Here is a 72,089-nt window from a genome sequence, read left to right on the forward strand (position 1 = left end):
CCCCTCCCTTTTTTTAAATGAATTAGATAAATTACTTTCATCAACAAACCAAGAAAAAAAAATACAGTTCTAGTGAAACTGCAAACAAACCCAAGCAAATCCACAGTAAAAGTCAAAAACAATGTTAGGCTGGAACAGGTAATCTTATACTCTTGGATTGTGTTTCTAAATGAGCCATAATCTAGAATGATGTGGATTAAGAAAATTAACAAAGAATTTTAACCAATCCCTAAAAATTGTTATAACTAAAAAATTACTAAGTCAACAAGAAAATAGACCAGTAAAACATAATAACATAATAATTTTACATGGAAAATCCTTTGTCCTTAAAGTTAAAATGGAAAAACTACTACACCAACTTCAAAAAAATTCACTGTTATAACAATATTTAATAAATAATCAAATAAAAAAAACCTTGAGTTGGGCTGATTCCGGACATTTTAATTGGGCCCAATATGGTATAATCAGTTTTAATATGGGCTTGGGTTGGGTCACAGTTGCAAACCATTTTTAAAAACCCAACACAGAAGAGTCCATTGGAGTCAGCCCTAGGTGAAGGGTAAATTAGTAAATCAGTGTATTTTCCGAACCAAATATAGGCACGAGGGTTTCTAAACATTAGCTCTCTCTCTCAGAAGCCCTAAAAACACTTTGCTCTCTCGGAGGCGCCTCTGCTCAGCTCTTTCAGTTTGCATCTACCTACGGTACGAGATAAAACCAAACCAAACAAAACAAAACAAAAACAAAAAAAATAAAATTCCTCATGTTTTTACGATTCCTTCTATTTCTGTTTCAATATTTCGATTCGATCTGTACTTTTTATTGTGTCTGTGTGTTTGTAACCTGTGAGTTTTGTTTCATTTTCTGGTTTATTTGCTCGTTTTTTGTTTCTGGGTTTTTGGTTTTAGCTAAATAGCTTTTGCGTTTGAGGACTGTTTGGTTGCTAGAAGAATTGTTGGAAACTTGAATAGGAAATGGGTTGCTGATCTGTGAGTTAGAAACAAATAAAAGAAGTAAACTATGCTTTTATTTATTGATTTGTTTATCTTTTTTGGGTTTTAGTATTTTATGTCAGCAACTAGATGTTGGTTTTGCATAGTTATGGTCAGAGTAGTTAAATTGTATGAGGCATGGCTTTGGGTTTGCTATATGATGTAAAGCTTGTGGCTTTTGTTGCAATTCATTTGCTGGTTTTCTGTTCTTGCTTGATGGTCTATGTTTGTGTGTGTGTTTCTTTAATATAGTAATAGCTAGATTTGAGGGTTGCTTTAGTGATTACTTGGATTCTGACTGTTTAGAATGAGGTTGCTATGCCCATCTGGGATGACCCTTGTCAAAATGTGATGGATTCTTTGGTTAAGAGTAATGTGGTTGTGATTTTTTAGAATGACATAATATCGGCATGATTTAATTTAATTTATTTTTCCCAAAATTTAAGATAGGAGATAGGACTAGGACAAAAAGCTTATTGAATGATTTGTACTTGCTGCTCTTGCTGACTAGTAAGAGTTCAAGGGGGGTAATTCAGAGATCTTTTCTTTTTTTTAGTTTTTTCCTCAGCTTCTTTAGGATATAGTTGTGCGCTAAAGCTTTGTTTTAGCAATTGACACGGTTATTTAAATATGTAGCTGCAGCAATGGTGAGAGTGAGTGTTTTGAATGATGCTCTTAAGAGCATGTACAATGCCGAGAAACGGGGGAAGCGCCAGGTCATGATCAGGCCATCATCAAAAGTTATCATCAAATTTCTTTTGGTTATGCAGAAGCATGGTATGCTAACATTTGGTCACTGCAAATTTTTTTTGTTTAGTCATAGACACTTTAATATATCTTTTTTTAATTTTCTTGCTGTTGTTCAATAGGTTACATTGGCGAGTTTGAGTATGTTGATGACCACAGGGCTGGCAAAATTGTTGTTGAACTGAATGGGAGGCTAAACAAATGTGGCGTTATTAGTCCTCGTTTTGATGTGGGAGTCAAAGAGATTGAAGGTTGGACTGCAAGGTTGCTCCCCTCAAGACAGGTTAGCACTTCACGTTCTTCTTGTAAATTATTTTTCCAGGAAATTTGCTATTTCATTCTTACTGCAAGCTTGCAAGCCTGATGGCTCTTGCTTGGTTTTTACTAGTAGTTAAATTCCAACTTCAATTTGATATTGTTATCTCATTTATTCTTTCATCAAATGGCACAGTAATACAAATGTCTGGTTTAGGGTGATTATAATCGTCAAATGAAAGGCTGATACTGGTCATTAAATTTATGAAATTTGCATCTGGCCAAAAAATCAAATGTGTTATCAGATTTCATAGGTTGTTAAAAATGGACCTCTATCCAAATGACATCTCTTTATTCTTACGTAAAAGATGCCTTTTTTTTTTTTCTCCTGACCTTACCATATTTCTTATATCTGCAGTTTGGTTATATTGTGTTGACTACTTCTGCTGGTATCATGGATCATGAAGAGGCCAGGAGAAAGAATGTTGGTGGTAAAGTGCTTGGATTTTTTTACTAGGCTGTGTCAAGAATGATCCGAAATTTTCTGCTTGAGAGGAGGTTTTTTTGGTGTATTTTACTCATTTGATATAATAGGATAGTTCTGTGTTTCATTTGATTAATGTTTTCTTTTTTGGTTAAAATGTGGGTGTCTGTTTTATGCCCGCATTAATGAAGACTCAAATGTTGCCTTTTGTGTGCTTACCTTTATTTAAAAACCGGTGCGATGTTGGTTTAAATAGACTACATATTTGATTATCGTTCCATTAGGTTGTGATGACCTTTATCTAACGGCCAGTGCCATTGAGAATGATTTTTAATATTGGATACGGCTTGCGTTTAGTGCATACATGATATGGTTTAGTGCATACACAAAATGATTAACATGCACAGATGCACTGAAAACAAGCTTTGCCCTTTAATATCAGATTCAAGCTGAAAAAAATAAAAATATAAATGATTCAAGTTGATCTCTCAGAAGTCAGAAGCTTTGCAGTAAACCCTGGCAAAATATCGACATGATTAGGACCAGTAACTAACTCAGCAATAAATTTCAACACTTCTTCATTTTTTTTTTGAAATCTTTAAAATTGTACACACCATGAGTTTCAGAATCAAATCATTTTATTTTTATAAAAATTTAGCGTGCATATGAAGAGTACCTGAAATATCTAATCCAAATTACTAAACAGACAAAAAGTTATGAACAAGTATAATATCATAAAAAAGTTACATTTGATGTTACTTTTTACGAGCATCCATATTAGTGGGTGCATAGTCTTTTAAAATATAAAAATTTCTTCATTTTACACATTTTGGTAAAAAAATAAAAACTCATATCAGTAGTTGTAAAATTGTGTATAAATATACCATTACTAACACGGTTACCGTAGCACTTGTATTTACTATTTTAATAATTTTTTTTTCTCTCATTATCTCTAAGTTTCGGTCATCTCACCTCACTCTCTCTTTCTTCATTTGATCAAATCATGCCTCCATTGCTGCCGATCATCTTTTAATTGTTGCCGATAAAAAAATCATCAAACCATGCCAATCACCAACCACGCCGATCAAATCATCAATCGAAGGCTTCTTCGATCATCAAACCATGCTGATCAAATCATCAGTGGGTTTCGGGTTGGGTGGGTGATGAATGAATTTGGGATTGAATGGGTTTGGGATTGATTGGGTTTCAGATTGAGTGAGTTGATTTTTCTTGATGATAGTGGTTGGGTGTGGAGTGATCGTTGGTAGTGATGGGTCTGTGAGAGAGGGCAGTGAAGGACGGAATAATAAAAAATTGTAAAAGAATGAATATTTTATTGATTCTTTTAAATATATAGAAAAAGTAGTTTTTTGTTTAGAATAGGCGAGAATTATCGGTGGATACTCTTATATTATGGAATTTTCACAATTTAAAAGAATCAAAACAACTTTTATCTCTGAGAATCACGAGATCTGTGTTTTAACCATTACATATTCCGCCCAGCAACTAAGTTTGCAGGAAAATTTTGTACAGCTTTTCAATCATAATCCTTGTATTAATATCGATGATGTTGCTATCAGTAATAATTCAAAAGATTCATAAGAAACGAAGTGAAAGATTTCATAATACTTTCAGACAAGTTGAAGATAAAACATCAAAATCCAATACTACAGGATAGGAGTACAAAAGTACAAAATCCACCTTCAAGACGGGTTGAGTAATAACAACATTTAAGACTATTTATAATCTCAAGTGTCAAAGTGAGTTTACATGTGACATTGCCAAAGATCGCAGCTGCCCTTGTGGTGCAAGTTTCCCGTGAGGAGCTAACTTTCTGGATAAGTCTCTTTATTGTCATCTTCATCATCATCCTCGCTGTTGTTGCTGCTACCACCAGCCTCTAAATACATATGATACCGATAGAAATTACAGTTGATACCAAAGTGAAGGGACATGATGGAAGACAAGTTTGTGAAACTCATTGAAAGTTGAATACTTTGTTCGTTCTAGTGGCCTTTTTGTAGGGATAGGAAGATGGGGGGTTAGAGGATCTTCTCGGTATATACTTCTAAGCACGACTACCCACAAAAGTGACATGTATCAAGTTTGGAATCATTCGTAGAACATTGGCATTTCTTGTTTTTATAATAAAGGGTTGTCCGGGCACCCAACTATTGACTTTCTTTTTTTTACCAAATTTTGTCTTTTTCTGCAGCTTTATGTTATATTTTTTCTGTGTGAAATTAATTTCGTAGTGGTAAAAAATATTAAAATAACTAAAAGAACTAGCTTTATGTTATTTTTATTTATTTTTTTAATTTTTTAAATAAATGAGACATACTTTTATACAATCTTAACAAAAACTTATTCGGTATTTGTTAATATTTGCCAATAATAAATAGTATATTGCCACTTTTGTGAACCTTCGCTGTTTCGAGTTTGGATATAGCTGTATGGGCCATTCCTAACATTTGATACTCACATTGACACTTTAAAATGCCTTTAATCAATGTTTTCCAACTCAACAATCACTTTTTCCTTTCTTTTTATTTCTTTTTAGTTTGGTAAGTGCCTAGAAGTGTTTGTCACTCTCAAAAGGAGAATGAGCCTAGACTTTCTTCATCATTCTTACTTGTTTATTAACTTCTAAAATAATTGATGATCATTTCGAAACTATGAGCTCCATTCACACTAAAAAATAAACAGAATAATTTCAAATAAGAATGGCAATTTGCATAGACGAGTATTGACCCCATCTCAAATGGGATAGATTTTACCTGTCTTGTAAACTAAATGGACTGGGAATTGAGGTTGTGCTATTCACTTTTAAAGGATCTCTCAAATGGAATATGTATCCTCAACCAAAATATATTAAAAAAAATTATATATATATATATGTGTGTGTGTATTCAAAATATTGTTCTCTCTATTTCTCTCTCTCTCTTATCAACCACCGTGCCACTATTGCAAACCTGCTGTTGATTTAGGTTTCTCTTTTGTCATTTGTCACATTCAAAAACTCTTTATCAAATTAGTTACCAACACATGGGTAACAACTTCATAGCATTTTATCAATGTAGTTTACAAAGTACTTTAGATGTTAAAAATATTTATTGCAAAAGCTTTACAACTAAATATCTACTTTCTACAGTGATACCAAACTAAGCCTTATGATTGTGAATCCACGACTTAGAATGGCAATGGGACAAGACAGAGTTAGATCATAGGTGCACCACCCCGCATTGTTTAATAAAACATTTCTACAAAATCTCAATGTACTAACATAATAACACAAACTTAAAAGTATTTTCCAATCAATAATACTATGTAATATGAACTAAATATTTAACATTAATAGAAACCAAAAATTTCATAGCAAAAGAGTTGAATTATACAATAAGATAAAGTCTCCTTATACCCAATAATTGATTAAATGGAGTAAATATACAAAGTTCCTAATTGTTACATTGACAATTTTGTAATTATAAAAAAAATCATTTTAATAAACATATTTAGGGCGGGGAAGTGCAACTAAAATTCATCTTAACCTACATCGATTGTTGAGATGAAGTTTTCGCCCTACCCTTGTTATTAGTTTTTTGGGGCAAGAAAAATCCATGCAAGAAAAATTGAATGAAATTACCATCCATGTTCCATTACCATAAGACCCACAAAAGGCTTATATTACAATTGTTGTGTTCACCTTCATTAGGACTGTCTAACTTGAATCAAACCTGACAAACTTGCTTAACCTGGATCCATTCAAACCAAAATTGATTTGATCCAAGCAATGGATCAATCGACGGTGGGTGTAAAAGAATGAGACTCAATGATATTGAGTTGACTAGTGGTTCTTCTGTTTGGAGAAACGATTTCAATTAACCCATGCCACTCTTATTTTTTTGAAAATTTTCTAGATCTAGTGAAATTTCCATCAAATCTAACACTGATCTGGTGAGATCTTTGTCATGCGCCATTGGCGAGAACAACAAGTTCAATTGAACCGACTTTCGCTAATTGAGGGCTTGCTGAATTGACATTTCATACTCCACTAGTTTACAACAAGTTTAGCTTTCTAAGACTCAATACAATCGAGTTATATGCTTTTTTTTAGGAGGATTTAATCAAACCTAAATAAGTTTATATGCTATTAGCTATTTTGTTGATTCTTCTCCAAACATGAATTACAAATTTTATTAACCTCAAAATTTAGTGAATGACGCTAGATCTTTATGTGAATTGCTTCTTTTGTGGTCAAAGTGCCTATGGTACTTGTTCATATTAGTTTACCAAAGCTCATGTAGAGGCACCTACAATAGGATCCGCCATCTTGGTAGAAATTCTTGGGAAATAAATCAAAATGGGAAAAACAACAAATTATAGTAAAGATTATATTAAGACTAATGTTACAGATACAAATCATTTTACAAACTGTTGATGTGGCTTTATTAATTTTCAAATAATCATTGATAAACATAAATGTGATGTAAGTGGTAGACCCATATTAGAACTAATAAGAATTTGCCACATTAATAGTTTGTAAAAATATTATAAAATAGTTTGTGATTATAACATTACTCTTTTATTAAATAGGTCATGAAAGATGAAAATGTAATTAATATTTTGACAATTTTTTTTTATTTTTTATAAAAATATTGTCAAAACTTTCCTGATTAACTATTAATCTAAAGGTATCCCTCAGCATTTTCTATATTAAATATTTCAAATATAGGAGCATGGGTTGGTCCTTTAAATTAATTAATTAAAAAAAAAATGGTTGGATAGGGTTCATTTAATTCAGGTCACTGCTAGATTTGCAATCAGGCGAGAAATCTTCGTGTACATCCGAGACCACAGGACGCAAGACCCTGAGTCCACTCCTCTTCTCAGAAGTTTGAACAATACAACAGAGACACACGTAACCATACAAACTGCACACGGAGAGAGAGACACATGTGAGACAGAACTCAGAGTCTCAGACCCAATCACCCAAACCCAAACACAAAAAAACTATATAAAAAGGATTCAGAACTCTAGAGGATCTGAATCCAATTGGATCACCTCTGAATATGTCACCGACCACTTGCTAACGCTTGCAATTAATATTTTTCCTTTTTTTTTCTCTAGTTCATTAAATCCTAACCACTCTTTAATGATTTAATGGTTTAGATTCTGCCATGTCAGCATTTCATTAATAATATTCTTAAAATAATAAAATAATGTTGTAAACAAAACAATTAAGATGATTGTTAATGAAATGTTGACATGGCAGAATCTAGACCATTAAATCATTAAAGAGTGGTTAGGATTTAATGAACTCTACTTGGTAGAGTACCCTAGAAACTCTAGAGGATCTGAATCCAAAAAGGATTCAGAACTCTAGAGGATCTGAATCCAATTGGATCACCTCTGAATATGTCACCGACCATTTGCTAACGCTTGCAATTAATATCTTTCCTTTTTTTTTCTCTAGTTGGCTTTTTTACTTTTTATTTTTTTTGCTCTGGGAGAAAGAGAGAGAGAGTTTGTGAGTTTTGGGGGCTTGGTGATAAATCGATGGCTGCACCACCAGCAAAGGCTCGTGCCGATTACGATTACCTCATCAAGCTTCTCCTCATTGGCGACAGTGGTTAGTTTTTGTTTTTATACGCTAGAAACTGTGAGATCTTCTTGTAATCCTTTTGTTTTGAAAGGTTTTTTGTTGTTGTGTTGGTTGTTATGAAATGATTATGGGTGCATTACTGCATTTGATTTGGTCTGTGAACAAATGGGTACGTGATCTCTATTGCTATTTGATTGGATTTAGGTTGTTGGTTTCAATGCGATTGCTGTGATTTTTATTGTCGAGAAATGGGTTTTGGTTTATATTTGGCCTTGTCCAGTTTTGTGCTATAATTTCCTACATGCTTCATGTGTAGAGTGGGCTATGGTGTTTTTTGTTTTTGTTTTAATGAATAAAATTAGTGAGAAGCAATGGGCCAATGAGCTTTAGCTCAATTAACATTTCCTTCCCTTGTAAGAGCATGGTGGAGGGTGGAGGGTGGAGGGTGAGATCTTGGGTTCAAGACCTACAGCTACAGGGTGCGCGGGTAACTTACCAATAATAATAGTTAAAAAAAAAAAAAAAAAAGTAGAGAGAAGCAATGGGTATAGAACTTGGCCAGCACAAATGGTAATCTGTGGGGCTTAACAATGATGGGTTTCCTCCGAAGACAATTTTTTTGGATTGTAAAGTGGAGAGAGAGAGAGAGAGAGAGAGACTGGACATGACATGATACGAGTGTAAGATATGATGATTTATGTGAGTGTGTGTGTGTATATATGATGAGTTATGTAATATGTACAAGTTATTAGCATCATGTATATGATATGATATCTTCTACTGATGAGTTCTAGCTCAATTGGCACTTTCTTCTCCTATAAGTGCTAGGTAGAGAGTGAGGTTGTGGTTTCAAGACTAATTGGTTGTGTGTAACTTGACAATTAAAGAAATTACTAGCTATCTTCTATTCCAGAATTGGAAATTATGTTCAGCTTCATGTTTTTTTTGATATCTATACTTTTCATTCCTAGTGGATAGTGGTTATGTTTAATGCTGGAGGTTTATTTGTTTGTTCGGTCTTCAACTTTCCAAGCACCTATATCATGCAAAATCCTTCTCTTGTTAAATTATCATATCTTGTTATGCAGGTTATTGGTTTTATTTTGTTACTTGGTTGGGTGTCATGGATTCCTAATCTTGATCTTTTGGTTATGGACTCATCAAATGTCATACAAATCTCTACATATATCATCAATTTTTTTTTTCATGCATATTTAACCTTCTTCATATTACTTGACATTCTACCATCCTAGGAAATGATTCCTTAGTTTGTTAGCTTAGCATCATATCTGCACAAAGTATCATAGCTATTGTTTAAATTTAGGGATGATTTCTGGTGGATATGCCTCCTTTTTAAGCTGATCATAGACACTTGAGAGTTACATGCCAATACAAAGCACTTCAAATTGCCAATTGACGCTTGGCCTAGTGGCATCTCCTAAGCTTCCCATGGATGTGGCCAAGGATCAAACTCCAAGAGTCCCCACAATTAATTACCCATGTTGTATGTAATGGAAGGGATTTGGGGATATCTAGCCTATGGGCAAGGTTGGGAATATATATGCATTTTACCAAAAAGAAAAACTTACAACCAAATAAAGCACTTCAAATTCCTGAAAAATGGCCAAAAGTAACATGCTAGGTTATATTTTTGAGGGTTTGTTCGTGTGTTTTTCCCCCTTTTTGTTATTTGACATTCTTATCAAATCTCTGCAGGTGTGGGCAAGAGTTGTTTGCTTTTGCGCTTTTCTGATGGTTCCTTCACAACCAGTTTTATTACCACCATTGGGTTTGTATCCCTCGGAACTATGGAGTTTTTATATCTTGAAGTGTTGTAACGAACTTTCTTCATGCAATAATGAGTGCCAAGATGAGTATCATGGGTAATTAATTGTGGGGCCTCTTTATGTGGGAAAAAAGTTAATGACGCTTGGATGATTATTGACGTTTTGTTTCATCCTATTTATGTGCTGGCATAATAGACCTCAATAAACTGATGAAAATAAAGTCAAATTTCAGATAGCTATTCAAGACATCTCTTTTGTTGAGGGTCTAGACTTACATGCACCTTGCTGTGATGGCTTGAGGACTTAGGACTTGCATATACATGCATGCATAAATACATACTTATAAACATGCATATATGCATGCATAAAAACATACATAGATGCATATCTATATATGTGTTTGTTTTTGTGTTTATATACTTATGTAGTTACATATGTATTTATTCTTGCCAATAAGCTATAGCTCAATAAGGACATTCTTTCCCCAATATTTACAAGGTTTAGGGTGGTTGTGGTTCAAAAACCACTATTTAAAATAAATTTTTTTGTATCAATATTTACAAGGTTTAGGGTGGTTGTGGTTCAAAAACCGATATTTAAAATAAAAATTTATCTATTCTTATTGGAGACAAGCATTGGTTATTTGTGGCAGAAATATTTTAGAAGCCTTGTTTATAACTGTTTTAATATTTAAATTTTTGTTGTTGATAGGATTGATTTTAAGATAAGAACTGTTGAGCTTGATGGCAAACGAATTAAATTGCAAATCTGGGATACAGCTGGTCAAGAGCGGTTTCGAACTATCACTACAGGTTTGTGTTTTGGGTTTTTGCTTATTGCCTCTTTGGTTTCAAGGTGGGTATATTGTTTGGTAGTTTGTATCGTTACTTGCAGATGAGTGTTTCCTTTGATAATATAGCCATTATCCATATTCAAGCCTTGACATTGTAAACCTACCCAGCCTTTAATTAGAGAATAAAGAAAAGGACTTCTTAACCCTGAAATGCAAATGTAGAAGCTCAGGTGGTCATGATGCCATCTGGTTGATATCAGACCTTTTGATGAAGTCCCAACTTGTAGTTGGTTCCTAGACATATGTGCTTGCTGGCATATAAAATGGGAGGTCTGATATATACTTGTGAGGATGGTTAATTTTTGATTATATCATTTTTATCTAAATTCCATGTTGCGTTATCTTTAGATTGTAAAGGAGTTTGCTTATATACTTTATGATCTTTTGCAGCTTACTACCGAGGAGCCATGGGTATTTTGCTGGTGTATGATGTTACTGACGAGTCATCTTTCAACAGTAATTTCTCTTCTTGTCTTGTTCTCAACATTTGGACTTCACATAGCAATTGCCAATGTTTGATATGTTTTATAGTATTCGTAGCTTGGCGGCTTTATCAGCCAATCTTGTTAGATATTTAATATTTTACTATGATATGTATGTATTGTTGTCACCTTTTGTTGTGGTCAAGTGCAATTTGTTTTTGTATATTTTCATTTATAGTTAGCGGTTGTTGTGGTTCCTCTTTTTTTTTTTTTTTTTCCCCAAAGCTTTTGAAATGAATTCTATATCTCTTTCAATTCTTTATGGAGCCATTTTCTCTTTTTGTTCAGACATTAAGAACTGGATTCGCAACATTGAACAACATGCATCTGACAATGTTAACAAGATACTGGTGGGGAACAAGGCTGACATGGATGAAAGCAAAAGGGTAGGTGTTTTGTGATTAATCATCTTGCTGCAAACGCTGTCTTTTCACCTGGTGGGCTGGATCCTAAGTTCATTGATTGAGCACACAACTGCGTTTCTGTTGCATGACTTGCATAACTGATGCAGTCTATTCAATCCTGCTTGCAACCACCTTAAAAGTATGAGAGAAGGATGACTTGTGGATTGATATGTGACCCTCCAGCCTAAAAAGCTTGTGTACTGACTGGGCTCGTATCTGATCCTTTCTTCATTCTCTCTATCTCTGTTTGTATTCATGTGCATGCCTATGTTTTATATTGTCAACTATAAAGGATAATTCTCTTTCTTTTCCTAGGCTGTGCCTACCTCTAAGGGTCAGGCTCTTGCTGATGAGTATGGCATCAAGTTCTTTGAAACTGTAAGTGGAAATATGCTATCAAGATGTAATCTACATTTCAATTACCCGTAGTTCTGTTCTGCTCATAAACAAAAGAATATGTTCTGCAGAGTGCAAAGACAAATATGAATGTGGAGGAGGTCTTCTTTTCAATAGCAAGGGATATTAAGCGAAGGCTTGCAGAGACTGATTCCAGGGATGAGGTACGCATGTGTGCGCCTTTTTTGGTTTTCCTATTCCTTTCTGACTTTCTATGTGATCCACTCTTTCTCTTTCTAAAAAGCGGTAGAATTGTGCCATCAAATATGGGAATCCTAGTTTCTTTTTTCTTAAAAAGCAATAAATTTTATTGTACTCCTTATCTTGTCTGGTGCTTTCAGCCAAAATCACACCTTGAGGTTAAAAAACCGGACCAGACTGACGGTGGTGGTCAAACTGCACAAAGGTCAAGTTGCTGTTCATGATTAGAAATTGTGGGAATGTTCTGATAGTGGCACTCATTAGGGTGTATAAGCAATTCTGATGACGATGTAATGGCAATATTGTACAACTCCCCCTTTGAATTTTACTTTCTCTTTAGAGTAAAATTCATCAAGAAATTTATAATCAAGTCAAGGAAAAGTTATATTTGCTGAACTTGTAATCCATTCCCCCCAGAACTTCTCTGAAGTACTTTTGTTTGTTGCATAAGTGACCTCTTCAAAGTTGGATTGTTCTTTAGATAGAGTATTTGGTTAGCTTTCTTTGCCAGGTTGAATTATTTTGCTTCCTCACATTAATTTTTGAAAAGCCAAACTGGATATAGCAAGTTCCATTTCGGATCCAGAAAAAAAGTTCGAACTTTCTCATTTAACATTAGTCATTTGTTATGCGTCATATTGCATGTGACACTATTAAGAAGCAAAAAAGAACTACAACTTTTCTATCTTTCACTTCAATAAAAAAAAAGAAAAAAGAAAGAAAGAAAAGAGAACTACAACTTAGATTATATTTATTTGGCTAGTCCAACAAGAAAGAAGCTTCTGAAATCTAAAATCTGGTCCGTACTTTGTGTTTTCTAGAGACCAAATTACGCAATGGTTTTTCTGTCCATAGACTTTTAATTATATATTTATTATAAGTTTTGTCTCTATCTTTTTTTTTGAGAAAAAAAAAATTATGCTATCGTTTTTATGTTTTATAATTTGTTAGTTCTAGAGTCTTGACTGTTCAATTCAGAATGTATTGGAGTTTTATATTATATTAATTAATTAATTATTTGTATAGGCGAATATATATATTATTTTCTGAGTTGTTCCAATAATTAGAAACATTATCATTATATATGAAAACATGACATGAGATTCAAGTTATTTTAATGGTGACAACTTATAGACTTTCATCCTAACACGATTGTCATCCACAAGCAGTCAATAAAAAAAAAAAAAAATGAAGACAATTCTTGATTAAGAAAACTTCATAAAATTTCATGAAGCTGATGTAATCAAGTTTTTCCATCATATTAAACAGAATTTTCTTCTTAGTTTATAGAATAAAAATTTGTCACAATAGTACTGATTATTAGCCTCTTTAAACATGCTATGCTACGTGTGTATTCAAAATATTTTCTTTTTCTTTTTCTAATAATATTTTATATTTATAATTGCAAGTAGTTTTAATTTAAATACAAAACATGTTTTCTAATAATTTTTTTCTTTTTCTTTTTATAACTTTTTATTATTAAATGCACTATTTTGTGAACACAACCTTTTTATGTATATGACTATATGAGGTTTATATTTCAATTTGGTAATATTGTCAAGACTCAAAAGCCTTATGATGCTCAAAATCCCAAGAAAACACATTCCATGCTCTGTGGGAATGTGTGGGCCTTCACCCTATTTGGGAGCCAGTTTTTTTGGTTGGAGTCGAAGATAAGATCACCATTCCCCATCTTATTAACTCGCTATTAGACCTGGTATGTGTGGTGGGACAATAACCTCTTAGCCCGGAGCCTTTTGCCATGGTAGCTAGGTTGGTGTGGTGTCGAAGGAATAAAATTCGGTGCAATGAACCAAGCCTGCACCGAGTGGAAAACTCCAGCATCAAATGAGCTGAACACCAATTTTTGACGGGGTGATGTTTGCAAACACAATTGAAGCAGGGATTGGTGTTGTAATCAGGAATGGAAATGGGGAAGTAATGGCTGCATTATCGGAGAAAATTTCTCAACCTTCATCGGTGGAGACATAGGAGATGTTGGCAGCAAGATGATGAGCAGCTCAATTCACTGGAGAGCTTGGTTTTACGTAGTCTATATTTGAAGGCAACTTTTAAGTTGTTATTAAGACCCTTTTTGTTGGAAACTTTTCTCTCTTGAGAATAGTACACCTTATTAAAGACCCCTGCGGATAGGTGGAGGAGATAAATTAGAACCCTAATCTTCTAAAATCTCTCATTAGGGAATACTTGTAAGATGAGTCTACTGCTTTCTTTCATAATAGAGCTGGGAATAACGGCTGGCATAGAAATTTCTCACACGCAAGTAGATGTTGCAGTTGGATGTCACGGTTTTGGGGCGCCATGATCCTTCTCTTTGAAACAATCGAAGAAGTCTATTGCAAGTTCATTACGAACTTATTCTTTATCTCATATTAGGAGGTAGGGCAATGTTGTAGCCCATGCCTTAGCATAAAGAGTTATATTTTCTTTTCATTCGCTAATTTGGATGGATCAACATATTTCGGAATATGTTTCACTGGACATTTTACATTTTGTTGATGATGATTTTCTAGTTTAAGAATTAATACCAATCGTTATTATTTCTCAAAAAAGAAAAAGAAAAGAGCCTTATATTTTATTGGTATTATAAGAAGATCTATAGTTTGAATTTCCCTTCACCACTTTTGTAATAATCTTAAAAAAAAAAAAAAAATTCACCCACTGTAATAATAGAATTATTATAAAAGATGGTGATAATATTATTTTCGGAATTTATTAAAGTGTATACTGTATACTAAAGATTTTCTTCCAATTATATATATAGAATATTATCAATATATATTGAATTATTATAAAAGAAGGTAATAATATTATTTTTGGAATTTATAAAAGTGTACCGTATACTAAAGATTTTATTCCAATCATATATATAGTATATAATATTATCAATATATATAGAAGATAACAACAATTATATTTTTATACAAAAAAAATTGAATATTAATCTTGAATAAAAAACACCATTATGTCAAAATAGAAAAAGAAATGTAACTTGTACTTAAAATATTTACAAAAAAAATTGAAATGATAATTAATTTAATTAACTATCAATTTAATAACAAAATAAATAATTTTATTTGAATAATTTTTATTCCATGTTTAAGTTAAAAATTTATAGTTCCATTCCATCACCCATTTCTAGAAACACTAATATTCAAACTTTAACTTAACTTAAATTAAATTATGATTATTTTTGCTTTGTCTTCCAATAAAAAACAATTTATATATTTATTGAATAAAGAGTAGCCCACCAATGAAGAAAAGAAAGGTTCCAAAAATTGAAAAAAAAGAAAGACATAACCAATAAAAAAGGAATGTAATATTACTAGGTTGGACCGTTGGAGAGAATATATGGGAAGAAAAGCATAAAAAGAGCCTTCACATTGGCCTCAGATTTGAGTCTTCAGCGTTCACAGTTTCTAACTTTTTCTCTCTATCTCTCGCATTTTCGGGTACGCATTTTCTTTCTTCCCAAACACTCTCTAACTCTGTCTTTAGCTTCTCAATTCCGTTGAAACTTTCTGAACTATCTGTTACTGATCTACTGAGAAACTCTTTTCTTTCGAATTTTGCTTTTTTTACGTGTATGTAATATATCGCAACGCTAAATTTTCATGTGCTAGAAAATTAAACCGAAAATTTGGAATTTATTGTATCTAAGAAGCTGGGTGGGACACGGCTGCCTGCGTGTCCGTGGAGTGTCCGACCAGCACCGGGACACGGACACGGACACGATATAGGTTTTGGTAATATATATATTTAAAAATTATATATTAATTGTTGTGATGTAGGAAGTTATTGTTAAGATTATTACTTATTAGTAGTTTGCATTGTTTTGTTTAACTTTTTTTGAGTTGAATCATTTGTGGGTTATGTTGTTACTGAAACATGGACTCTAAAAGCATCATTTTGTGGCTGTCATTGCACTTCTTTGCTACCTATTATTGCCTTTTAAATTCATTTTAGATGTTACTTGGTGTATCCTACTATTTCCGCCGTGTTGTGTACTAAATTTTCAAGGATTGTTGGGTTGATGTGTCCTGTGTTGTATCGTGTTCGTATCTCTGCTACTTAGTGATACATGTTTTTATATTAATTGGTTATTTTTGAATTAATATATAATTTATGTTATCTCAATGCCATACTTTTTGGTGGTTTTGATTACTGGCTATTATCATGTTAAATGAAAAGTTGATTATATATGTATATGACATATTTTGAATGCAAGAGTTGAAATTCAATGGGTGCTTATGATTATGGTCATTTTATTGGAATGTTTTTGAGAGATGTAATTTTGATCTTCATTTATTGCGTATATATGAAGTTGATAATATGAGAAACTCTGTGTCATTTATTTACCTCTTATTTTTTTTTTGGGGTTAAATAGGGTTTGTATCTGCCAAAGACATTTAGATGTTCATCATTGAGCTTTGAGAAACTTAGTCACTGCTGTTTCTGTGATAGTTTGGACTGATAGAGATGGGTTGGTTTAGAGCTGGGTCTGGTTTAGCAACACTTGCTATTAAGAGAACACTATCTCAAGGTGGGTCATATGCAACAAGAACACGGATCCTTCCCTCACAGAATCGATACTTTCACACCACTGTATTTAGATCAAAGGCGCAGGCAGCACCTGTTCCTCGTCCTGTGCCCTTATCTAGGCTAACTGACAGCTTCCTAGATGGGACAAGCAGTGTTTACTTAGAGGAGCTTCAAAGGGCTTGGGAAGCTGACCCAAGTAGTGTTGATGAGTCGTGGGACAATTTCTTTAGGAATTTTGTGGGGCATGCTGCCACTTCCCCTGGAATCTCAGGCCAAACAATTCAAGAGAGTATGAGGTTGCTGTTGCTTGTGAGGGCTTACCAGGTTAATGGTCACATGAAAGCCAAGTTGGATCCTTTGGGTTTGGAAGAACGAGAAATCCCAGCAGAATTGGACCCTGCTCTTTATGGGTTCACAGAAGCTGATCTTGATAGAGAATTCTTTTTGGGTGTGTGGACGGAGTCTGGGTTTCTGTCTGAGAACCGACCTGTACAGACCCTTAGATCCATATTGACCCGACTTGAGCAGGCTTACTGTGGGAGCATTGGGTTTGAGTACATGCACATTGCAAATCATGATAAGTGCAATTGGTTAAGAGAGAAGATTGAAACCCCCACACCAATGCAATACAACAGGCAGCGCCGTGAGGTAATGCTTGATAGGCTTATATGGAGTACACAGTTTGAGAATTTCTTGGCTACTAAGTGGACAACAGCAAAGAGGTTTGGACTTGAAGGTGGGGAGACTCTGATTCCAGGCATGAAGGAGATGTTTGATAGGGCAGCTGACCTTGGCGTAGAGAGCATAGTTATTGGAATGCCTCACAGAGGAAGATTGAATGTATTGGGTAATGTGGTTAGGAAGCCACTGCGTCAGATATTTAGTGAGTTTAGTGGTGGTACAAAGCCTGTGGATGAAATCGGGCTTTATACAGGAACTGGTGATGTTAAGTATCACCTAGGAACTTCTTATGATCGACCAACTAGAGGTGGAAAGAGAATACATTTGTCTTTGGTTGCAAACCCAAGCCACTTGGAAGCTGTGGACCCAGTTGTTGTTGGAAAAACTAGAGCAAAGCAATATTACTCAAATGACGAGGACAGGACCAAGAATATGGGTGTTTTGATTCATGGAGATGGTAGCTTTGCTGGACAAGGTGTAGTATATGAGACTCTACATCTTAGTGCTCTCCCAAACTACACTACTGGTGGCACTATACACATAGTGGTGAACAACCAAGTTGCGTTCACAACTGATCCAAGGGCGGGGAGATCTTCACAGTATTGCACTGATGTTGCCAAAGCCTTGGATGCCCCAATTTTCCATGTAAATGCTGATGATATGGAGGCAGTTGTTCATGTTTGTGAGCTTGCAGCTGAGTGGCGTCAGACTTTCCATTCAGATGTTGTGGTTGATTTAGTGTGTTATCGTCGTTTTGGGCACAATGAGATTGATGAGCCGTCCTTCACACAGCCCAAAATGTACAAGGTTAGCCCTTTCTTTACAGTTTTTCCAAAGTTTTTTGCTCTTGTTCGATTTGAGTTACATTCTTACTGAATTTTTGATATTTTTTCCCCTCCAAGATGATCCTCACTTGTTCTCACTGCTTATGGTTCACACAGATTACTCACTGCTGCTTTTGAGTTTAGTCAACCAAATTGCTTTGATTTCTAACTTGATTGAGTGCTACAGGTTATCCGGAATCATCCATCAGCTCTTGAGATATACCAAAACAAACTTCTAGAATCCGGGCAGGTGATGAAGGAAGACATTGATAAGATACACAATAAGGTCAATACAATCCTCAATGAAGAATTCTTGGCTAGCAAAGATTATGTTCCGCAAAGAAGGGACTGGCTTTCGTCTCATTGGTCTGGGTTCAAATCACCTGAACAGCTTTCACGTATCCTAAATACTGGGTATGTTTGTGTTTTAATTTTTGATCAAGTTGAGGGAGTGGAAAGAGCTAGAGGGTGGCCTGAAAAAACATATTTTTAAGTAGTAAAGAAGGATATAATAATTAGAGAGGCATAAAATATGGTTTGAGATATGATAGAATGGAGAAAAGAATACACATGGCTGATTCTAATTAGTTGAGGATTGGTAGTGAACCCCAATATGATTGGGATCAAGGCTTAATTAAGTTGAGTTGAATTGTCAATTTTCACTTCTACTATGATTCTGCCTATAAATGTATTTATATATGTACTTAGTGATGTATGTATGTGTGTATATGAGATGTATATGTGTTTATATGAAAATAATAAAATTGCTTCGCTGATATACAGGGTAAAACCAGAAATTCTGAAGAATGTTGGCAAAGCAATAACACGTTTTCCAGATAATTTCAAGCCTCACAGAGCAGTGAAGAAGGTTTATGAGCAACGTGCACAAATGATTGAAACAGGTGAAGGCATAGACTGGGCAGTTGGGGAAGCACTTGCTTTTGCTACCTTGCTAGTAGAAGGTAACCATGTTCGATTGAGCGGTCAGGATGTTGAAAGAGGTACATTTAGTCATCGCCATTCAGTAGTTCACGATCAGGAAACAGGGGAGAAGTATTGCCCTCTGGACCATGTTATCATGAACCAAAATGAGGAGATGTTTACTGTTAGCAACAGGTAATCTGTGGTAACTTTCTTCTTGTGTAATTAAGTTAAAACAATATAGCCTCTGTTTTTAACAAAATTCTTATTTTTGTTTCGCAATTGTGTTCGCCACAAGTTCTGCTGTGTATGAGCTTTATGTGTTATGCTTCTAACTCCTTTTGCTGCTGAGAAGAAAAAGCTGATTAGCTGTTCATGTAATCGATTTATAATGTCTGATACTTTCTTCTAAAGCCATGACAGCCCTATTTTATGGTCATTCCAGAATGTGAGTGCCTTATGTCAGAATGCATGTCCATATTTTGATGGTGGTAGGGATGCAGTTGGATTTTTGCATCACAGTGCAGTAGCAATTTGTTTCCCTTACTGTAATAAAAAATAACCTCAAAATTATATTAGAGTTTTGTGTTATTGTCTACTTTAGTGTTGATCAATTTGAAGTGTAAGGCTCTATATTGTCGTTCTTGCCTGTTATTGTGCCTATTGATTTGTTATATACTTAATTGTAAGTGAGTAGTCCTTTTCCCCCCTCTTATTTATATATTTTCTGTGTCAACCCTCATGCTTCAATGTATTTAGGAATTTGCAACTTTAATTTTTGTGGTTTTATAAACTTTAAAAAGTCCTTGTAATAATTATATAATGTTGTGCTGTTTCAGTCAGTACTTTTAAAAATGTATGCAGTTGTTTGATAAATAATCTGAGGGATGATTTATATTCATTTCATCTACATTCTACTATCTTGTTTGTCAGAAAGAATGTTATAAAATTAGATTATATCATTCCTTAGATAGGGTCCTTTGAACAATTTAATCATGTGTATTTTTTCATGTGCACTTAAATGTTGATATAGGTTAAGACTAGGTTTTCCTCAAATATGATTCAGTCCTTTACATGGTGATCAGACGATCATTCACGTGTATTTTAATCACATAACTTCTTAAGTGATTTAGACCAGTTACATGCCAATTAAAAGTACACTTGGATGGTTAGTTAAATTACCACATACTGGGTCAAATGGACTTTCCTTCAAACTGGTTTTGAGGAAAATTCTTTCATATGGATTGTACATGGATATTGTTAATGAGACAGTGTCTACTTGTTTCCCAAACTTCCATACTAGACAGTTAACTATCAGCCCAAACATTAAAGACTGCTGAACTCCTGGATAGCTCTTGATACACAGTAATTTTGCTTAATTGTTGCTTTTAATGTCTCCTACATGAGCAATATATGTTTTTTTGTGCAGTTCTCTTTCGGAGTTTGGTGTTCTTGGATTTGAATTAGGTTACTCCATGGAAAATCCAAATTCATTGGTAATCTGGGAAGCTCAGTTTGGCGATTTTGCTAATGGGGCCCAAGTTATATATGATCAGTTTTTGAGCAGTGGGGAGTCTAAGTGGCTTCGTCAAACTGGACTTGTTGTGCTGCTTCCTCATGGATATGATGGGCAGGGCCCTGAACATTCTAGTGCACGGTTAGAGCGTTTTCTTCAGGTACTCTGCCCAAAGAGTTCATTGCATTATTTATGTATATTGAGTGCTTTCCTGTTATGTCTCTTTATAAAGAATTTTTCTTCATAATTTTTTTGTCAACATTCTCTAGCATGTTCTTGTGCTTATATATATATTTTTAAATTTTATGGCAGATGAGTGATGACAATCCTTATGTTATTCCTGAGATGGATTCAACTCTTAGAAAGCAAATTCAGGAATGCAATTGGCAGGTTGTGAATGTCACAACTCCTGCTAATTACTTCCATGTCTTGCGGCGTCAAGTGAGTGCAACTAATTGGAATATGAATTACTTTCTAGTTTTTTTTTTTTTTTTTTTTTTTTTTAATTTTTAAAATTTAAAATTTATTTTTTAATATAAGTTTCTTATGATTTTCTGTTTCATAACCCAGATACACAGGGAATTCCGTAAGCCTCTAATTGTGATGGCTCCTAAAAACTTGCTTCGTCACAAGGACTGCAAATCAAATTTGTCCGAGTTTGATGATGTCCAAGGCCACGCAGGTTTTGACAAACAAGGCACCAGATTTAAGCGTCTCATAAAGGACCAGAACAACCACTCTGATCTTGAGGAGGGTATTCGACGACTGATTCTTTGCTCCGGAAAGGTTGTGCTTCTGATTGCTGCATTTCATTTGTTTATTGGTTTTTGGATTTGGGAGGGATGGAGGGAGAGGAGAGGAGAGTAGAGCGGAAGATGGCCCAAACTAAAAACTTAGGATATTTTGGCCACCTGCTGCTCTCCTCTCCTCTTCTTTCCTTTTCCCCCTCCCTCCATCTGATCATAGGTTTTTTGGCGTTTTCCTTTTTTTATTCATTTTTCTGACATATGCAAACAGATATTTAGCTTCTTATAGTTAAACTACTTTAGTGCATGTTTGGTTTTATTCATTTTTCTAATAAATGCAAACAAATATTTAGCTTCTTATAGTCAAACTGCTTTAGTGCATGTTTGGAACGAAAGGAGATGGTGGGAGGGTAGTGAAGTAGGTGGCTGGAACTATTAGTACATTTTTGGTTGCCTTCTTCTCTCCTCTCCTCCCTCCATGCAAACATAGGGTTTGGGTTTCTTTTATAAATATTATCTGGGAGTTTATTGATTTCAGATGTTTTGGTTTTTCCATCAGTTCAATTTCCTCTCTTTCTCTGGTTAGGAGCTAACTTAAATGCAAATTTGTTTCTTGCAGGTTTATTATGAGCTTGATGAGGAACGGAAAAAGGCTGATGCTAAGGATGTTGCAATATGTAGGGTGGAACAGCTGTGCCCCTTCCCATATGACCTCATCCAGCGGGAGCTGAAGCGATATCCAAGTATGTAGTTTGAATATACAAGAAGAAAAACAATCTATTAGGTTTTAATAAGGAATATCCCATCAATAGATTAGGAAAATTATGCTGTCTCCCCAAAATTATATTTTAAACCCCATAGTTAACGATGGAGAGTTCATCCTTTAGAAGTTTCAAATTAAATCCTACGCTTTCAAAGACATCAATTCAAACCGTTCACTAATTTATGGTGACACTGTTAACAAAAAAATACTTAAACAAAATGACACCCTATCATATATTACTTCACTCTATCTAAGCCCCAAGATGTCGTTTTGCTTAATTGTTTTCCATTAGTGGCATACCTAAGAGGTTTATGGTATGATTGGAAATGTTTTTTGGAAGTGTGTGGTTTGATTTCAAACCATCCCTACAATAAGGTGTTTAAATGTATTTAACTTAAATAGTATTATATAGGCATAGATGGTCACCCAGGACCCTCGCAAATCTTTTAGACCAGAGAAACAACCATGGAGTATGAACATACTAGAATATAGGTAAATTTCAATGGGCGCATACCTAAAGAGTGCATGGTTGAATATGTCACATTCTAGTGGCCGAGTCATTCTGTTGTTTTTCATCAATTGAGTAATTTAAGTTCTGTTGACATTATGACTTATGAGGCTCACTAATTCTTCTTGGATTCTGTTAGATGCCGAGATTGTTTGGTGCCAGGAAGAGCCAATGAACATGGGTGCTTTCTATTACATTTCACCCCGCCTCTACACTACCGTGAGAGCACTGGGGAGAGGAACTATAGATGATATCAAATACGTTGGCCGTGCTCCATCTGCTGCCTCAGCCACCGGTTTCTATTCAGTTCACGTTAAGGAACAGACTGAGCTTGTGCAGAAAGCCTTGCAGCGTGAACCAATAAACTTTTGAAGTTCTATCCAAAAATTACTTCTCAAGAAGAAAAATGGCATTTAAAGGTCCATATAAATTAGTCTCCTAAGATTGGACCATTCATTTTACTCAATGCTGGCGTTTCAGTTTTCCCCTCAGCCAAGGGACGAGGGTTTTTTTCACACAAGTTGAAACTGCATCTATGGGTATACGCTACATAAAGAAAATTGTTTAAAGTTGCAATAATGTTAACTTCGTAATCGTATCATCTTTTGATAAATTACAAGTTATCCTAAAATCTTAAGTCTTCAAAAAAGAGGTCCAAACTTTGGTCATTTACTATAATACCATAATACGTTATCAGTTGTTCTAAAAACTTAAGTTGTTATATAGGAAAATGTAAATTTAAGCTCGTAGCTATTACTTTATTATTATATTACTAGAAAATTTTGGATTAGATGATGCGTGTGCACACACAATATATATATATATATATATATATATATATATATATATATATATGATGGTGATATATCTCTTATATAATTACTAAGTTATATTGTAGATATGTTGTCACAAAAACTACAAATCTAGAAAATTTAAAAGACGAATGGATGTATATAGTTAGTGATTTTCCCACGTATGTGTGAGTCATACTTGTGGATCTACGTTTATATAAGAGGTACTCAGTCACATGAGATTCTAACCTACAAGAATTTCAAATCACCTAACTTAACTATCTTAATTGCGTCTTGCTTTCAATGCCCAATAGATTGGTCCTTGCAAAAACAAGTAAACATATGGTTGCAAATAAAACCAAGGGGAGAGAGAATTAGTGCTCAAATAAGGATCATATTAAATTTAGTGCTTCTTTTGAAAAAATGATTAAACTTAGTGCGGCATGATATATGGATTGATAAGAAAACTTGTGGTAGAAGCACAGAACTGAAAAAGATTCCGTAGTCCAAACAGTTTGCCTTTTCCTCTTAACAACAGGCAAGAGACATGGTTTCTAACTTTCTATTACTAGATTTATTACTGATATGAGATCTTAAGGCTTGATCCTACTATGGTTATGAGAGAAGAATATATTTGTTTGTGTTTGTAAATAAGCCTTGCTTATAATGATTAGCTTTGGAGAGTGTTAGATTTGTTGAGATTGAAGATATTTGTTTTGAAATATACACATAATATAGACTTCTAGTTTGAAATATACACATGATATTGTTGTGTTAAGGATAAAAAGAAAGAAAGATAGATAGATGCTTAATTGATAGGTTGTGTATGAAAGGTGTTGGCAAATGCTTTGGGCAAGCTCAAAAGGGGCATCTATTTGGGCAGCCTAATAACCTTAAAACATCCTCTCCCTAAAAGTTTTAGAATAGCAAGGGATAGACATAAAAAAAAAAGAGGCACACACATAGCCAACCACATTGAAGAAACCATAGCCATTTAATTAGGGATGGAAAGGGTTTTCTATCTTACACGACTTGTTCTATCTTTCTTTGCCCTGCATGAGTTTGAGAGTTTCCATGTCATGAAGAGGTGTTGAAATGAAGATGAGGTCTGTTCGCTCCGACTCATGTATATATTTGCTTTATTTAATATATATTCACATTATTTATGTATATGATTTAATATTTTTTTATCCATATTTAATTTATAATTTATTTATTTTTTGTATATATTCTATTATTATTCCCAAATATCCCTTTTAGTAGTCTTACGACTATATGTCCTTTTTCTCTTTCATCTTTATCTCACTAATGTCGAAACCACCTCATTAGGGAGAACAATATACTTTCTACCTTGCCTTGACTCCAGTCTTATACACCTTTGGTCTAAGGGGTTTTCCTTCCTTGAAAAAGGGGATAGATCATATGGCACCCTTGACTTGACCCCATCTCGCCTTGTTGCCATCCTATATTCACTTGTTCTCTCATCTTGAGGCTCTCTTTTGCCCTAGTGTTCCATATGCATTTATGGGATGTTGATTATGTGAAATTCAATTCCATTTTTTAGGAATACGTCACATGATAAAATCTCATACTGCTATACGACGCTGTATTATATATATAGAATATAAGTTGTATAATATATTGAGGTAGTTACTATATAATAAAAGTTCATCATAATTGTGTTTTCAGAAAAAACGCAACAAATGCGAACCACACCATTATCATGGAGGCAGTGCTTAATTTGTGTATGAGATGAATTGCATTTTCATTCAACAAACAGTTAAACAAAACTATTATCGATCATCAATTGATCCGCAAACTTTACATTTGAGGCCAGGAATGAAGCTTCTATCTTAGAATAGCCTGATAAATTCTAATTGGAAGAAGTAAAAATAGTTAAAAATACAAATCCAAAATTTCCTATCCTCAATTAAACTCAATCTGATTCATCCTCAATTAAACTCAATCTGATTCATCATCAATTATGTTCACGCAAAGGAAACCGAAGCCAATCCCCGACATGGTGGACACGTTTTCTTGGTGCACTGAGTCCCCCACTCCCTCTGTCCTTCAGCAATGATACTGACTACCATTCTATATATGGGGAAAAGTTTGCTGCTTTACTTAGTGGAGTAACTATACTCTCACAGTATGGTTAGGATATTGTAAAGAATGAACTGAGAGAGATAGAATCGAGTTTAATCAAATGAACATAAATGAATTATCTCTACTTTTATCTTGAGTGGATTTTTGAAAAGAAATGAACAGAGCGTAAACCAACTTTGTCAAGAAATTTAATAAAAAAGAATTATTTTATAACAGCATTATTAATACACCATTACTTTAATAAAAACTAGCCTTGGTCCCGCGCGATGCGAGGATAGTACTTTAAGTTGTTATGTAAAAATAACATGAAGTAATGTTGCAATAACATGAAGAGATTTTTGTTAAATTAGTGATGTAATACAAAATTAAGAGGATGAAGAGTTTAAACTATAGAGAAAAAGTTACATAAATTAGAAATTAATTATTATGTGGTGTAATATCTTCTCAAAAAAAAAAAAAAAAAACGTGCTGTAATAAGTTGATTGTTTGTTTAATCATTTATTTTTTTTGCTGAAACTTTTAATCATAATTTTTGTTTCTACATTGGCTTGGAGTTAGCATAAAAAATTTGTAATTTAATGTAAATGTTTAGTTTTTTTTTTTTTTTTTTTTATAATTTTTTTTGAGAAAAATGTAAATGTTTAGTTGTATTATGGAAATGTCATCTAAAATTTATGATGTTACATTTATGTTATTGAAGTATGATAGTAATAAGTTAAATACGCAGTGAAAATAGTGATATCCTATTAATAGAATTTTATTATAATCCAAATATGTAAAGAAGTTAAGGTGTAAAGATAAATGAAAAATTACTCTTACAAAACGCCACATGAAAGAATCGCATGGTCTCTCACATGATATTTTTTCTTTCTCATATATATTTTTTAGAAAAACCATATAAAATTCTTATATATATATAATTAGTGCATACTTATAGATAATTAATGTGTATTCACTTCATTAACACATTCAATGAATTAAATTTTTTACATAAATGTCAACTTTGATGAAGTGGAAGCCTAAATGAAAGAAACTCAACGAATGTGCCACTTGGCAGAACCTCATACTCTTCCACATGAGGTCTCTGCTTTTATATATATATATATATAGGTTGATAGTGATATATGCATTTAAGGAAAAAAAAAAAGATTTACTATGAGGATTTCGGTAAAAATTCATTAAGACATAGAAAATAGACTTTATCTGTTGGGCGGAGGTTTAGTGGGCTTAGTCCAGTATTGTGTTAGAGATAGAAGCTAGGTTGTGTCGAGTCTCAGTCAGCCTGTTGGTGCTGGGCTACCACACTTTAAGGGAATAAAATTACACTCTCGCTATTAGCCATAGCTTTTGATGTAACGAGTAAGTGCTTGGTTCTAACATTATCCTCTTATTAAACTCCCAAACGAGGGAATGAAAAGAATATTCTTTAAAAAATTCTTTTCCTTACATTTCGCTCGTCCTATTCCGTCTTCCAAATAAGTCAGTATAAGTAATCACACTAGCTTGTGAATAGTCTTTTAAAATACAAAAAGTGCTTAATTTTGCACATTTTAACCCAAAACCACCCACATCAGTCTTTGTAAAAATGTCTAAATATACACAATGATCTTGTAAATGGACAGTAACTGTGCATATATACACTGTTACTGTTCACCGTGTAAATAATTTTTTAATTCTTTTTTCCTCTCTCCTCACTCTCTTTTTCTCATTTCCTTTCTCACCTCATTCTCACGGTTACTGTTCACAGTATTAAAGAAATAAATATTTTATTTAAATAAATATGTATAATAGACACTGATGTGAGTATTTTGTAAAAATAAGTGTGTAAAATAGAAAAAGTAGGTTTTAGACGTACAAAATGAAATTTTTTTTGCACATACTGATGTGGATGCTCTAAAGAAAGGAAGACGTGTTAAGATTGATTTGTATCCGTGAGAAAATGAATAAGAAGAAAAAAATAAAACTGTATTTAAAGTGAACTTCCATTCTTCATTTTGCTCGTGACCTTTTTTGCATTAGAGAGAAAGAAAGAGAAACTTCATTTTGCTCGTAACTATTTGCATTAGAGAGAAAGAAAGATAAATTTAGCCTAACATGTCTATGGAGTCCATAAGTCAATTGTATAACAAGCTGAAGCCATATTTGGCAGTATTTCTATTGCAATTAGGCTATGCAGGGATGGCCATAGTTAGTAAGTTTGCTCTAAACAAGGGAATGAGCCAACATGTGTACGTAGTCTACCGACATGCCATTGCCACTGTTGTCATTTTTCCTTTTGCCATTGTCTTGGATAGGTCTCCATTTCCTCTCTTCTTATTGTTTACATTTGTTTCAACTCTTTTCTTCAGCATTACATGTTGAACGAGATGAAAAAGCTAATCACATTAATTTATTACTCTTAACAGGAAAATAAGACCAAAGTTGACCTTCTCTGTCTTTGTAAAGATTGCATTGATCGGCTTATTGGAGTAAGAATCTGGACCGCTAAGCAAATAACCTTCAAACAAACACTTTACTATTACTCTTCTCACTTATGCTTTCATTTTCTGCTACTCAGGCCTGTAATAGACCAGAACTTGTTCTACACTGGGATGAAAATGACTACAGCAACTTTCGCAACTGCCATTTGCAATGTTCTTCCTGCCTTTTCATTTGCAATGGCTTGGATTTTAGGGTAACTCTTTTTAGTCCCCATTGACGTTCTTGCATTGCATGCATACATACATATATAAGGTACAAAAATTTGGGTTGCTTCAAATTTATGAATGCTTTTGTAGTCTTGAGAAAGTATATCTTAGGAGACTGCGTGGCCTGGCAAAGGTATTGGGGACTATAGTCACCGTTGGGGGAGCTATGTTTATGACTCTGGTTAATGGACCTATGTTGAATTTGCCATGGACTCGTGGAAATGGCCATCAAGAATCTACTAGTTCAGCAAATAAGCAAGATGTCATCAAGGGTGCTCTCATGATGCTAGCAGGGTGTGTCTGCTGGTCTGCTTTCATTATTCTTCAAGTAAGAGTCTAATCGGCATTAATTTAATTTTCAATTTCAGTTTAAAATGATCACACGCACAAACAAGTGGGTCAGGCTAATGGTCATCGAAAAAAAATAATTTAAAACCCCAAAAGCTTGCGCATTGGATTAATTGAACAAATAATTTGTATTCCAAACAAATCTTCCAACACAGTATATAATTTAATTATAGTTATTGTTAAATATTAGCATTGATACACCATGTTGAATATGCTATTATGGTTGCGGAAGCGAAAATATAAAGTATAGAACACAATAACACAAGAGGATTACGTGGTTCAGCCTAACAGCCTACATCCATGGAGGAAACCCTAAAGGGCTACATCAATAATATATTAGAGTGTATAACAAATCCTGTGTTACAATAAACAATAACATGTGTATATATAGTAGACTAAACCCTAAACTAATAGACTTCTAGTACAAGTAGGAAACTTAATTTGCACACAAAGTAAAATTAAGCTTGGACTTATGCTAATGGGCTAATATATCTCTAACAGTTATAACATACCAAATCTAAAGCAATAATAATGGAAGTAGTGAACAAACAACACACAAACTTTTCAAAGCAAAAATCACTTTGGGGAATCCGACCCCGCAGAAAATCCACTAAAAGAAACAGACGTCTCACTCTCCTTTCCACTGCAGTGGTTCCGGAACCTTAAAAATTCTTCTACACACTCTGCAACCTGGAACTTCGACAGCCAGCAACAAGGATTCACTACAGAAGAGAAAACTCTGTGGTTTCAAAAAAACTATTTAAGCTCAACGTGAATAAATCACACAACGGGTTTTCCATTTAAGAAGAAAGTACTAAAAGGTTTTTTTTTTTTTTTCCTTGGGCTCAAGGAGAAAGATTTTCAGATTTGTGTGGCTGTTCTCTCTCCTTCAAATATCGTGCTTAAGAGATTTTATATAGGTAGGTTAAGGTTAGGCAGAAAATAGATTTCTAATAGAACTTGAAAACATGTTTTTACAATCTTACTCAAGAGAGGGTCAAGACTCAAGTGAGTGTTGTGTGAAATTTCTGCCTACTTTAATGTTTCACTCGAGCAATCTTGCTTTCGTTGACTGAAATTCTTCAGCAAGCTCTTGACGCATTTCTAACCAAATTCATTGTCAAAATCTAAAACGTACATAACAATAATCAACATCATTAATTATTGTTGCGGCTAAAATTATTTTGATTTTTTTTCCTATTATGATAGAGTTTACCCCCAAACCGGATCTAACGAACATTTCTTTAACACACTACACGGTGAATAAAAAGACAATTCACGTGAACTTTTAATTAGATGACTTCTTTACCGCCGCGCACCCTTAGTACCGTGGTCATTCCACAAGTATAAATGCTTGTGGGGTATAAGGGGCAAGGACCAGAATTCAAGTCTCCAGGATGGAGTTTTATCTACATGACCACATATACATTTAGATTAAACTGGAGTAAAAATTTTACCTTGTATAAAAAGAAAAGAAAAGTTAGATGACTTATTTAATGAGTCGTGGTGTAATACATGTGAATGATGTCATCAATTGTCACATAAATTTGGAGTAAAACTATGTCCATTATTATTATTATTATTATTTTATAATCATCAAAATTATTATGATTATCAGAGTATGATAAATGAATCGTCTTTAAAAGACAATTCACATGCACTTTTGGTCATTTGAAATATTTAATGAGTTATGTGATTTAATACATTTAAATGGTTTTATGAACCGCCACATAATTTTGGAAGAAATCCTTGTCCATTTGTTTTATAATCACCAAAACTATTATGATTATTAGAGTATGATACATAAATCCCATTTTAAACATTACAATCAACTTCTTCTTGCACAAGACATTCCAAATTTTTTTTAGAATAATAATAGTTTGATAGTTACAAAAATGGGAAAAAGTGGATTTGAACCATGGATGTTTATGTTGAAAATACTAGAAAGTGCCAAATAAGCGACAAGACATTTAACATTTCAAAACGTTTTTGTTAGCTTTAATTAGTGATGAAATATAATTGTTGCTTTGTAGGCAATTACGTTGAAATCATACCCAGCAGGACTTTCCCTTACAGTTTTGATATGTTTGATGGGCACACTGGAAAGTTCCATACTAGCCGTTGCAATGGAATGGAATAACCCCACGGCCTGGTCAATACACTTTGATTCTAAGCTCTTAGCTGCTGTATACGCTGTGAGAAAATCTAACTTTAGTTACATTTTCTTTTGATGTCTTTTCTCTTTGCATTGCTTCTTACAATCTTGTGAGGCTAGCTATGTCTAGGACTTGTATTAATACTCACAATTGAAATTTTATGCAGGGTGTAGTATGTTCAGGGTTTACCATTTACATTCAAGGCTTGATAATGAAGCAAAAGGGACCTGTTTTTGTGACTGCTTTTAATCCCCTAAGCACAATTCTAGTCGCAATTTTAGGCTCCTTAATTCTGTCTGAGATTATGTACTTAGGAAGGTATGTATATCCTACTAGGCCTACTAAATCCAGCGACACAACATTTTTTTTTACAACTATTAACATGACTGGCTGACATTGTGCTTGGAAATGTCCATTCAAAATATTGTGTCATTTGGAACACTCATTAGTTAACATACTATTTAATTATTGTAAATAATTTTGATTCATTTTCTTAAAGAAAATTTTCGTAAAAGATTTGGAATAATAAATACTATATTTGTCTTACTCAGATAATTGAACTATTTTCAGGGTTATTGGAGCAATTATCATATTTGTTGGCTTATATTTGGTTTTATGGGGCAAAAGTAAGGATCAACTAGGATTGAAGTCAGACAATGAAAAGATAATACCAACAGCCCAAAATGTGGCTGCTATGGATGAGAGGATAATGACTTCAAATCAAGAATTTATGACCATCAATGTGACAAGTATTAAATCTACAAATGGGACCGCTTGAAAAGAGCGGATATATATTGTACATTTATGCTAATATATAGTTGGAATTGGTTTCTTCCATGAAGAAAAAGTTTCACTCTATAAAGATATTTCATTTAATACTTTTGCTTTTATACCAGTTTTAGACGTGGTTTCAACTTAAAGGAAGTGCACCAAGTGCAACTAAAAAAATATTTGTAAATTTTTTATAAAAAAATTAAATATATTTTTTTCAATAATTTGTCTAAAAAAACATAAATGGTATATATATAAAATGTAGGTTATAATGTTTTTTTTTAAATGTAGGTCATAATATGTGTTGAAAAAAAAATTAAAAGAAATAGAGAGAATTTTCAAAATTTTAAATTTTAATAAGTTGAGTGGAACCACAATTAGCATTCATAATTTTTTCAAGTTTTTGATTAAACTTATTTTTGAATCTTATCTAGAATTAGGGAGTCATTGAAACATTTTCTTTTTAATTTATAAAAAAGAGTGTATTACACTAGGAAGCACGGGTGCGGCGTTTGGGCCGCCGCACCCGTGTCGGACGCGGCGCGACGCGGGGACGCACAGGCGACACCGCTGCATGCGCATCCGTGCCGCGTCCGCCTTTAAAAAAATAGTTTTTTTGGTGCGATACGCGCCGACACGGCGCCGATTCGGCTCTGACGCGCGCCGATTCGCGCCGAACCGGGCAAAACCGGATCGTGCTGGCCGAATATCGGTGTGTTTTGGCCGGAAAAAGGAAATCAGCCTCCTTCTTCTTCGCTTCTCCGTCTTCTTCGCTTCGTCTTCTGTTCTGTTTCCCTTTCTGTTCTGTTTCTTTTTTTTTTTTTTTTTTTTTTGGGAAGAGCTCCGTTTCTTTGTTTTGATAACACCAACTTAAAGGCTCTCTTTTTGTCTTTTTTGTTTGTTGTGCCTCTCTGACTAGTGACCAGACACGTGACAGCTACATCTCTCCCTTCTTTTTTTTTTTTTTTCCTTTCTTTTTATTTAAGAAACTAAATTTATTTTAATATCTGTTATATATATCAAATTCATGAGCCATTAAATTACTTTTTTTTAAAAATTTATTTATGAGAAGTCTTATCTATTTTAATACTTTTGTCAATAATAAGTATCAAAAACTTTTGTGTACTTATTACTATCTATTTATTGTTCTATTATTATTATTATTATTATTATTATTATTATTATTATATATAAAAAATGTTTAGTAATATATAAAACATTTTTAATAATTTTTTAATCGCCGCACCCCGCCGCACCCGCACCCGCACCCTATTTTTTTTTAAATAGCCGAGTCCCGCACCTGCACCCGTACCCGCACCCGAATCTGAAAACGCACCCGTGCTTCATAGGTATTACACAAATAGGAATTTGGAGGGAAAAAAAAAAAAACCTTTGAGCATATAGATATTGGTTGGCGACTCTCAACACACCCCATTGCACCCACAAGCATGATTCAATTGATCGTTTAGTGGTAATTAACATTTTTTTTTTTTATGATGTCCACCTCCTCCTCCTCCCCCCACCCCACTATATAGCTATATCAAAAAGGAAAGAAAAAAAAATGCAACAAATGTGAACACACCGTGAAGACATTGCTTTAATTATGAGATGGATGACATTTTCATTCAACAAAGACAGTTAAACAAAACTATTACTACCACTAGTTAAAAAAAGGTTGCAGAGGATGGCTTGGCCTTTTCCGATGCTTTAATTAGTGCCACTAATATATAATCGGCAAACTCAACATTAGATTCCAGAAATGAAGCTTTATAGATCTTATAAAATCTTGAGGTACTCAAACTCTTACGGGTAAAGTTTGAAAATAAAAAGCAAAAGTAATGTCTTGCATCAATAATTAAACTCAATCTGATTCATCCTCAGTTACATTTAGGCAAATTCAACCAATCCCCCACATTGCATATGGACATGCTTTCTTGGTGCACTGAGTCCTCACTCCTCACCTTGGTTAGCGTTAAGTCGCAGTGCTTAGCAAAGTTAGCATGGTATGAGGAAAAGATTGTAGCTTTACTACGGGGAGTGTCAAGATTCTTAATACTTAAGAAATTTATAAACAATGATATGAAATGGATATAATACACTATTACAGGGGCGGCACTATAAGCACGTTTGAACCCTCTTACCTGAAAAGAAAAAAATTACATATATATATATATATATATATATATATATATATATATATATATATATATATATATATATATATATATATATGCCCGCACACACACATACACAAAAAATATACTTTACTAGTTAAATTTACCTATAAAAATATTTTTGCACACTCTGAATTAAATCTCGCACACCCTAATCTCAAATTAGTTCAGCCTAAAATCAAACGTTAACAAATATTAGCAAATTCCAAAACCATATAACAACACATATTAGTTAATCCCAAAACCAAATAACAACACAAAGCACAAAGATCTCTCTCTCTCTCTCTCTCTCTCTCTCTCATCATGAATGTGTGCATGCATAGTATAAATATAATATAACTTTATAATTTTATATAATTTAATAATTAGAAAATAAAAAGGGTTTGTTAAATTTGTGTGTATTATTATCACGTTATAAGAAATTTTTGTTATAAAGTTAGTGATTCTAGAAAAAAAAAAAGTTAGTGATCGTTTAAGCATTTGATTGTTTAAGTAGCTACTTAGAATATTGTTTGTGGGGAGTAAAAAGACCCTGATGGAGACGTGGGCCTTTGGGCCATGCTAGGGAAGGCCGACCTGCTCTTGGGTTTAGAACTTGTTAGTACTACGGGTCGGCCCATACGCCGAGGATCCGAGGATCCAGCCGATGGTGAATTTCTCTACGGACGGACACCGGAGAACCCTGGACTTTATGATAAAGGTTAGGGAATGACATGGTCAAGACCGATGGTTAAAGGGGGGAAACCCTTGAATGTCCTAGAAGCACCGATGTTAAGGAAATACCAAAGATAAAGGCTGCTACCTCCACATTAAAGACCCTGCACCTACCACCCTGGCCGCATTAATGGGGAAGTGACACCTGAACAGTGGAAGGGAAACTTCTGGTTACTATTCAAAGGCACTGAGAAAAGAAATATCTAGGTTAAGGGGGAGTTGGGGCAACACGTGTACAAAGTATCAAAAAGAGGAGTATTTAAGGAGCAACTTAGAACAGAAATAAAGATCCCTTCTTTGTAATCTAAAGGAAAAAAAAGAGAAAGAGATAATATAAGAACAGTTCTCGGCTTACGTCCGAGCAGGCTGATTTACAATATCCCTTGTTGTTTTCAAGTGTTTGCAATCTTTGGCTTGTCATTTAATCCTCAAACACTTCTAACCTGGGTTTCAAGCCCACACTCTACAAATTCATATTGTTTAAGGCTCATTGGGCCTGAGCCCGTAACTGTTCTTGGGACCAGGTGCAATTGTGCACTTACATTGTTTATGTATGGTTGAGTGTAGTTGTATAGGTCAATAATTAATACAACGCAGTTGAGTTGAATTTAATCATTTAGCTTACAATATTTTTATAAAAACTATGGCAAATAGATATGACAATTGCAAAATAAAATTGTAACACCAATTCACATTGACAATAGATAATGAAAACTGGTAATGAATTATCATGTAACGATTTTAAAATATGAAAAGTTTTTGAAGGAAATTGTAAAAGTTTATATATTTACGTGTTTTTATTTGGTCGATAACTCGATATATTCAAATTATCTTTTTATAAAATTTTATTTAATTTAAATTCCTTAATAATCCCTTGAAAAAAGTTTCACGGAGCTGCCATTGATAGAATAGGAAAAAAGAAAGAAAAGAGAATTACATATTTGCCTCCTTTTTGTTTAAATGTTTGAAAAGAAATGTAAAGTAACAATATTTGGGATTTGAGTGGAAAAAATAATACTTTTATGACATTATTCTTATTATGATTATCATCATTATTATTATCATCATCGCTATGTCATTTCTTTAACAAAAAATATTGTAAAACATATTTCTTTCCATCATTTCCTCCAAATTTTGGAGGGATTAAAAAAAGACTTATGACAAAAAGAAATAGCAAAAAGGTTTTAATTCCCCCATTTTAATTCCCCTCTCCCAAACAAGTTATAAAGGTGGAAGTATTATGATTGATTTTTATCCATGAGAAAAAGATAAAAAGAAAAAAGAAAAAAATAGGACTGTGTATATATAGTAAACTTCATACTTCATTTTGCTTGAACCTTTCCACATTAGAGACTAGAGAGAAAGAAAGAGAGATTTAGCTTAACATGATTCCTAACTTGATTGAGTGCTACAGGTTATCCGGAATCATCCATCAGCTCTTGAGATATACCAAAACAAACTTCTAGAATCCGGAAAGGTGATGAAGGAAGACATTTATAAGATACCCAATAAGGTCAATACAATCCTCAATGAAGAATTCTTGGCTAGCAAAGATTATGTTCAGCAAAGAAGGGACTGGCTTTCGTCTCATTGGTCTGGGTTCAAATCACCTGAACAGCTTTCACGTATCCTAAACACTGGGTATGTTTGTGTTTTAATTTTTGATTAAGTTGAGGGAGTGGAAAGAGCTAGAGGGTGGCCTGAAATAACATATTTTTAAGTAGTGAAGAAGGATATAATAATTAGAGAGGCATAAAATATGGTTTGAGATATGATAGCGAATGGAGAAAAGAATACACGTGGCTGATTCTAATTAGTTGAGGATTGGTAGTGAACCCCAATATAATTGGGATCAAGGCTTAATTAAGTTGAGTTGAGTTGTTAATTTTCACTTCTACTATGATTCTGACTATAAATGTAAATATATATGTACTTAGTGATGTCTGCATGTGTGTATATGAGATGTATGTATGTGTGTATATGAAAATAATAAAATTGCTTCGCTGATATACAGGGTAAAACCAGAAATTCTGAAGAATGTTGGCAAAGCAATCACACGTTTTCCAGATAATTTCAAGCCTCACAGAACAGTAAAGAAGGTTTATGAGCAACGTGCACAAATGATTGAAACAGGTGAAGGCATAGACTGGGCAGTTGGGGAAGCACTTGCTTTTGCTACCTTGCTAGTAGAAGGTAACCATGTTCGATTGAGCGGTCAGGATGTTGAAAGAGGTACATTTAGTCATCGCCATTCAGTAGTTCACGATCAGGAAACAGGGGGAAGTATTGCCCTCTGGACCATGTTATCATGAACCAAAATGAGGAGATGTTTACTGTTAGCAACAGGTAATCTGTGGTAACTTTCTTCTTGTGTAATTAACTTAAAGCAATATTAGCCTCTGTTTTTAACAAAATTTTTATTTTTGTTTCACAATTGTGTTCAGCGCAAGTTCTGCTGTGTATGAGCTTTATGTGTTATGCTTCTTACTCCTTTTGCTGCTGAGAAGAAGAATCTGATTAGCTGTTCATGTAATCGATTCATAATGTCTGATACTTTCTTCTAAAACCATGACAGCCCTATTTTATGGCCATTCCAGAATGTGAGTGCCTTATGTCAGAATGCATGTCCATATATTGATGGTGGTAGTGATGCTGTTGGATTTTTGCATCACAGTGCAGAAGCAATTTGTTTTCCCTTACCGTAATAAAAAACAACCTCAAAATTATATTCAAGTTATGCGTTATTGTCCACTTTAGTGTTGATCAATTTGAAGTGTGAGGCTCTATATTGTCGATCTTGCTTGTTATTGTGCCTATTGATTTGTTATATACTTAATTGTAAGTGAGGAGTCTTTTTCCCCCCTCTTATTTATATATTTTGTGTGTCAACCCTCATGTTTCATTGTATTTTGGAATTTGCAACTTTAGCCTTAAGAAGTCCTTGTAATAATTATATAATGTTGTGCTGTTTCAGTCAGTACTTATAAAAATGTATGCAGTTGTTTGATAAATAATCTGAGGGATGATTTTTATTCATTTCATCTACATTCTACTATCTTGTTTGTCAGAAAGAATGTTATAAAATTAGATCATATTATTCCTTAGATAGGGTCCTTTGAACAATTTAATCGTGTATATATTTTCATGTGCACTTAAATGTTGATATAGATTAGGACTAAGTTTTCCTCAAATATGATTCAGTCCTTTACATGGTGATCAGACGATCATTCAAGTGTATTTTAATCACATAACTTCTTAAGTGATTTAGACCAGTTACATGCCAATTAAAAGTACACTTGGATGGTTAGTTAAATTACCACATAGTGGGTCAAAGGGACTTTCCTTCAGACTGGTTTTGAGGAAAGTTTTTTCATATGGATTGTACATGGATATTGTTAATGAGACAGTGTCTACTTGTTTCCCAAACTTCCGTATGAGACAGCTAACTATCAGCCCAGACATTAAAGACTGCTGAACTCCTAAATGGCTCTTGATACGCAGTAATTTTGCTTAATTGGTGCTTTTAATGTCTCCTACATAAGCAATATATGTTTTTGTGTGCAGTTCTCTTTCGGAGTTTGGTGTTTTTGGATTTGAATTAGGTTACTCCGTGGAAAATCCAAATTCATTGGTAATCTGGGAAGCTCAGTTTGGCGATTTTGCTAATGGGGCCCAAGTAATATATGATCAGTTTTTGAGCAGTGGGGAGTCTAAGTGGCTTCGTAAAACTGGACTTGTTGTGCTGCTTCCTCATGGATATGATGCGCAGGGCCCAGAACATTCTAGTGCACGGTTAGAGCGTTTTCTTTAGGTACTCTGCCCAAAGAGTTCATTGCGTTATTTATGTATATTGAGTGCTTTCCTGTCATGTCTTTATAAAGAATTTTTCTTCATAATATTTCTCTAGCATGTTCTTGTGCTTATATATATATTTTTAAATTTTATGGCAGATGAGTGATGACAATCCTTATGTTATTCCTGAGATGGATTCAACTCTTAGAAAGCAAATTCAGGAATGCAATTGGCAGGTTGTGAATGTCACAACTCCTGTTAATTACTTCCATGTCTTGCGGCGTCAAGTGAGTGCAACTAATTGGAATGTGAATTACTTTCTAGTTTTTTTTTTTAATAAAAAGTTTCTTATGATTTTCTGTTTCATCACCCAGATACACAGGGAATTCCGTAAGCCTCTAATTGTGATGGCTCCTAAAAACGTGCTTCGTCACAAGGACTGCAAATCAAATTTGTCCGAGTTTGATGATGTCCAAGGCCATGCAGGTTTTGACAAACAGGGCACCAGATTTAAGCGTCTCATAAAGGACCAGAACAACCACTCTGATCTTTTAGAGGGTATTCGACGACTAGTTCTTTGCTCTGGAAAGGACAAACAGTTTGATTGCTGCATTTCATTTATTTATTGGTTTTTGGATTTGATGGCCCAAACTAAAAATTTAGGATATTTTGGCCACCTGCTGCTCTCTCCTCCTCTTCTTTCCTTTCCCCCCTCCCTCCATCTGATCATAGGTTTTTTGACGTTTTCCTTTTTTTATTCATTTTTCTAATAAATGCAAACAAATATTTAGCTTCTTATAGTTAAACTACTTTAGTGCATGTTTGGTTTTATTCATTTTTCTAATAAATGCAAACAAACATTTAGCTTCTTATAGTAAAACTACGTTAGTGCATGTTTGGAACGAAAGGAGATGGTGGGAAAGTAGTGAAGTAGGTGGCTGGAACTAAAAATTAGTACATTTTTGGTCACCTAGCTTCTACTCTCCTCTCCTCCCTCCATGCAAGCATAGGGTTTGGGTTTCTTATATATATATATATATATATATATATATATATATATATATATATTACCTGGGAGTTTATTGATTTCAGATGTTTTGGTTTTTCCATCAGTTCAATTTCCTCTTTTCTCTGTTTAGGAGAAACGCAAATTTGTTTGTTGCAGGTTTATTATGAGCTTGATGAGGAAAGCAAAAAAGCTGATGCTAAGGATGTTGCAATATTTAGGGTGGAATAGCTGTGCCCCTTCCCATATGACCTCATCCAGTGGGAGCTGAAGGAATATCCAAGTATGTAGTTTGAATTTACAACAAGAAAAACAATCAATTAGGTTTTTTTAATAAGGAATGTCCCATCAATAGTTTAGGAAAATTATGCTGTCTCCCCATATATAAATAGTAAGGAAAATTATATTTTAAACCCATAGTTTAGGAATGGAGAGTTCATCCTTTTAGAAGTTTCAAATTAAATCCTACACTTTCGAAGAAATTTCAATTCAAACCATACTCTAATTTATGGTGACACTGTTAACAAAAAAAAAAAAAAAACATAAAGAAAATGACGCCCTATCATATATTACTTCACTCTATCTAAGCCCCAAGATATCGTTTTGCTTAATTATTTTCCATTAATGGCATACCTATGAGGTTTATGGTATAAATAGAATTGTTTTTTGCAAGTGTGTGGTTTGATTTCAAACCATCACTACATTAAGGTGTTTAAATGTATTTAACTTAAATAGTATTATATAGGCATAGATGGTCATCTAGGGCCCTTGCAAATCTTTTAGACCGGAGAAACAACCATGGAGTATGAACATACTAGAATATAGGTAAATTTCAATGGGTGCATACCTAAAGAGTGCATGGTTGAATATGTCACATTCTAGTGGCCGAGTCATTCTGCTGTTTTTCATCAATTGAGTACTTTAAGTTCTGTTGACATTATGAGGCTTACTAATTCTTCTGGGATTCTGTTAGATGCCGAGATTGTTTGGTGCCAGGAAGAGCCAATGAACATGGGTGCTTTCTATTACATTTCACCCCGCCTCTACACTACCGTGAGAGCACTGGGGAGAGGAACTATAGATGATATTAAATACGTTGGCCGTGCTCCATCTGCTGCCTCAGCCACCGGTTTCTATTCAGTTCACGTTAAGGAACAGACTGAGCTTGTGCAGAAAGCCTTGCAGCGTGAACCAATAAACTTTTGAGGTTCTTTCCAAAATTAACTTCTCAAGAAGAAAAATGGCATTTAAAGGTCCACATATATTCGTCTCTCCTAAGATTGGACCATTCCTTTTACTCAATGCTGGCGTTTCAGTTTTCCCCTCAGCCAAGGAACGAGGGCTTTTTCACACAAGTTGAAACTGCATCTATGGGTATGCGCTACATAAAGAAAATTGTTTAGAGTTGCAATAATGTTAACTTCGAAATAGTATTATCTTTTGATAAATTACTAGTTATCTTAAAATCTTAAGTCTACAAAAAAGAGGTCCAAACTTTGGTCATCTACTATAATATCATAATACGTTATTAATTGTTCTAAAAACTGAAGTTATATAGGAAAATGTAAATTTAACCACTTAGCTATTACTTTTTTACCATATTACTAGAAGATTTTGGATTGGATGATGTGTGTGCACACACACATACATATGATGGTGATATATCTCTTATATAATTTGATAGGCCAAAAATGTATTGACTCATTTGGTAAATTAACCAATTCATTAGTCAAGTGAATTAATTAGATTCAATTACATTCAAAAAGCGTGATAGCATAAACAAATCACCAACTAAGTTAAATGCAACGGAAAATAAATTTGACATAGGCGATTTGTTTACGAATAGGGAAATCCACTGAGGCAAAACCCCACCTGGTGAATTTAAGATCACCACTCCAAAGAATCTACTATTATCAAAACAAGCAGTTACAAGTAAAAGGAATCCTAGTACCTAATACCAACCTCCAGTTGACCCTTACCCCAATACCCATTTGGACTTGCAATGTAGCAACAATCTCTCATTTCAATGCACGAATCCCAGTGCATGACAAACCAATGATGTACGGATCTCAGTACGTAATTAACACACCAACTTGAGGAAGATGTTGGTTGCAAAGTTCTTCAGTTCATCAACATGAAGATTAAGAAGTTCATTGGTTACAAAACTCTTGGCGCAAAGATGCAATAGCTTTGATAGAGAGAATGATGAATTAGGGCAATTTCTGTCTCTGGTCACAATATGCATGTAGGGATTCATCAAAACCTTTTGCAACACTAAGAATGTGTTTGGATTCGGCGTCTACGTTTTGCGTTTGCCATTTTGCGTTTTCAGCCTTTTTTTTTTTTTCTTCCCAGCCACAGTTTTTGACCAAGTCTTCCATGAACAGTGCATTCGTGCACTGTTCATGGACCCACAAATTTTACTTTTCAGCCACTTTTTCATTAAAAATAGGTCTCGCGGTACTATTCACACATTTTAAAATTATTTTGCTACAGTGTTTTCAGTTTTCAGTTTTCAGTTTTCAGCAATAAGTTCTATCCAAACAGACCCTAAGACAACCCTTTAAATAATCCTTATATATGTTTAGGGTTATGAGAAAAGAAACCCTACACAAATACACTTGGATATGCGTGTAATCAGATCTAGAAATTCTGATTTCGTAATTCTCGACAGATACAGCTTTTGTCGAGATGCTGTCAAGCTTTAACATTAAATCTCAATAGATAGGTTTCTGTTGAGACATCTGTCGAGCTTTAATGAACAACACTTCTTTACTTGTTTCTTGAACAGACTTGCATGACTTTAACACTTGACTTGAACAACATGTTTCTTGAAATCTTAAACCATCCTAGATCTACCCAATTACAAGTAAAGTGCGTTTTGTCAAATGATTAGCCAATTACATCAATAATGTCCCTAACAATCTCCTCCTTTGGCAATCCGTGACAAAACCACAACAAACAAATGAATCATGAGAGAAGTCTTAAATCACTAAACTCATAATCACTTGTTGAATTACAAAACAAATCTAACCCTAACACAAACTCTTAAAAAACTTTGCAAGAAAAGAGTTCATGTCATGGTAGACTTTAATTTTGAAACACTTAAACAAAACGTATTAAGGCATCTTGTGTGAAACAGAAATAAAAGGTTGCATACATAAAGAAACATGTGTATAAAGAGAGAAAAGAAACACCACATGGAGAGATAGGTGAAGAACAACATACATCATCATCATATATATATCAAAAGATAAGTACAATGCATGTCATAAATGGTCACAAGACCAGTATACATGAGGTAAAGGTAAATAAAGAAAAGAAATACATAATAATCTCACTACATCCCTAAAAAATGTATAGACACTCCCCAAAAAATGTATAGACACTCCCCCTAACGAAAATGTCTTATACTAACTCTCCCCCTAAGTATAAGACTACTCTCATCCTAAAACTACTCTCCCTTTTTGTCACGAATGACAAAGGGCAAGTCACTGAGAGGGTATCATCTCGACATCATTGGAAGAGCTACCATCCTCATCACCATCATTACTATCCTCATCTGCCGAATCCTCTAGAGAAGGAGATGGAGAAGCAGTGAAACCACCAAGGCGAGCCTATCGTCGCGCTATATGACCGACACGAGTGTTCACCTGACACAACTCATCAGAAAGAGTGTTAAGGTGAACATCCATGCACTGAAACTGTGCCATGATGGCCTCCAAGGTAACACCACTGGTTGAAGAAGAAGGAGTAGACGTGGAAGGACTAGCAGAAGCTGCAGGATTGGGAGTCACCACACGTGGTCACTTCGGTTGAAGTTGAGCCTCATTCCGTCAAACAGTACTGGCGTTGATGGCACTCATAACGGGGAAGAGAGGAGGAGAATCAGGAATCTCGACGGAAAAGTGTCAAAAGATACACATGATAGCTAAAGGAAAGATGAGCTTATCACGTGTAGCTGTATCCTGATAGACATCGATGACCGATGTGATAAAGTGAAAGGGGAAGTCAATCGAAAGGTCTTCCATCAGAGCAAGAAAATGAGCGCGAGGCTTAGTGATGGAGTTATAGTGACACAGTGGAGTAAAAGTGAATGTCATCACCATGTTAAGGAACCTCAGACCTTTTCCAAAGCCCAAGCATGGGGTGTTTAGCTTACCACCCCATGTGGAAGGTGTCTCACAAAAGTGAAACAAAAGCTCGTCTCTGGACATAATCCTAAGATGCTCACAACTAGGGTAGTCAGGATACACTACCCTAGGTATATGTAGTACCTTAGAAATAAGCTCCGGGGTATCTACAATACGTGTACCTCGATTGAACGTAGCAAACTAAGGTACAAATGTATTGATGTCATGTATATTAGAGTAAAACTCCTGTACAATCACAATGGGACACCTCAGTGGACACTCACATAGAGAAGCCCAACCCCGGGTCCGAATGACAGTGAGGAGAGGAGTGTCGAAAAAGTCCAACAGAATGACTTGCTGTTCTGAATGAACGCCATGTCTCTGAAAGTTCTCTGAGAAGTCCTTTTGGGCCTTCTCATCATGAATCCGAATGTGAAGAGGGGGAAGATCAGAAAAAGAAGAAGATCCAGAACCATGAAGAGGGTTCTGAGCCAGAGTGGATTTGCGCTATTTAGGTGCCATAACGCAGTCTATCTGAGAGAGAGAGAGAGAGAGAGAGAGAGAGAGAGAGAACAAGAAAACACATCACAAACAAAACTAAAGAATGGAAAGAAAGAGGTATGAATGCATGAAATATTCATGAACATGTGACATGCAAAAATAAATACATCATGGGCATAGCCTAATCCAAACCTACTAGCACACATTTTACATTTTAATCAAACACACATCTATAATGCATGAAACAGAGTTAAAATGCAATGATAATGCAATGCATGAGTATATAACATCAAATCAATATAACCCAACCTAAAAATTTCACAAAAACTTCAAAAACCCCAAAACCTAGGTCTAAAATTCATGAATGCATGTAAAATGAGGGTTTAAGAACACTTACCAATTGATTGAGACTTGAACATGGCCGAAATATGAGTGGGTGAGGAGATTGGAGTGAAAGAAAAGTGTTTGGAGTGAGAGAAAAGATTTTCTGTCAAGAGAGAAAGAGAAAAGTGAGATTTGATTCGCGCCTCAAGTATATAAAGAAATCGCAGCTCGATGGATCAAAGCATTTGTTGAGATCTGTTGACGGCAAAAATGCTTCGATGGATCGAGAAGCTGTCGAGAATCTATTGGCCAGACAAAAGGTTGCTCGATGGATCGATGAAGCTGTCAAGAATATATCGAGAAGAAACTCAGAAACCTCGATGGATCGAGATTGCGATAAGATCTGTAGAGACAGGAAGAAGGAGGGGCTCAATAGAAGAGAATCTATCGAGGATTTGTCGAGTAGCTATCGAGCTTGAAGAAAGGAGTTTTTCAAAGAGAAGAAAAACACATGAAGATGAATGCAACAATCAAGCTACTCAAACATATATCCAATCAACATATAAGCTCTTGAAACATCTTCCAACATATATGCAAAGCATTTAGAGACCCACAATAGAAGAGAATCTGTCGAGGATCTGTCGAGCATCTGTCGAGCTTGAAGAAAGGAGTTTTTCAAAGAGAAGAAAAACACATGAAGATGAATGCAACAATCAAGCTACTCAAACATATATCCAATCAACATATAAGCTCTCGAAACATCTCTCAACATATATGCAAAGCATTTAGAGACCCAAAAACACACATACACTAAACGAGTCTAACTAATTATATATTTCAAAAACAAGTTAAGACAGTTTAGTGAGCGTATATTAATACATGTATTCCTTGTGATGGCCAAATCACATTTGTACCTGCACATGTATCAAAAGTAACAAAAAATTTTTGTGTGTTGTGTGTGAAGAATATAACAAGTTTGCACAAGTTTCTCATATTATGACGATTTGAGATATGAGAAAATCAAATACATTCACATATAATCATAACCGCTTGATGGAGACTATCATCTTCGAAGTACATCATATAACTCCCACATCTCCTAGAAACACGCTTGTAACCATATTTAAAAGCATTTTGATTATTTTTGTTTTTATTTTTTCTTTTTAAACATATCATGCATGGGCATATATAGAGAGAGAAAAAATACCCAATTATGCAAGCCAAAAAAAATCACAATTTTGTTATGCCGAAGCACACAGATGTTATACATGATTGGCAGGCTTTAGTGGTGAGATGGTTATTTATACCTTTCTTTTAGGATTTTTTAGTCTTTCCCATCAAAAACAGTGATATGAGTATTAAGTATAAGAGATTACTTAATCGTACTCATCACAAACACGAGTCACAAACCTTACTTGCTTAGTTGTTCATTGAGATGCTTATCTAAGTTACAAGAGATACAAAGTTTAGAAAATTTTGTTTCAATGGCCATCCAAGGTACACAAGTACTAATATATACAAACACATACTGTTTTTGTATTTTTATGATTTTTTCAAATTTTTTTTATGAAAAACAAAATAAAGAAAAACTGAAAACAAACAGATAAAAACATGTTAAACAAATAAAGCATAAAACTAGACTGACTTAAAATAAGAAAGCAAAACAAACAAGTAATGCATAACAATAAGGGGAGAGAGAGAGAGAAAGAGAGAAAACCACAACTTTTCATCTAAAGACTGCAAGAAAACTCTCATGTGTATTTTCCAGTACGCATAGTTAGTGCCATCAAATAAAGGAGGTATAATAAGAGATTGTCCTCTATCCATGAAAAACATGGGTCAATGGATCACACAACAAAGATTAACCCTAATCAGAGTGTGTCTGCACTGATACCACTTGATAGGCCAAAAATGTATTGACCAATTAATTAGCCAAGTAAATTAATTAGATTTAATTACATGCAATAAGTGTGGTAGCACAAACAAATCACCAACTAAGTAAAATGCAGCGAAAAATAAATTTGATATAGGTGATTTGTTTACAAATGGGGAAGACCACCGAGGTAAAACTTCACCAAGTGAATTTAAGATCATCACTTCCGAGAATCCACTATTATCAAAACAAGCGGTTACAAGTAAAAGGAATCTCAGTACCTAATACCAACCTACAGTTGAACCCTTACCCCAATACTCAATTGGACTTGCATTGTAGCGGTAATCTCTCCTTTCAATGCACGAATCTCAGTATGTGACTAACCAATGATGCACGGATCCTAGTACGTGACTAACACACCAACTTGAGGAAGATGTTGGCTGCAAAGTTCTTCAGTTGATTGACATGAAGATCAAGAAACTCGGTTACAAAACCCTTGGCGCAAAGACGCAATAGTTTCTATAAAAAGAATGATGAATTAGGGCAATGTCTATCTTCGGTCACAATATGCATGCAGGGATTCAACAAAATCTTTTGCAATACTAAGACGACCCTTAAAATAATCTTTATATATGTCTAGGGTTGTGAGAAAAGAAACCCTACACAAATACACTTGGATATGCGTGTAATCAGATTTGAAAATTCTGATTTCGTAATTCTCGACAGATACAACTTCTGTTGAGATGTTGTCGAGTTTCAATATTAAATCTCGATAGTGTTAGGACATATGTGATTCATTTTAGGAACATATGTCATAATGTATTGACTAATCCTTTGACAAAATGCATTTTACTTGTAATTGGGTAGATCTAAGATGTGTTTAATACTTCAAGTTCAAGTGTTAAAGCCATGCAAGTTTGTCCAAGAATCAAGTGATGAAGTGCTGGATTTTAAATCTCGGTAGGCTAGCTCGACAGCTAGTTTCTATCGAGATTTAAAAAGCTATCTAAGCCCGAAACTCGACAACTACTCGACAGATAGGGTATCTATTGAGAATTATGAAAATTAGATTTTCAGTTCTGATTTCATTCCAATCCGTGAGTACGTGTTTGGGATTTCTTTTCTTACAACCCTAAACATATATAAGGATTATTTTAAGGGCTGTTACAGAGAACACAATTGCATAAGTGTGAAGCAAAGTGTTGTTCATGTAAATTATGATCGAAAACCTAGTTTGCCCTAGTTCTTCTTGAAGAAACTGCTGTGTTTGTACACCGTAGGGTTTTGTGACCAAGAAACTTCGTGATCTTCATCATGTGATGAGTTGAAGAACTTTACAGCCAACATCCTTCTCAAGTTGGTGATCAAGTCGTGTACTGGGATCCGTGCATCTATTGGTTAGTCACGTACTAGGAGTCGTGCATTAAAAGGAGAAATTGTCACTACAGAACAAGTCTAATTGGGTATCGGGGTAAGTGTTCAACTGTAGGTTGGTATAAGGTACTGAGATTCCTTTACTTGTAACTGCTTGTTGTGATAATAGTGAATGCTCGGGAGTGGTGACCTTAAAATCACCTAATGCGATTTTTGTCTTGGAGGTTTTCCCCGTTCGAAAACAAATTACCTTGTCAAATTTATTTTCTGCTACATTTTATTTTAGTTAGTGATCTGTTTGTGTTGCCACGTAAATTGCATGTTAATTTGATTAATTAATAAACTTGACTAATTAATTAATTAATTTATTACAAGAGGTCAATACATTCTTGGCCTATCAAATAGATAGGCTTCTGTCGAGACATCTGTCGAGTTTTAATGAACAACACTTGTTCACTTGTTTCTTGAACAGGCTTGCATGGCTTTAACACTTGACTTGAACAACATGTTTCTTGAAGTCTTAAACCATCCTAGATCTACCCAATTACAAGTAAAATGCGTTTTGTTAAAAGATTAGCCAATTACATCAATAATGTCCCTAACATAATTACTGAATTATATTGTAGATATGACATCACAAAAACTACAAATCTAGAAAATTTAAAAAATGAATGGATGTAATAGTGATTTTCTCACGTATGTGTGAGTCATATTTATGGATCTACGTTTATATAAGAGGTACTCGTCACATGAGATTCTAGCCTACAAGAATTTCAAATCACCTATTTAACTATCTTAATTGCGTCTTGCTTTCAATGCCACATAGATTGGTCCGTGCAAAAACAAGTAAACATATGGTTGCCAATAAAACCAAGGGGAGAGAGAAAACTTAGTGCGGTATGATATATGGATTGATAAGAAAACTTGTAGTAAAAGCACAGAACTGAAAAAAGACACCAAAGTCCAAACTGTTTGCCTTTTCCTCTTAACAACAAGCAAGAGACATGGTTTCTAACTTTCTATTACTAGATTTATTAATACTATGAGATCTTAAGGCTTGATCCTGTTATGGTTATGACTTATGAGAGAAGAATATATTTGTTTGTGTTTGTAAATAAGCCTTGCTTATAATGATTAGCTTTGAAGAGCGTTAGGTCTGTTGAGATTGAAGATATTTGTTTTGAAATATATACATAATATAGACTTCTAGTTTGAAATATACACATGAGATTATTGTGTTAAGGATAAAAGAAAGAAAGAAAGAAAGAAAGATGCTTGATAGGTTGTGTATGAAAGGTGTTGGCAAATGTTTTGGGCAAGTTCAAAAGGGCATCTATTTGGGCAACCTAATAACCTTAAAACATCCTATCCCTAATGATACGCCAAAAATGTACCCTTTGGCAAATTAATTAATTAATTATTCAAGTTAATTAATTAAGTCAAAATTAACATGCAATAGTGTGGTAGCACGAATAAATCACTAACTAAGTTAAATGCAGCGGAAAATAAATTTGACACAAGTGATTTGTTTACAGATGGGTAAAACTACCGAGGCAAAACTCTATCGGGTGAATTTAAGGTCACTACTCCCGAGAATCCATTATTATCAAAATGAGCGATTACAAGTAAAAAGAATCCTAGTACCTAATACTAACTTACAGTTGAACCCTTACCCCAATACCCAATTAGACTTGCAATGTAGCGACAATCTCTACTTTCAATGCACGAATCCCAGTACGTGACTAACCAATGATGTACGGATCCCCGTACATTATTAACACACCAACTTGAGGAAGATGTTGGCTGCAAAGTTCTTTAGTTCATCAACATGAAGATCAAGAAGTTCCTTGGTTACAAAACCCTTGGCATAAAGACGCAGTAGTTTCTATAGAGAGAAAGATGAACTAGGGCAATTTCTCTCTTCAGTCACAATATGCGTGTATGGATACAACTAAACTTTTTGCAACACTAAGACGGCTCTTAAAATAATCCTTATATATACCTAGGGTTGTGAGAAAAGAAACCCTACACAAATACACTTGGATATGCTTGTAATCAGATATGGAAATTCTGATTTCGTTATTCTCGACAGATACAGCTTCTGTCGAGCTTCAACATTAAATCTTGATAGATAGGCTTCTGTCGAGACGTCTGTCAAGATTTAATGAACAACACTTCTTCACTTGTTTCTTGAACAGACTTGCATGGCTTTAACACTTGATTTAAACAACATGTTTCTTGAAGTCTTAAACCATCCTAGATCTACCAAATTATAAGTAAAGTGCGTTTTGTCAAAAGATTAGCCAATTACATCTCTCTAACACCTAAAGTTTTAGTATAGAAAGGGATTGAAATTAAAAGAGAGAGGCACACACATAGGCAACCACATTGAAGAAACCATAGCCATTTAATTAGGGTTGGAAAAGGTTTTCCGTCTTACATGATTTATCCTATCTCTTTTTGCCCTGCATGAGTTTCCATGCCATGAAGAGGTGTCGAGGTGAAGATGTGGTTTGTTTGTTCTGTCTCGTGTATATATTTGCTTTATTTAGTATATATTTACATTTTTTATAGAATACTAAGTATTTTAACACACATACACACACAAGGGGAGAGGGGAGAAGGTTTTTAAAGAAACTAACAGTAGTGTATATCTAAAAGGGTCTAACTCTTGGATACACAATACAAGTTTTAAACCTCTATAACTCACCCTCATTTTCCAATGTGGGATTAACCCATTGTTTATTTATTTATTTTGAGAATACTAAGTATTTTAACACACACACACAAGGGGAGAGGGGAGAAGGTTTTTAAAGAAAGTAACAGTGGTGTATATCCAAAAGGGTCTAACTCTTGGATACATAGCACATAATTTAAACCTCTATAACTCACCCTCATTTTCCAATGTGAGATTAATCCACTGTTTTTTCTTTTGAGAATACTAAGTATTTTAATACATACAGACACAAGGGGAGAAGGTTTTTAAAGAAACTAACAGTGGTGTATATCCAAAAGGGCCTAAATCTTGTGTTAGGTTCTAAGACTTTGGGGACTAATGTATTATAATTTCAATATGTAATGTGTTGGCAAACCATGATCAAAACATAGAGTCTAGGTTTAGGCTTGCTTAAAGTATGTTTAATTGTAAAATTGGAATCGAGTGATTGCAGAAATTATTGGACAAAATCTACAAGGTTCAATCGATCAAAAATTAGATTCAATCGATCGAAACTCATGCAGATTTAATTTTCTACAGAATTTCCAATTCAGCCCAAGCCCATTTGGCGTGTAGGGTTAAGTGTTTTACTTCACATATAAAAGGAAAAATGCTAGCTACATTTCAGAAGTCTTTTGAGTGTTGTGTGGTGAATCTTTTGTGAGATCTTGAAGTGTTTACCTTTATACACACACATAGGGTTATCAATATCAAGATTCATATCAAGAGCTTGATGATTGCTTCAGTTGCTACTTAAAGAACTTAAAGAAGATCTGAAACCTTTGAGTGAAGTCTCAAAGTCACAAGTAGGAGAACTTATGGTTGCAGCAGATCAAGGAAAGAAAAATCTGTGGACTCGGAGTTGTCACGTGGTCATGGTAGTAAGTTTTCTACACGAGATAACAATAGGATGTTAGTGGACTAAGTCTTATTGTAAAAATTTCAATTCTTTCATAGTGGATATATTTTTACCTTGAGGATAGCTAAGTTAAATCCTCCCTAGGTTTTTTACTGGTTAGGTCTACTTGGGTTATCATATCGTTGTGTTCTTTATATTTTTGCATTATTCACATGATATGATTTATATGTGTTAACCTAGAATTGAATAATTTATCTAAGTAATCACTTGGTTAAATAACTAGGTTAAACATATTGTGTTAAGGGGTCTACAACTTTACAAGTGGTATCAAAGCAGGTTAGCTCTAGTGTTTAGATCCTTTGATCTAAGAGTTGATCCTTGACTCCTGTTGTCATGGATTATTTGAAATTCTTTTTGCTAAAAATCCAACTTATCTACTTTTGGTTTATATGGCTTGTTTCATGTGTTAAGTCTTTCCTTGAGTATCTGGATATAATTGCATGTGATGATAATTATGTGTGTTATACAACTTTAACCGCCTTAAAAGCACGTGATTCTTGTCTTTGGTATTTGGATAGTGGTTGTTCCAGGCATATGACCAGAAATAAAGCTCTATTCAAGAAACTCTTTGAAGGAAAGATTGGGATAGTCACTTTTGGAGATGGAAGCAAATTTGTGATCAGAGGCATTGGAACTGTGGATATTCCAGGGTTGCTAGTATTTGAAGATGTCTAGTACGTTGATGGGTTGAGGGCCAACTTACTCAACATCAGTCAGATTTATGACAATGGACTAAATGTTCTATTTACCAAGTATGAATGTGAGAGACTTGATGGAGGAGGTGACTGCATGTGTATTGGTGTTAGGACAGCTGATAACTGTTATGGTATAACACCAAGTATAAGCAACAAGTATTTTAGTACAAAGATCAATTAAGTAGATTTATGGCATCAACGGTTGGGGCATGAAAGTCACAAGCAATTAGAGAAGTTCTACAAGTGTGAAGTAGTTATTGGCTTGCCAAAATTTGAAAAGATTGAGAAGTGCATATGTGGACCATGTCAGATGGGTAAACAAGTGAAGTCCAAGCATCCATCTGTAAGTGAAATTTAAACCTCAAGACCTTTGGAGTTGTTACATATTGATCTCATAGGTCTTGCCAGAGTTCAGATTTTAGGTGGAAAGAAGTTTATTTTAGTTGTTGTGGATGATTTCACTAGATATACTTGGGTTGTGCTTTTGAGAGATAAGATTGAGACTCCTAAAAAGATGATACACTTGTGCAAGATATTGCAAGTTGAAAAAGGTATTGTGATAGCCAGAATTAGAAGTGATCATGGGAGAGAATTTGAGAACACAAAACTGGCGACCTTCGGCAACGATCAAGGCACTCATCAAGAGTTCTCTTCACCCAAAACACCACAACAGAATGGAATAGTGGAACGGAAGAATAGGGTTATTCAAGAGATAGCTCGTGTGATGCTAAATAACAAGAAGATGCCCAAGTTTCTTTGGGGAGAAGCAGTTAACACTAAATGCCATACACTCAACAGAGTGTATTTCAGGCCTAATTCCAAGAAAACTCCATATGAACTCTGGAGAGGAAAGAAGCTTGTTGTCAAATATTTCAGAATATTTGGTAGTGACTGTTATGTTCTGCGTGATAGGGAGAACTTAGAAAAGTTTGATGCAAAGAGCGGGAAGGGATATTTTCTGGGGTATTCTTCCACTAGTAGAGCATATAGAGTATACAATCTGAGAACTAAGACAGTCATGGAATCTTCAAATGTGGTGATCAATGATGAAATATCTTTAGAATCTCATTCAAAAGACACTCCTCCGGTTCAAGAAAAGACTATGGAGGTTGATGATTCTCTTCCTGAGGATTATGTTAAGAAGCATAGTGATGAAGAACTACAGTTGTTGAATGATGCTGTTGTAGAACCATTTGTTTCATAACCATCCACACCTATTTGTGAAATCCAACAAGAACAAAGTGAGCCTAGTTCTTCATTTGAACAAAAAGGTACCTCCACATCTTTGGTCAAAGGTCCATCTTCTAGAGTAAAACTAAATCACCCTATTACAAACATATTGGGTAGTCTGAATGATAACATGAGGTTGAGGTCTAAAGCCTTGAATGTAATTACTCACTCATGCTATCTATCCCAATTCGAATCAAAGAAAGTAGATAAAGCACTTTCAAGATGCTGATTGGATAAATTCTATGCATGAAGAACTTCATCAATTTGTTTAGAATGATGTGTGGGAGTTAGTTCCTAGACCAAAGGGAGTGAATGTGATAGGAACCAAGTGGGTTTTTAAGAACAAGTCAGATGAACATGGTATAGTTGTTAGAAACAAATCAAGACTTATCGCTCAAGGATGCATACAAGTAGAAGGGATTGATTTTGATGAGACTTTTGCACCTGTAGTAAGACTAGAATCCATTAGGATACTCTTGGCCATAACTAGTCATTTGAATTTCAAGTTATGTCAAATGGATATTAAGAGTGCGTTTTTGAATGGGATGTTGCAAGAAGAGGTGTATGTTGAACAACCAAAGGGTTTTGTTGATCTTCACAGACCGGCTGATGTCTACAAGTTGAAGAGAGCACTCTATGGGTTGAAACAAGCTCCCAGGGCATGGTATGATAGGTTAACTGCCTATTTCACTGAGCATGGATTCAAAAGAGGATTTGCAGATACTACTCTCATCATACGAAAGGATAAGAATTATTTTGTAGTAGCTCAAATTTATGTTGATGATATTGTTTTTGGTGCCACTAATGATTCTCTTGCTAAGTCTTTTGCAAATGAAATGAAGAAGATGTTTGAAACGAGTATGGTTGGTGAACTAACTTATTTCTTGGGATTGTAGGTGAAGCAAACAGATTCTGGAATTTACATTAACCAAGCAAAGTATGCTAGAAATCTTGTCAAGAGATTTGGACTTGAAACTACTATACATGCTAGAACACCAATGGCTGCAAATGCAAAGCTAACCAATGATCCTTCAGGTGAGTCTGTTGATGTTACTCTATATAGAAGCATGATTGGTTGTCTTTTGTATTTAACTGCTAGTCGACTAGATATTGCTTTTAGTGTTGGTGTATGTTCTAGGTTTCAATCTAATCCTAAGGTTTCACATTTGAATGCTGTTAAAAGAATCATAAAATATGTTAGTGGAACTAGTGATTATGGATTGTTTTATAGCAAAGAGTCAAATATGTCTCTTGCAGGATACTCAGATGCAAATTAGGTCGGCAATGCCGATGATAGAAAAAGTACCACTGGTGGGTGTTTTTATGTAGGGGCCAATCTTGTTGCTTGGATGAGTAAAAAACAAAATTCTATCTCTCTGTCAACTGTAGAAGCGAAATATATTACACCTGGAAGTTGTTGTTCATAGCTTCTTTGGATGAAAAAGCTTTTAAGTGATTATGGGATATCACAAGACACCATGGTTGTTTATTGTGATAATTCTAGTGCTATCGACATCTCTAAGAATCTTGTTCAACATTCTAAGACTAAGCACATAGAGATTAGATATTACTTTATTAGCGATTGAGTTGAAAGAAAAATTGTGGCTTTTGAACATATCCCTACTGAACGTCAGAATGCTGACATCTTTACCAAACCTCTTGATAGAAGTAAGTTCGAGACACTTCGTCAAGTGATTGGTGTGATTCTGTGTCTCTAGTCACCCTTAGCTCTTATGGTCCTTGTGCTTCATCTCAATATTCTTTGTGAGCATTTTTCTTTTGCTGTTTTTTGTTTTCTTTTTGCTTTAGGATTTGCATTGCATTACATTCATGCATTTCATGATAGGTTGCTTTTGTTTTTCCAAAAAAAAAAAAGGGGAAAGGAAAAATGTGTTTTGTATCATATGTCTTGAATTTTGTAATCAAGGTTGGCCATATTATTTTTACATAACATGCTTGTGTACCTTGTTTAGCTTGGATGAGCTTATTTTACTGCACTTTGCTAGTTTTAGCTATGTAGTGCATGTTGTGTGGGAATTGTTTATAGTTTTTGATCACATGATCTTAATTTTGAAGTCACTTGCTTTTGATTGCTAGGACTAGAACTTAATGAGAAAGGCATAAATAACAATCTCACCACTGTTTACTAGCCAATCATGAATACCTTAGTGCATATCGTAAGATTTTGTACTCGAGAAAGTATAGCATATGCATAAAAAGAACAAAAGGTGTAGCCTCGGATTAATAATTAAATTGGTGTGTACATTATTGGGCTATAATAAAGATGACACAAATAAATAAAATTGGTGTGTACATTGTTTGACTTAAATATCAATTTAATAGTGAAATAAAATTTATGTGTACATTATGAGGAAAAATCAAAAGAAACTTACATGATTGCAAGCTTGTTTTCTAGGAGATATGAGAGTTATATGATGTAACTCCTTAGGTGATAGTCTCTTTCAAACTTATGTGATGAATGATGTAGAAATTGTGATTGATTATTATCTACTTATCACCTCACATGTATCTAAAGCTATGACTAGTTGCATACACTACACAAGTTATTCTTTTCTAAACTTAGTACATGATTGTGTGTGAATTTTTTTTGGCCATCCAAGATTATATGCTCTTTGATTTTGATGCAAAATATGTTTCATCTTTTGAGTTTTGGGGACAAAAGTGTGAAAATCTTGTTTTTGGAAGATCTGGGTTAAATTCAAGTATTTTTGAAAATCTTTAAAACTCATAATCATGCATTTCATTCATGAAATAAAGTGGTTTAAGTGGATTCTGCATAAAACTTGCATGGTTTTTCAAAAATTTCAAAAATCTAGATTTTCAATTGATCGAATTTGTTTTTCGACTGATCGAAATTGCGACAAAAATTTTGGTTTGAATCTGCCTAGCTCAATTGGTGCTCAATCAATTGAATCTATTTTTCAATCGATCGAACCCCAATTTCAACTGATCAAATTTCGAAAAGAGACTTTTTAAAAGGCTTTTGTTTTCACGTGTTCTTCATAACTTCAAAAGCTTTTCAAACCTTTTCCCTCTTCTTTTCTTCGACCGATCCAATCTAAGCTATTTTTTTCGTTTTCTTCCTCAAATTTCTCAAGGGTTTTTGTCTCTTTTACCCTTTCTTTTTCATTTTAATCACATTTTTCATGCATTTTCCTTGAAATTTTCGAACTCATGCTTTTTGGGGTTTTTGAATTTTGGGATGTTTTTGTTCACATTTGATCATTGGCTTTTTGTCCTTAGATGATATAAACATGATCCTCATGCATTAATTTGATCAATTTTGTGATTTGGGAAAAATTTGAAATTCTAGGGCTTGAAACTTTGTGAAATTGGGGATTTTGTTCAATTGGACTTAAATTGATGAAATTGGCTTGTGAAATTGATAAATTAAGTCATTATATGATGTTTCTTGTCTAGTTTAATGCTTAATTGATCAATTTGGATTGGTTTTGAAATTCAGTATTTCAAATTTTGGGGTTTTCGGACTAAAACTCTTTGTTCAAGTCAATTGTTGGAAAATGATGAGTAATTGAACAAGTTTTTATGCATTAGAGCATGCACCATATGTTCATTCATTACATGCATCATATAGATTGATATTTATTGAGATTTTTGTGCTCTAACCCTTTCTAATGCAGTCTGCCCTTGTTTTTTTTTTTCCTTTGATTCTAATCTCTTAGCATCATGGTTAGGAAAACTAGAGTCAATACGAAAACCACCACTCCCTCTACCCTTTAGTTCTAGAGTGATAAGTTCAAAAACCTTAAGTGTCAAGAAACCTATGAAAAACTGAACATTTTTAGGTCTGTGTGGGCTAAGCGTAGGTTCATTTTAGATGAGCTTGAATGGGAGATTAAAAGGAATTTTGAGAGTAGGGGTTAGTTATCTCTTTTAGATGTACAACATCCCTCTCCAGTTGCTTTGATTAGAGAGTTCTATTCGAACCTCTCTGTCCACTCTGATGATTCTAACATTTAGTTTGTGAAGAGTTGGATAAGGGGTGAAGAGTAAATCATTACTCCTAGGTAGTGGCCTTTGCTCTTGGTGTACCTTTGGTACAACAGCCCGTGTACCCTTACACCGAATCTCCTCCACTTGATGACATTATGTCTCTTCTCATTGGTACTTTCATTAGATGAGGTACTGATCGTCGGATCATTTCTCATGAGCTTACCGAGCTCAATTACTTGTTTTTCTGGATTTCTTGTCACAGTATTTGGCCTATCTCCCACCTTCATACTATTCCTATTGAGAGATGTGCATTTTGTACGCTCTAGTTACCGATGCTCCTATGAGTTTTCCGTCTCTTTTTATTAGCTCTCTTGTAGAGGTTCATAGGAGTAGTGCTAAATCGCATGGTTTGTTCTTTCCAGTTTTCATTCATAGGATTTTGTTAGATTTAGGTTTAGAGGATTTTCCTGCATCCGAGCCTGTTCATATCATAGCTTCTATCGGTGCCACCTTCCTTAGGCAAAGAGCGGCTCAGTTGAAAGCTAACTCTAAATGCCTTAGAGTCGAGTCTTCCACAAGTGACACATCTAGGCCTCCCACTTCTGGTGGTCCTATTGCTGAGGAGTATGTAGATCCTACTACCGTTGTTGATCCTCCACCTTCTTCCTTGAGCGACTCGTCCTTGCGGAGCATGTTGGATACAGTTATGACTGTTCAGGTGGCGCATGGACAGATTCTGTTGGATGTGCTCACTGAGCTTCAGGCTTTACGAGTTGATTTGGTGGGTGCTAGACGTTCTACTCCACCATCTCCTCCTATTAATGATGAGTCATGATTGCCCTTTGGCAATTCGTCACAAAAAGGGGGAGTACATAGACATGGATATAGGGGGAGATTGATATAGATGTATCTCAGAGCTCTTTTTGATGTATTTTTGATGTGGCTTTGATGTTTTCATTCTTTGGATAATCGACAAATAAACATAAACATAAAAATAAGTAGTTTTTTTTTTTTAATGTTTTTATTTATTTAAATAGAAGCATCGTAAAATATAAAGATTTTAATTTCAATATATGAATTTTTAGGCCACTCATACCCCTTGTTAATTCATTTTTAACACACTCATCAATTTCTTACTTCTCGGAAGCGTTATGGTCAAATTGGTTAAAATATTGGGGTTACAATGAGAAATTAGAACAACATGTAAAAGAAAAATCTCACTCTATTTTTAGCCATGGGCACACCAAAAGAAGTTTAAGCTACATATTGTTACTTTATCAATCCTGTTCAGAATTACCATATGGTCAAATGATTGGTAAGTATTGTAGAAAGAGTGGACCACTTGGATATAAAGAAGAACTTAAGCTTTACCACATTTGGATGTGTAAGTTCTTGACTTGCAGTCTTTCTAAGAGAAATGTGAAACATTTTTTTTATGTATATCTAAATGTTTGGCTGATGATGTGAAAGTTGCTTTGGCAACTTTTTTTCTTGGCGAGTTGTAGCACCCCATGTTTAGATATTATTCACTGTTTTTTCATAAAACATCTCCTGAAATTGCATTTTCTAAATTTAAAAGCCAAATCTGTATGCTTTTTCATGTTTAAATTTCACAATAATTGAGCCTATTTTTATGTATTGATAAAATCTGTTTCTACATTAATAAAATTTGCTCTCTGCACATCATATTTACTATATATTCAAATCTTCTTACTACATTCATAAAATTTGTTTTCTACATTAATTAAAATTGTTCATAGTTCTCTCATAAAAATTGTTCATTGTTTTCTGCATAAATTATTTCTAACATTCTGAATAAAATTATTTTTTGTTCAGCATTATTTAAAAAAAATTTCCCTCTCTTTTCTGCATAAATTATTTTGTTTACTATTTAAAAAATTGTTCACTGTTTTCTCATAAAACACCTCTTGAAATTGTGTTCTCTAAATTTAAAAGCCAAATCTGTATGCTTTTTCATGTTTAAATTTCACAATAATCTAATCTATTTTTATGCATTGATAAAATCTGTTTCTACATTAATAAAATTTGCTCTCTGCACATCATGCTTACTATATATTCAAATTTGCTGACTGCATTCATAAAATCAGTTTTCTGCATTAATTAAAACTGTTCATTGTTTTCTCATAAAAATTGTTCACTGTTTTTTGCATAAACTATTTCTAGCATTCTGCATAAAATTATTTTCTAGTTCAGCATTATTTAAAAAATTGTTCACTCTCTTTTTTGCAAAAAATATTTACTGTTCACTATTTAAAAAATTGTTCACTGTTTTCTCATAAAACACCTCCTGAAAATTGTGTTCTCTAAATTTAAAAGCCAAATCTATATGCATTTTCATGTTTAAATTTCACAATAATCAATTTTTTTTTGCATTAATTAAAACTGTTCATTGTTTTCTCATAAAAAATGTTCATTGTTTTCTGCATAAACTATTTTTAGCATTGGCGCGGTTATTGCACTTAAATGGTTTTTGTGTTTTTTTTTTTTAAATAATGGACAAACTCCATGGAGGAAAAATGAATGATTCATATAAATCACCTAATGGTAAATGCCTTGAATAATATTTGTAAAAATGTTCAAATTAGTTGAATGTAGAAATTCAGGAAAAATCAATAGAAAATCAATGAACATACCAAATCATGAAGGTGTACATAAGATGTACAGATAGTCTATACTTGTTGAGAAATTTGACTTCGTTGAAAGTACAAAATAATGAAAATTTAATGGAAAAGTATGTATATTAGATGTACAAATCGTATGAATTTGTTTAAAAATTTGAATTCGTTGAATGTACAAAACTGTGAAAACTCAAGGAAAAATTGGGTACATTAGATGTATAGATAGTATGAATTTTTTGAAAAATTCGAATTCATTGAGTGTGTAAAATTGTAAAAATTCAAATTGAAGAACATACCAAATTGAGTAAACTCAATGGAAAATTAATTACATTAGATGTACAGATTGTCCAAATTTGTTTCCAAATTTGAAGTCGTCAAATGTACAAAATCGTGAAAATTCAATTTAAAACTGTGTATTAATGTACTAATCATCCTGATTTGATGAAAATTTCGAAATTGTTGAACATACCAAATCATGAAAATTCAATGGAAACTTGTGTACATTAGATGTACAAATTTTTCGGACTTGTTGAGAAATTTGATTTCGTAGAAAGTACAAAATCGTGAAAATTCAAGAGAAAATTGTGTACATTAGACGTATAGATCGTTCGAATTTGTAAAAAACAAAATTTATTCATTGAATGTATAAAATCTTGAAAGTACAAAATAAAATTGTGTAAATTAGATGTACAGATAGTCTGAATTTGTTGAAAAGTTTGAACTCGTTAAATGTACAAAATCATGAAAATTAAATGGAAAATTCTGTACTAATGTATTGATCATCCGAATTTGTTGAAAAATTCTAAATCGTTGAATGAACAAAATCGTGTAAACTCAATAGAAAATCAAAGAACGTACCAAATCGTTGAGTAGCACATGCAACACTGCGAATATCAGTGTAGCAATGGTGGACAGCTCACCACCAAAATTGATGCATAAACTTTCCAGGGATGCTCTGCATCCTTGAAAACGGTGCATTGCAAAGGGTTGCATATTTGTGTATTCACATGGTGAGTCCTTGCTTTAGGAGCCATATGGTTTTTTTTATGAAAGAGTGATTGGTCCGTGTGGTTTGGATGAGTCTGTATTTATTGAATCTATTAACTATTGCTACAAGTAATGTACAATAAATCTAATTTGGGTGATAAGTGTTGTGTGTAACATTTCAAATTACATAAACAGAATATTGGAAACATCAACATATCTAACTGGAGGCATTTCACTTCCTAAGGTGTTTCCTACATTACAAAATAGAGGACATTGTCCAACCAAAGCACAAGAATCATATGTAGCAACAAAGAATAGCAGGGAAAAAATGAGCAAGTGATTTCATATAAACTTAGCCAAAACTAATGAACAGTTAATCTTTAGATTTGCAAAAGTTGAATGTACATAATCATCAGTTGTCAGACATTAACATCAACATTCTGTATTGCACAGAACGTGTAGACATTAACAACAACGTCTAATGTTCGTAGGTAGAAATTTTTGGAAATCATCATTGCTTGAATCTAAGAAGTCTGAAATATCTCTTTCATCATCTAACACAGTAACTTCATTAATAGACTTGATGGCTCACTCTTGCGCATTCCCCTTTAGATGCTTCCTAGCTTTTTAGATTGCATGAAAATGGTCTAATCGCCTTTGCATTTGATTGTTCTCTTGTTCAAGACGAGCAAGTATGTTGGCAGGTTCATCTTTAGGTAACTCGGCTGAGCGTGCCTTGGGAACTCGTGCCATCGAGAATACACCTCCAACTCACACCTCTTCTCGTATAGGGATGACCATGGTGGTTCTGCTATGGTGAACTCTATTGTGGTGGTCTCTATACTTAGTTTTGTAGGTTTGTCGACCATGATCTACCCGACGCTTCTAAGACTCTTGTACATGTATATTGGCATATTAACGAAATCTCTCTTCTTTCCAACCCATTTCCCTCTATAGTGGTATGTGTATATCTGTAGTTGTTGATCTGCTGGAACTTGTGATAATTCATTTGTTGAAGTAGATCCAAACTTGTTTTGCATTGTACGATTTGATGTTGAGGCGTTGCGACTCATAGTTTAGTCAATCTACGAAGTTAGTGGGGTAGAAATAAGATCATTATTGTGGTGCATTTATAACCTCATTTCATGTTCCAAGCATTATAATTTTAGTTATTAGGGCTTGTCATGTCAATACAGGCTAGAAAAACACTACTTGAACATGATTTTAAATGTTCCCAATGCCACAGTGAAATTTGAAGATGTGGGCGGTAGTTGCAGTGTTCTTGAACAGAACATCATATTTAATTGACACAGTGCTATGTCCTTGGCACTGGGATACGATTATTCATATATTTAAGTATTCACGTGAATGTGGATGATATGACAGGACAGTGTGTGAAATAGTGCCTAGCTGTTGAGCAACACGTGTGAAACAGTAGTGTCTGTTGGCGCATGTGGTTCGTATGAGTACAATTGGTGCTACATCAGCAGGTTGGTGACGTGTCTTCAAAAAACTACTCATGCTACAGTTGGTGCTACATCATGTTTGTTGTATATTCAAATCTGCTTACTGCATTTATAAAATCTATTTTCTGCATTAATTTAAATTGTTCACTGTTTTCTGCATAAAATATTTTTAGCATTCTACATAAAATTATTTTCTGTCTAGCATTATTTGAAAAATTGTTCACTGTTTTTTCTGCATAAATTATTCACTGTTCACTGCATGTTTACATACAACAAACATGTTTACATACAACCTTAGGACTATATGATTCGTCCGAAAAAGGCATAATACCTACTTTTGTCTGTATAGTAGGATTATTAGTTACTTTTTGGATTTATTCGAGGCATTTACCATTAGGTGATTTATACGAATCATTCATTTTTTTTTCATGGAGTTTTTCCATTATTCATATGGTTACATATTTAAAAAAACACAAAAACCATTTAAGTGCAATAACCGCGCCAATGCTAAAAACAGTTTATGTAGAAAACAATGAACAACTTTGATGAGAAAACAATGAATTGTTTTAATTAATGCAAAAAACAGATTTTATGAACGCAGTAAGCAGATTTGAATATACAGTAAACATGATGTGTAAAGAACAAATTTTATTAATGTAGAAATATATTTTATCAATGTAGAAGAACAGATTCGATTATTGTGAAATTTAAACATGAAAAAGCATCCAGATTTGGCTTTTAAATTTAGAAAACATAATTTCAAGAGGTGTTTTATGAGAAAACAGTGAACAATTTTTTAAATAGTGAAAAGAAAATAATTTATGCAGAAAAGAGAGTGAACAATTTTTTAAACAATGCTAAACAGAAAAATAATTTTATGTAGAATGCTAGAAATAGTTTATGCAGAAAACAGTGAAAAAATTTTCATGAGAGAACAATGAACAATTTAAATTAATGTAGAAAACAAATTTTATGAATGCAGTAAGCAGATTTGAATATACAGTAAACATGATGTGTAGAGAGCAAATTTTATTAATGTAGAAATAGATTTTATCAATGCATAAAAACAAATTCGATTATTGTGAAATTTAAACATGAAAAAGCATACAGATTTGACTTTTAAATTTAGAGAACACAATTTCATGAGGTGTTTTATGAGAAAATAGTGAATAATATCTAAACATGAGGTGCTACAACTCGCTAAGAAAAAAAAAATTGCCAATGTGACTTTCACATAATCAGCAAAACATTTACATATACATAAAAAAATGGTTCACATTCCTCTTAGAAACATTGCAAGTCAAGAATTTACATATCCAGATGTGGTAAAGCTTAAGTTCTTCTTTATATCCAAGTGGTCCACTCTTTCTGCAACACTTATCAATCATTTGACCATACGGTAATTTCGAATAGGATTGATAAAGTAACAATATGTAACTTAAACTTCTTTCGGTGTGCCCATGGCTAAAAATGGAGTGAGATTTTTCTTTTACATGTTGTTTTAATTTCTCATTGTAACCCCAATACTTTAACCAATTTGACCATAACATTTTCGAGAAGTAAAAAATTGATGAGTGTTTTAAAAATGAATGAACAAGGGGTATGAGTGGCCTAAAAATTCATATTTTGAAATTAAAATCTCTATATTTTACAATGCTTCTATTTAAATAAATAAAAACATAAAAAAAACTACTTTTTTTTTTTATGTTTATGTTTATTTGTGGGTATGAGTGACCTAAAAATTCATATTTTGAAATTAACATCTCTATATTTTACCATGCTTCTATTTAAATAAATAAAAACATAAAAAACTACTTATTGTTATGTTTATGTTTATTTTTCGATCATCCAAAAAAAAAAAAAGTTATAAGGAACTCGAGTTTACCAAGCTCGAGTTCCATATTACAAGGAACGTGAGCTTGGTGAGCTAGAGTACCGTAGAAAAAAATACTAGCATTTTATTTACAAAGAACTTGAGCCTGGTATGCTCGAGTATTGTGTTGCATGGAACTCGAGTTTATCAAGCTCGAGTACCACATTATTTTTTTAATTGCACAAATTCTAGGTCAGCAGCGCCAGGGTGGATTGAAACTAGGAACTAGAGTTTAATAAACTCGAGTTTAGTGAGCTCGAGTACATAAAAATGGTAGATTCCCATTTAGTTCCGAAACAGTGCTTAATTGCTAAAAATTTATTTGGCCATTTTCGCCTTCTCCTTTCCCTATTCCTCTTTCTTTGTTCATATTTCTTTCTTCTTCCCTTGTTCTTACACGGCAATACCTCATCTCTTCTTTGACTTTCTCAAAGCAACTTGAACAATGAAGAACTCTCTCCCTCTCATACCCATGGCTCCAACATCAAAATAAAGAAAAACTCTCAACTCTCCTCTCCCTCTCACACCTACGGGTCTAGCAGTAACAAGAAGTATCTTTCCATTCTTTCCAAGCTCTTGTTCCCAACTTAAAGTTAGAGTGATTCTAGCTCTATCACTCCAAGAACCGGTGCTTAGGGTAAGGGGAAAATCTAATTCTTTTAGTCTATTGTCCATTTTAAACTTGAGTGATGGTTATATGATTTTGTATATAGGTGTGTTGGATTTTAGAGATTGTTGATTGCCTGAATATGAATTGAATCATTGTTATGCTTGCATGTGTCCTAGATGATAGACTAAGATAAAATCTGTTATGGATAAGTGTTAAAAGGAGTAAAATAGCTAGATAAAATTTATGGGATTGCTATTTGAGGTGCTGAATGTGTAGTTGATTAAGTAATTGAAGCTTGTTGAGAGTTAGTTCATGACCTTGTTAAGAGTTGCACTCATTGGTTAACCTGTTTGGTCATTATAAATCTTGTAATTTTCTAGGACAGCTATGTGTAAAAGGTTTGTTAGAAATTATTATATGATATGTCTAGTATGTGTGTATTAAATTTCATATGAAAATACCATCGTTTGATAATTTTTTGTGAATTTACAAGAAAATGTTGCAAAGCTGTCACTGTGGTAGATTCTATATTTACACATGATAATTTATGTATTAAATGGTATACAGTGAATTTGGAAGCTAGGGATATTTACTATGAAATCTAAGACACATATGGTTGTAATGGAAGTGGTCTCACAGCATTTGGATCAATACAAAAATAATGGTTTAATTTCTAAGTTGCATGAAATTCTGCCAGGACAGATTTGAGTATGCTATCTTTTATGATTTTTAGTAAATCATTATTTTATGATTTGGCTCTAAAAATGATATGGAATCTACTAGAAATCCATATGAGTGGCACTGTAAAATGTCATGAAGATTGGATGTGTTTAGATAGCCCATTTGTATTTTACAAATGAGGCGTATACTACTGAAATAAGCAGTAAACAGTAAATGATAACTCTGACTTTAAGGATTTAATTCTAAAGTTAGGATGAATGTTTTGAGCTATAAATTAATATGCTTATCATTTAATATGTCTAGATCATAAATTTTTTTTTATAACTTGGTTCAAGGTTTAGTACTCTTAAGGAGGGGTTCTAAACCATTCAACTATTGTTTTTATGAAGCTGTTTTGTTCACGCTGTATGTTGCCTTGTGTAAGTTTATGCGTGCACCATTGCTTCCAATCTCAAACACATTTTGGATATGGATATTAAAATAATGGTTTCTCTATGATTTGGTACATCATGTTGTTTGATGAATGTATCTTGTGTTTGGGGAACCTCGTTAGGGTGGGATTAGGATTTCCTTAATTTTAAGATATAGGTTTTGAGATGAATGTGTAAGTTTATGATAAAGAATAATTGATAGTAATAAGCTTTGATATTTGGTTTAGGTGTTACCAGCCCCCAAGCCTGAGGCTTTTTCGACTTTATGCTCTTGGTTCCTCTACTTTCAGGTAAGGGATAAGTTATATGAGTATTTGGTAAGCCATGAGGTTATTTTTAAGTGTATTATGCATTAAAAAGTTTTTGATTAGAGATATGGCATATAATCATGTTTCAGATAAAGATATGTTTGTGAGCTTTCGAAACCTTATGTATTTGATTTAAGCATTTTGATGCTATTATTAATTCCACGAACATGATGTTTAAAGAAAATAATGGAAATGCTATTATTATGAAATGTTATGCAAACTATGAATTTCAGTATGATGTGTTAGTATAAAATGTTTTCGGTTATGTCCTCTGGTAATCTGAACTCAGCCAGTAGGGGTTAAATTACTAGCGTTCCATGGAAAATGTTATCTGATTGGCCATTAAATGTGGAGAGCTTTGCTGTACCCGCCCTTGTTGGTAATGACCAACTTGTGGAGGGTGCCAACCAACCCCCATGGTTGAAGATATATATTATGATGTGATCCCGAGAATACCTGGCATTGTGGGGAATGCTAGATGCCTAGCACAGTGGTGCTAGCTAGAAGCCTCCAAATAAGTACAGACTTATCAGATATGGACTAACTAATATGTTATGAACAACTATATTATTTTATTGATCATGAGAGAATGATTTTGTTTAAATGCATTATGAAGAGTTAGAAGTCTCATGAAAAGAAGTTTTTGATGAAAAGGAAAGCTGTTCTTCAAAGATAAAAGTTTTTGAAGTTCTGTTGTGCTTTAAAGATAAAGAATCTGATGAAAAGGTTTTAGTGTTCTTTAAAGATAAAGCTTCTGATGAAGGTACAAGTTTATGTTAAAAAGTCATCAGATATCTGTTCTTTATAAAATGTTAAGTTTTATGACTATGAAAGTTATAACATTTTACGAGAAGAAGTTTATAAAAAAAAGTTTTCTTATTCATCAAGATGTTTCTAATTTAAGACAAAGTTAACAATTATCTGATTTAAGTTAAAATGATTATTTTGTAATGAGAATATATGTATGTATGTATATGATTTTCTTATTCGTCAAGATGTTTCTAGTCTAAGACAAAGTTACCAATTATCTGATTTAAGTTAAAATGATTATTTTGTAACAAGAATGTATGTTTATGATTTTTAAACAATTAATATTATGTTTGGTGACTTTGTAACAGGTGAAAGAAATTCAATCCGAAAGGTTTTGGTAGTATTGTTTTGATAAGAAAAAGGGAGAACAATTATTTTTCTACGAAGAGCGTATAATTTATTATTATAGATAGTATAAAATACTATGCATGCAAAGATGTTCTCCTATTTGAATATTTATAAAATGAAATGGTTTGATTTACATGCATTCTTATAAATTCTTGTGTATTTTACCCATACTGAGCTATGTAGCTCACCCCTTCTACTCTTTCAATCAACATGTTTCATTTTAGAGCAGAGAGAGCCTTAGTTGAGTTTTGGAAGGAGCTGGTTTTAGTTTTATATGTATAGATCTCAAATTAGCAATTTGATGTTTAGCTTTGTAGTATTGTGTATTTTAGGATCTAATGAAAGTGTGCACCTTAAAGTATTAAGAGATGTATTATATGAAAAGTATGGATATTGAATGATTGGTGGATTATGTTATTCTTTGAGTATAGTGTAGATGCTTTGAATATCAAGTGAAAAGTTATATCAAGAAGTAAAGAAACAAGAATGAAAAGAAAGAGGGAAGCTTTTGTAAAAAGTTTAGTTGGTTCTTGTTAATACCAGGTTTAAGCTTGATATTAACATGCCGATCATGGTCACAAATCTAGGTATTGGGTTTGGGACATGACACTTTGTGTTTAGTATTTTTATTGTTTCTTGTTTCACATATGGTACATTTGATTATTGATTTATATTTATGAGGTTATTCATGATATATGTCTTTTATTTTATGTTTTGTGAAATCAAGAAGTTAAATTTTGGTTTACTTGTATTTTCTACATATGTGTTTATGTGTTTGTTGAGTGTTTTAGGAATTTACAAGTTAATTCAGTCGTAGCTGCTATCTACATTGGCAATTGATAGATAGTAGTTAGCTTGAATTATAATTAAGGCTTTTTAAATCTGATTGGATTAATGTATTAGAACTTCAATATGTAATGTGTTGGCAAACCATGATCAAAACATAGAGTCTAGGTTTAGGCTTGCTCAAAGTATGTTAAATTATAAAATTAGAATCGAGTGATTGTAGAAATTATTGGCCAAAATCTGCAAGGCTCGATCGATCGAAAATTAGACTCGATCGATTGAAACTCATGCAAATTTAATTTTTTGTAGAATTTCCAATTCAGCACAAGCATGTTTGATGTGTAGGGCTAAGTGTTTTACTTCACATATAAAAGGAAAAACCTGAGCTACGTTTCAGAGGCCTTTTGAGTGTTGTGTGGTGAATCTTTTGTGAGATCTTGAGGTGTTTACCTTCACACACACACATAGGGCTATCAAGATCAAGATTCGTATCGAGAGCTTGATGATCACTTCAGTTGCTGCTTAAAAAACTTAAAGAAGATCTTAAACCTTTGGGTGGAGTCTTAAAGTTACAAGTACGAGAATTTATGGTTGTAGTAGATCAAGGAAAGAAGTAGTCTGTGGACTCGGAGCTGTCACATGGTCGTGGTAATAAGTTTTCTACACGAGGTAACAATAGGATGTTAGTGGTCTAAGTCTTATTGTAAAAACTCAAATTCTTTCATAGTGGATCTGTTTTTACCTTGAAGATAGCTAGGTTAAATCCTCCCTAGGTTTTTTACCGGTTAGGTTTTCCTAGGTTATCATATCGTTGTATTCTTTATATTTTCGCATTATTCACATGATACGATTTATATGTGTTAACCTAGAATATAATAATTTATCTAAGTAATCACTTGGCTAAATAACTAAGTTAAACATATGGTGTTAAGTGGTCTAAAACTTTACATCTTGGATACATAGTATAGGCTTTAAACCTCTATAATTCACCCTCATTTTCCAATGTGGGATTAACCCACTGTTTTTTCTCTTGAGAATGCTAAGTATTTTAACACATACACACACAAGGGGAGAGGGGAGAATGTTTTTGAAGAAACTAACAGTGGTGTATATCTAAAAGGGCCTAAGGTTTAGTTTAGTATTTTTTATCCATATTTAATTTATAATTTATTTATTTATTTTTTCATATTCTATAATTATTCCCAAAGCACTTGTATTATATCCCTTTTAGTAGTCTACATGTCTTTTTTCTCTTTCATCTTTATCTAGCTAATGTCGAAACCACCTCATTAGAGATAACAAAATACCTCTACTTTGCCTTGACTCCAATCTTATACACCTTTGCTCTAAAGGATTTTCCTTGCTTGAAAAAGGGGATAGATCATTCGGCACCCTTGACTAGCTTGATCCCATCTGGCCTTGTTGCCATCCTTATATTCACTCTCTCTATCATCTTGGGGCTCTCTTTTGCTTTAGTGTTTCATATGCATTAATGGGATGTTAATTATGTGAAATTCAATTCCTTTTTTTAGGAATACGTCACATAATAAAATCTCATACTATACGACGCTTTATTATATAAGTAGAATATATGTTGTACTCCATAATATATAAAGGTAGTTACTATATAATAAAAGTTCATCATAATTGTGTTTTCAGATACAACGCAGCAAATGAGAACCACACCATGGAGACAGTGCTCTGCATATGAGATGAATTGCATTTTCATTCGACAAAGTCAGGAAAAAAAAAAAACTATTATTGATTACCATTTGATCCGCAATCTTTACATTTGAGGCCAGGAAGCTTCTATCTTAGAATATCTTGATAATTTCTAATTGGAAGAAGTAAAAATACTTAAAAATAAAATCCAAAATCTCCTATCCTCAATTAAACTCAATCTGATTCATCCTCAATTATGTCCACGCAAAGGAAACCGAAGCCAATTTCTCACATGGTGGACACGTTTTCTTGGTGCACTGAGTCCCCCACTCCCTCTGTCCTTCAGCTATGATACTGACTACCATTCTATGTATGGGGACAAGTTTGCTGCTTTACTTAGTGGAGTAACTATACTCTCACACTATGCTTAGGATATTGTAAAGAATGAACTGAGAGAGATAGAATTGAGTTTAATCAAAATGAACATAAATGAATTATATATCTACTTTTATCTTGAGTGGATGTTTGAAAGGAAATGAACAGAACGTAAACCAACTTTGTTAAGAAATTTAATAAAAAATAATTATGTTATAACAGCATTATTAATACACCATTACTTTAATAAAAATAGTGATACATGCATTAATTTAAGGAAAAAAATAGATCTATTATAAGGATTTCGGTAAAAATTCATTAAGACAGAAAATAGAGTTATCTGTTGGGCGGAGGCTTAGTGGGCTAAGTCCAGCATCCTGTTAGAGATGGAAGCTAGGTTGTGTTGAGTCTCAATCAGTTTGTTAGTGCTGGACTACCACACTTTAAGGGAACAAAGTTGCACCCTTACTATTAGTAATACCTTTTAGTGTAATGAGTAAGCGCTTAGTCCTAATATTATCCTTTTATTAAACTCCCAAATAATGGAATGAAAAGAATATTTTTTAAAAATTCTTTTCCTGGTATTCCGTTCATTCTATTCCGTTTTCGGTTTTCCATAAAAGTTAGTATAAAAAGAAAGGAAGACGTGTTAAGATTGATTTGTATTTATGAGAAAATGAATAAGGAAAAAAAGAAAAAAAAGAAAAAAGAAAAAAAATAAAACTGTATTTAAAGTGAACTTTCATTCTTCATTTTGCTCGTGACCTTTTTTGCATCAGAGAGAAAGAAAGAGAAACTTCATTTTGCTCGTAACCTATTTGCATTAGAGAGAGAAAGATAAATTTAGCTTAACATGTCTAAGGAGTCCATAACTCAATTGTATAAGAAGGTGAAGCCATATTTGGCAGTATTTCTATTGCAATTAGGAAATGCAGGGATGGCCATAGTTAGTAAGTTTGCTCTAGACAAGGGAATGAGCCAACATGTGTTCGTAGTCTACCGACATGCCATTGCCTTTGTTGTCATTGCTCCTTTTGCCATTGTCTTGGATAGGTCTCCATTTTTTCTCTTCTTATTGTTTACATTTGTTTCAACTCTTTTCTTCAGCATTACATGTTGAACGAGATGAAAAAGCTAATCACATTAATTTATTACTCTTAACAGGAAAATAAGACCAAAGTTGACCTTCTCTGTCTTTGTAAAGATTGCATTGATCGGCTTATTGGAGTAAGAATCTGGACCACTAAGCAAATAACCTTCAAACAGACACTTTACTATTACTCTTCTCACTTATGCTTTCATTTTCTGCTACTCAGGCCTGTAATGGACCAGAACTTGTTCTACACTGGGATGAAAATGACTACAGCAACTTTCGCAACTGCCATTTGCAATGTTCTTCCTGCCTTTTCAATTGCAATGGCTTGGATTTTAGGGTAACTCTTTCTAGCCCCCATTCACGTTCTTGCATTGCATGCATACATATATTAGGTACAAAATTTTTGGGTTGCTTCAAATTTATGAATGCTTTTGTAGTCTTGAGAAAGTATATCTGAGGAGACTGCCAGGCCTGGCAAAGGTATTGGGGACTATAGTCACGGTTGGGGGAGCTATGTTTATGACTCTGGTTAATGGACCTATGTTGAATTTGCCATGGACTCATGTAAATGGACATCAAGAATCTACTAGTTCAGCAAATAATAAACAAGATGTCATCAAGGGCGCTCTCATGATGCTAGCAGGTTGTGTCTGCTGGTCTGCTTTCATTATTCTTCAAGTAAGAGTCTAATCGTCATTAATTTAATTTTCAATTTCAGTTTAAAATGATCACACGCACAAACAAGTGGATCAGGTTAGTGGTCATCGAAAAAAATTAATTTAAAACCCCAAAAGCTTATGCATTGGATTAATTGAATAAATAATTTGTATTGTTGCCGCTAAAACGTACATAGCAATAATCAACATCATTAATTATTGTTGCCGCTAAAATTATTATGATTTTTTTTTCTTTTATAATAGAATTTACCCCCAAACCGGGTATAATGAACATTTCTTTAAGCCACTACATGGGGAATAATAAGACAATCCATGTGGACTTTTAGTTAG

General features: G+C 33.9%; 5 protein-coding genes and 1 pseudogene across 6 annotated transcripts in view; all 6 read left to right on the plus strand.

The window, feature by feature from the left end:
- Nucleotides 1-591: 591 nt before the first annotated feature.
- Nucleotides 592-2,756, plus strand: LOC142639278 (small ribosomal subunit protein uS8z/uS8w). 2 transcript variants are annotated; one of them, XM_075813456.1, is made up of 4 exons: nt 592-704; nt 1,629-1,769; nt 1,862-2,022; nt 2,413-2,756. In XM_075813456.1, the coding sequence occupies exons 2-4, from the start codon at nt 1,637-1,639 to the stop codon at nt 2,509-2,511; spliced, it is 393 nt and encodes a 130-aa protein (XP_075669571.1). In that variant the 5' UTR covers nt 592-704; nt 1,629-1,636; the 3' UTR covers nt 2,512-2,756. The 2 variants fall into 2 exon arrangements, with proteins under 2 accessions (XP_075669571.1, XP_075669572.1); XM_075813457.1 differs by having other exon boundaries at nt 605-704; nt 1,635-1,769.
- Nucleotides 2,757-7,928: 5,172 nt separating this feature from the next.
- On the plus strand, nt 7,929-12,683 carry LOC142640435 (ras-related protein RABE1c-like). The gene is made up of 8 exons (XM_075814533.1): nt 7,929-8,107; nt 9,797-9,869; nt 10,579-10,679; nt 11,111-11,176; nt 11,491-11,588; nt 11,922-11,984; nt 12,074-12,166; nt 12,344-12,683. The coding sequence occupies exons 1-8, from the start codon at nt 8,035-8,037 to the stop codon at nt 12,425-12,427; spliced, it is 651 nt and encodes a 216-aa protein (XP_075670648.1). The 5' UTR covers nt 7,929-8,034; the 3' UTR covers nt 12,428-12,683.
- A 2,852-nt stretch (nt 12,684-15,535) lies between these two features.
- LOC142640416 (uncharacterized) lies at nt 15,536-23,338 on the plus strand. The gene is made up of 9 exons (XM_075814496.1): nt 15,536-15,676; nt 16,612-18,254; nt 18,459-18,685; nt 19,055-19,387; nt 20,622-20,868; nt 21,021-21,149; nt 21,279-21,494; nt 22,074-22,197; nt 22,865-23,338. Exons 2-9 carry the CDS (start codon nt 16,704-16,706, stop codon nt 23,095-23,097), a joined length of 3,060 nt encoding a protein of 1,019 aa, XP_075670611.1. The 5' UTR covers nt 15,536-15,676; nt 16,612-16,703; the 3' UTR covers nt 23,098-23,338.
- Nucleotides 23,339-27,622: 4,284 nt separating this feature from the next.
- LOC142641625 (WAT1-related protein At2g39510-like) lies at nt 27,623-31,714 on the plus strand. Its single transcript, XM_075816093.1, has 7 exons — nt 27,623-27,916; nt 28,028-28,090; nt 28,180-28,296; nt 28,400-28,637; nt 30,691-30,852; nt 30,980-31,131; nt 31,384-31,714. Exons 1-7 carry the CDS (start codon nt 27,717-27,719, stop codon nt 31,589-31,591), a joined length of 1,140 nt encoding a protein of 379 aa, XP_075672208.1. The 5' UTR covers nt 27,623-27,716; the 3' UTR covers nt 31,592-31,714.
- Nucleotides 31,715-33,504: 1,790 nt separating this feature from the next.
- Nucleotides 33,505-39,091, plus strand: LOC142640093 (2-oxoglutarate dehydrogenase, mitochondrial-like; annotated as a pseudogene).
- Nucleotides 39,092-70,742: 31,651 nt separating this feature from the next.
- Nucleotides 70,743-72,089, plus strand: part of LOC142641139 (WAT1-related protein At2g39510-like) — a 2,884-nt gene continuing 1,537 nt past the window's right edge. Inside the window, exons 1-4 of the mRNA XM_075815530.1 lie at nt 70,743-71,039; nt 71,151-71,213; nt 71,303-71,419; nt 71,520-71,760. Of these exons, the coding sequence (XP_075671645.1) occupies nt 70,840-71,039; nt 71,151-71,213; nt 71,303-71,419; nt 71,520-71,760 (621 nt within the window). The 5' untranslated portion in view covers nt 70,743-70,839. The remainder of the gene's footprint in view (nt 71,040-71,150; nt 71,214-71,302; nt 71,420-71,519; nt 71,761-72,089) is intronic.

The sequence above is a fragment of the Castanea sativa genome, chromosome 6 (assembly GCF_040712315.1).
Source record: "Castanea sativa cultivar Marrone di Chiusa Pesio chromosome 6, ASM4071231v1".
Taxonomy (NCBI): domain Eukaryota; kingdom Viridiplantae; phylum Streptophyta; class Magnoliopsida; order Fagales; family Fagaceae; genus Castanea; species Castanea sativa.

Coding starts and splice junctions, on each gene's coding strand:
- LOC142640435 (XM_075814533.1), top strand. CDS start 8,035: ATGGCTGCACCACCAGCAAAGGCTCGTGCCGATTACGATTACCTCATC. Junction 9,870..10,578: donor AGTTTTATTACCACCATTGG/GTTTGTATCCCT, acceptor TGTTGTTGATAG/GATTGATTTTAAGATAAGAA. Junction 12,167..12,343: donor AGACTGATTCCAGGGATGAG/GTACGCATGTGT, acceptor TGGTGCTTTCAG/CCAAAATCACACCTTGAGGT.
- LOC142639278 (XM_075813456.1), top strand. CDS start 1,637: ATGGTGAGAGTGAGTGTTTTGAATGATGCTCTTAAGAGCATGTACAAT. Junction 1,770..1,861: donor TTTGGTTATGCAGAAGCATG/GTATGCTAACAT, acceptor GTTGTTCAATAG/GTTACATTGGCGAGTTTGAG. Junction 2,023..2,412: donor GGTTGCTCCCCTCAAGACAG/GTTAGCACTTCA, acceptor TTATATCTGCAG/TTTGGTTATATTGTGTTGAC.
- LOC142640416 (XM_075814496.1), top strand. CDS start 16,704: ATGGGTTGGTTTAGAGCTGGGTCTGGTTTAGCAACACTTGCTATTAAG. Junction 21,495..22,073: donor TGATTCTTTGCTCCGGAAAG/GTTGTGCTTCTG, acceptor TGTTTCTTGCAG/GTTTATTATGAGCTTGATGA. Junction 22,198..22,864: donor GGAGCTGAAGCGATATCCAA/GTATGTAGTTTG, acceptor GGATTCTGTTAG/ATGCCGAGATTGTTTGGTGC.
- LOC142641625 (XM_075816093.1), top strand. CDS start 27,717: ATGTCTATGGAGTCCATAAGTCAATTGTATAACAAGCTGAAGCCATAT. Junction 28,297..28,399: donor GCAATGGCTTGGATTTTAGG/GTAACTCTTTTT, acceptor ATGCTTTTGTAG/TCTTGAGAAAGTATATCTTA. Junction 30,853..30,979: donor TCTTAGCTGCTGTATACGCT/GTGAGAAAATCT, acceptor AATTTTATGCAG/GGTGTAGTATGTTCAGGGTT.